Genomic DNA, 72,089 nt, shown 5'->3' on the forward strand with positions numbered 1-72,089 from the left:
GTGATTGGAAGACGAAGTATTTACGAAGCAGAGGTGAAATCCGGCTGAATAAGAGATATTTTAAAGTACTAGAAAGAACCACCAGAAGACAAAGCAGACAAAACCTCGGGACACACCAGGTCTTTTAACCAACTGTTCTGTTTAGACTACTAAAATGTTTTGTTCCGACTACTAAAATATTTGTTCAGACTACTAAAATAACTTCAAGCGAAAAGCACATGTTTCTATATACCATAGTAGTAACGCAACAAAAAAATGTCCTCAGTAGGGTGGCCCCGTCATAAGTCCAGTCTCGTTGGGGGGCGTGAGATCCTCCCACTGCGGCATGCGGGTCCTAGCCCGAACACCACCAAAACCAAGGTCCTGCCAAGGTGGTCCTTCCAGATTCAAACTCTGAGTGTTCAAAGACACATACCATGCAAACCATACGAGGAAGACATGAGGCAATACTCATGGGGATATTCAAATCAAGCGGACAGTCATTGATCGACGTTTGTGAATATGTGAACGTCACATATTTGAACTGTGGTTAAAGAACGAGTACGAGAGCGATCTTCGCAGCAACGAACACTAAGTAAGAGAAGATGTTACCAAAAATCAGACAAATTTACAAATCAACGGCAACAGTCAAAAAATTCAATTGATTCATATGTTTTTGAACACTCAGAGTTTGAATCTGGAATGACCACCTTGACAGGACCTTAGGTAGGCCTATAGGTAAAACAAACCAAGACTTATATAATTTGTTGAAAAATTCTTTTGTTTTCGAGAAAATTAATAAAACTCAATTTACGCATAATTAGCGTCGTTCGAAGGTAAAATTTAGCCCAATTTTGGAGGCCTTGCTTCTACTCGTAAAAGCAGTGAAAAACTTACTTATTCACAAAATTTTAGAACAATGTCTCTCCTAAGTTTTCACAAAAAAGTAGAATCACCATTTCAATTTGAAATGAAATACAATTTTTTCTATTTACTTAAGTGCAATGTGAAAAGTAGGGTAGCTTCAAAAAACTATTTTTATATGAATAAAAGCTGATAGTTTCGAAAGAAACTGTTTGGGGCTGCGTCGGTAAGAGTAACAAAATAACCTGGATATATTAACAAAGTTAAAGTGGTAAATTGGTCACCGTGACGATTACAAAGGCTGACGTTTCGAGCGTTCGCCCTTCGTCGGAGCGAAAAGAGGAATTGTGGGTTGTGTGTGCTTTTAAAGGCAGAGAATGGAGCTACGTTATTGGTGGGAACATGGCAAGGAGAAAAACAAGAATAAATTAGTGGAATGAAAAGCGTTCGTTGATCCCTGTGGGATTTAGACTGCCGGTCTGAAAGATGAGCTTTTGTTCAAGATTTTTACGGCTTTCCGTGCTACCTAAGAGTAAGGAAAGACCGCAGACTGCCATATGTTGCTTAGAATGATTAGGTAAATTCAAATGTCTAGCGACTGGTTTCGATGTGTCCTTGTCATTCCTTTCCACGTCTCGAAGGTGTTCTCGGAATCGGTCACCTAGTCTTCTGCCTGTTTCGCCGATGTATATCATTTTGCAATAAGTGCAAGTTATGCAATAGATGACATTGGCGGAGGTGCACGTGAAGTGATCGGTGATCTTAATGGATCGTTTAGGTCTGGATATTTTATCAGTGTCGTGAATGAAAGGACACGTTTTGCATCGTGCACAAGCGCATTTAAAAGTGCCTGGTTGGTCATTAGTCTGAAAAGAACTTCTGACCGAAAAATTGCCTATATTTTTGTCACGTTTGAATGAAATGAGCGGAGGCTGCGAAAAGATAGTGCTTGTCTCTGGATCGTTTTGAACTAATTTAAAGTTTTTAATAATGATGGATTTAACTGAGTGGTTGTAAGGGGGGGAAACGTGAGAGTGAATGGAATACGGTCGGAATCTTCCTTATGCGACGTTTTTAGTGCTGAATGTCGATCAATAAGTTGGGCGCGGTGGTAACCCGCTTGAACGACAGAAACAGAGTAACCACATTTATCGAAAAAACTGGCACATTGACTCTGATTTGTGGTGGAAATCAGAGTCAACACTGTATAAACGAGGAAGTCTTAGAAACTTAGAAAAAGGAATGGAATTCTTAACGTGAGATGGATGCGAAGAGAACATAACAAGTAATTATGCGAGTCTGTAGGTTTGTAATACACACTAGAGCATAAAGCGTTACCTTCAATTGAAACTTTGACGTCTAAAAGGGATAAAGAATTGTCAGAAATTTCCCAGGTATATTTGAGAGCCGGGTGAAAAGAGTTGACTGCGGTTATGAATTGAGTGAGCTCCTCTCTGGTAGAGGAGGTAGCGCCGATACAGTCGTCGATGTAGCGACCGTAGAGTTCAGGTTCGGACCCGTTGTATTGGCTGAAAAATTGATGTTGGACAAAACCTACAAAAAGATTGGCATAGCTAGGTCCCATTTTGGTGCCCATGGCTATACCATTGGTTTGTTTGAAGAAGTTGTTTCCGAATGAAAAACAATTGAGTGTGAGCACTAGTTCGGCTAAGCGTAGTAGTGTTTCAGATTTAAATTCCTTATCAGTACGTTGATCAAAAAAAATGTTTAAGGGCCAGAAGGCCTTCGCCATTAGGAATGACAGTGTAAAGAGACCTAATATCCATGGGGAAAAAAAGTTTTGTTTTGGCCAAGGAAATTAAAGTCTCGAAAAACTTGAAGAGCATGTTGGCTGTCTTTAATATATGATGGTAAAGTTTTGACGATAGGAGCCATAATTTTGTCTAGATAGCTGGAGATAAGTTCGGTAGGGCAACTGCAAGCCGCGACAATGGGCCGACCCAGATTGTAAGGTTTGTGCATTAAAAAAAAAAAAATCTCATCATAACCGCTCCTACAGCTTCTCGTATTTACTTTTTACCTTTTTACCTTTGTCGAACATCAATTTTTCAGCCAATACAACGGGTCCAAACCTGAACTCTACGGTCACTACATCGACGACTGTATAGGCGCTACCTCCTCTAACAGAGAGGAGCTCACTCAATTCATAACCGCAGTCAATTCTTTTCACCCGGCTCTGAAATATACCTGGGAAATTTCTGACAATTCTTTATCCTTTTTAGACGTCAAAGTTTCAATTGAAGGTAACGGTTTCTGCACTAGTGTGTATTACAAACCTACAGACTCGCATAATTACTTGTTATATTCGTCTTCGCATCCATCTCACGTTAAAATTCCATTCCTTTTTCTCAGTTTCTAAGACTTCGTCGTTTATGCAGTGATGACTCTGATCTCCACCACAAATCAGAGTCAATATGCTAGTTTTTCGATAAACGTGGTTACCCTGTTTCTGTCGTTCTAGCGGGTTACCACGGCGCCCAACTTATTGATCGACATTCAGCACTGCAAACGTCGCATAAGGAAGATTCCGAGCGCATTCCATTCACTCTCACGTTTCACCCTCACAACCACTCAGTCAAATCCATCATTCTTAAAAACTTTAAATTACTTCAAAACGATCCAGAGACAAGCACTATCTTTTCGCAGCCTCCTCTCATTTCATTCAAACGCGACAAAAACATAGGCAATTTTTTGGTCAGAAGTTCTTTTCAGACTAATGACCAACCAGGCACTTTTAAATGCGTACAGGGTGATAGTTTCGAAAGAAACTGTTTGGGGCTGCGTCGGTGGGAGTAACAAAATAACTTGGATATATCAACAAAGTTGAAATGGTAAATTGGCCACCGTAATGATTACAAAAGCTAATAGTTTTAATAATAGTTTAATATTTATATTGCGCAAATTAACATGTGGATATGATCAAATGCGCATCACAACACTTTTCGGGGGACTTTGGCCGGACTGCATCAGCAGTTTACAAACAATCGAAGGAAACTTATATGAAGATGCCCCCTCCCCCAAATTCCCAGTAAACAGGCCAGACCACATCACAGTGATCTCGTGAGTGGGTTCTTTAACGTCCCCTGCCTAACCAAATGAACTAATTACTAGATCCAGGAGACGGGACCTACGGTTTATTCGTCCTTATCCGAGAAGACTTGAATGTCTATCCATTTCTTGATATTATATAGAAAGGTAGCGCATTCTCCTCAGTTATTTTGAGACTTTGAGTGTTGGTCCGGCCGGGGCTCGAACCATCGACCTCGACCTCCCGCACACCAGTCTAGCGCTCTAACCAATTGAGCTAAACGGGAGGCGGTTGACGCTCCGACGAAGGGCTGACGCTCCGACGAAGGGCTGACGCTCGAAACGTCAGCTTTTGTAATCGTTACGGTGGCCAATTTACGATTTCAACTTTGTTGATATATCCAAACTTTTAAATGCGCTCGTGCACGATGCAAAACGTGTCCTTTCATTCACGACACTGATAAAATATCGGACCTAAATGATCCATTAAGGTCATCGATCACTTCACGTGCACCTCCGCCAATGTCATCTATTGCATAACTTGCACTTATTGCAAAATGATATACATCGGCGAAACAGGCAGAAGACTAGGTGACCGATTCCGAGAACACTTTCGAGACGTGGAAAAGAATGACAAGGACACATCGAAACCAGTCGCTAGACATTTCAATTTACCCAATCATTCTAAGCGACATATGGCAATCTGCGGTCTCTAATTACGCTGAGGTAGCACGGAAAGCCGTAAAAATCTTGAGCAAAAGCTCATCTTTCAAACCGGCAGTCTAAATCCCACAGGGATCAACGAACGCTTTTCATTCCACTAATTTATTCTTGTTTTTCTCCTTGCCATGTTCCCACCAATAACGTAGCTGCCTTTAAAAGCACACACAACCCACAATTCCTCTATTCGCTCCGACTCGAAACGTCAGCTTTTGTAATCGTCACGGTGGCCAATTTACCACTTTAACTTTGTTGATAAATCCAAGTTATTTTGATATGAGTTTGGTGAAATAAACGTTTAATATTGGAAACAAAAGAAGTAGAAATGAGAAACTTACCGTTTGTAGAGTTGTTTTCCTGGGCTTTTTAAATTCATAGAAATTTCGCTTTTTGGCGAAGTCGGCGAGATAAAAGATTACACTTACTTTGTTTATCATTTGCAGTCATGATCAGTGGTAATAATGAATGCTTGAATGATATAAATAACATCTTCAAATTACTTGCAATACAGTAGAAGTTGTTTTTGTTTTCTCCGAAAGCATTCGTTTTGTAAAAATGAGTAGATATGGTTTTCACTGCGTGAGTTATGTGTCACGCAATTGTCAGATCTATATTCCTATTACGCAGGTGGTTTGAAATTTTTCAAATCGAAAAGTTGCAGGAAATTTTTTATCTGAGATCCAAATAGGAGGAATGAGATCTGAGGAAGCTTCTTCGCTTTTTGCCTAAAAATATTGACTGGCACTTTGCATTTAGTATTTTCTATGGAAGCCGAAAAGGGACAATCCAAAAATATTTTTCAAATCCCTAAAAATATCTCAAATCGCAATATTTATTTTAAACTCACTGTCGGAAAGTTTGACAAATCCAAAGATATTTTGCAAATCCAAAAAAATTTTTAGAAATCCCAAAAATTTTTTCAAAATGCGAAAATATTTTGCGAATCCAAAAAAATATTTTGAAATCCAAAAAATTTTTTCAAAATCCGAAAATATTTTGCAAATCCAAAAAAATATTTTGAAATCCAAAAAAATTTTGTGTTAAATGGGAACACTAAGAACTGTAGTACGATCGAATCAGCACGTGTAGCGCAAGCTGAAAGCAATCAAGACAACTTAACGATCGAGACAGTGAAAAAAGTAGCTGTACATCTACAAAGGCGAACGATTCAAAAAAGACGCAGTCCCTGATGTGCGTACTCATTTTAAACAAACTGAGACATTTCTGTATACACACTATAGTTCCTGTCACCCACAAGGAGTTAAAAGAGACTTCATAAAAGGGGATACCCCTAGACTTCTAAGAACAAACTCCTCTCAAACAATATTTGAGGAGAAAATTACAAATGAAGCGCATTTGCCAAAGAGAGGTTACCGAGAAGACCTCATTCGCACAACCCTCTCAAAAGTGAATTATTTAATAGAAACACAACGACTACTCAACGAAATATACAAAAATCCGTTTCTCGTATCTTACGAAAGAGGACGGTCGCCCAAAGACATACTCAATGGGGCCAAACTTTGAATAGGCTACTCTAAACACGCGCTGGGGAGTCGTGGAGGCCTGTCAGCCCCATTTTACAACAATTTCTCGTCTAACTATTTCCCGAACAGTGTGTTTTGAATGAAGGTGGTTTCTTTGTAACCCATAGTGACGTAGGCTTCTCTTCAAAGTCCTCACGTTCATTGAAATCCCATGGTATTCTGCCAGAAAGTGAACAATGGTCTCGTAACGAAATCCCTTATTAAAGTAATGTGCTATAGCCAATCTTTCGTCTCCCGAGCTGGACAACACACTTTCCTCTTCACGCCATTTTAGTGTTCCACAACAACGGCAGAATGTTTCATTGTTCCCACATTCTTTTCCACATTTTTGACAGAACATGTTCTATCCTCGTTCCTTCGCCATTTTGTATGCGGGATATGGCAAGAAAACTCTGCAAATAGCACGTGACAAAATATTTTTTTGGATTTGCAAAATATTTTCGGATTTTGAAAAAAATCTTTTTAGATTCGCAAAATATTTTCGGATTTTGGAAAAATTTTTTTGGATTTCTAAATATTTTTTTGGATTTGCAAAATATCTTTAGATTTTTCAGAATTTTCGACAGTGAGTTTAAAAGAAATATAGCGATTTGAAATATTTTTCGGGATTTGAAAAACATTTTTGGATTGTCCCTTTTCGGCTTCCGTAAATTTTTCCCTCGAGTCCATCCAAGACCAAGTCTTGAGCGATGAATTGGGCAATATTGTTTATGCATCAGCATCGTTGGGTCATTGGAAAACAGCTGCTGGACTCAATATCAAGTCATACTCGGTGAACACACCAGTGAATGAAAGATGATCTGAGCCAAGTGCCCTGCTATTTCCTTGTCACACGACAGTAAAGGTACTATCTGCCTAGCCCCTTTCCTGTCTTTTGGATTGTAGCCACAATCATCCACAGCAAGAGATTAAAATGAACAAAAAATTTCCATTCAAAATATTTAGTCTCGGTTGTTTACTTGTTGCGCACTAAGTTTATCAGATGTTATTATATGGCTGTGTCTCACAAGGACAGATAGCTATCTTCACAGCGAAGATAGCTCTCATACTCAGTAATGGATAAGTTGCAATTTAAATGCGACTTACATAAACAATTATCTTTGGAAAAGTTTCCGTAATTTGAACGTAATTTTAAGTTGGTCATCGAGCAATAATTGCACAGTGAAGGTCATGAAAATACTTACGTGATATTATTGTACGACTTCATGGCCTCATGCACAATGAGGTTCTCTTCAATGCATGTTAATTGACGCTTTACGCTTTTAATTACTTTATCGTTCTGCAGGAGCTTTTATTCCAATAAGATCCGCACAGTGACCAACGAACAATTCAAAGATGTCGCCCCAACTATTCGATTCTTGTGAGTTTGACTAGACTGATAATATTCCAGGTGTGTTCAAACTACACGAAAAGTTTGTTTCAAGTTCGCAGGAGATAGGGATTGTAAGACTGAGTGCAACTTGCACGTGCTGAGAATTCTCGGATTGGCGCCCATGGGTGTAAGATTTCTAATGAGAATTGGACAGGAAAAAGGAAAAGAGAGAGCCAAAAAACTGCAAGTGGTTTAAACATAGGGTAATGGTAATGATATTATCATGAAATAGCGGGCAAAGTTTAACTGAATTACCTGAATTTGCTTTAATTTGCAGGTACTTCCATTACAACGAAATGCGAGAACTCCCAGTGGAATTTTTTTCCAACATGAAGAATCTAATAACTGCGTAAGTCAAGTGGAATATTCACGATGGTAGAAGTGAAACAATTGAAAAATTTCACTTGTCTGAAGACGATTATGCTACTCGTAGAATAATACAGCCACTCATTCATTTTCCTACTAGTACAGATCCTGTGACGAATGAAATTTCCGCTTTTTCTCTTTTTGTTACTCATTTCAACTCTGTTTATGAACCGTAGGACTGTAGACACCAACCTGATGTGTTGCCACTTGAGGAAGGTGGACGCAGATTGCGACTTTGCTTATGTCGACAGCTTTGCAAGTTGTGAGACGATGTTCAAAGATCGAGCTCCAAGGATTTGTCTCTGGGTTGTAGGAATCCTGACATTGGTTGGTGCTGTGTTTGTGATCGTGTGGCGGTTGGTGTTTAAGGAAACAAAGGAGAAAAACAAGATACAGGCTATCATGTTGATAAATTTGGCCTGGTCTGATGGACTGATGGGTGTGTACCTGATCATTATAGGTGTGATGGATGCCATTTGGGCAGGGCAGTATTTCTTGCATGACTATTATTGGCGTTCAAGTTTGCCATGTCAGATGACAGGTTCCCTTTCCGTATTGTCAAGCGAGGTGTCTTTGATGCTCATCTGCTTGCTCTCTGCCGACCGGCTTAAAAATATTCTGTACCCCTACAGCGGAAAGTCCCTTACAATTAAGGTTACGCACCTTCTGTGCGGCTTTATCTGGATTGTTGGCGGTATAATTGCGTTTATTCCCACGGTGGGCTTCGATTACTTTGGTAGTCGCCAAAAGGGTCATCATTTTTATGGCAGATCAGTTGTATGTCTCCCATTGCAGCTTTCTGCTGATAAGCCCTCAGGCTGGGAGTACTCTGTTGCCATGTTTGTTGGTCTAAACTTTTCCCTTGTGTTTTTCGTCATTGTGGCTTACTCAATGATAATCTTTAAGTCCTGCGCATCAAACCGGCGCCTGGCTAAGCAAGGAACCGAAAGAGAGAGGAAAATGAAAGCCAAGCAGAGGGCAGCCGATCTGAGGAGGGAGGCCTCGCTCGCCAAAAGAGTGTTCTTCATCGTTCTTACCGACTGTGTCTGCTGGTTGCCTATCGTGGTGATTGGAGTGAGGTCTCTCCTGGAAAAGTCCTTCCGTGTACGTGGTGACCTGGCAGTTTGGATCGCAGTCTTTGTTCTGCCGGTTAACTCTGCCATCAATCCCATTCTCTACACCTTTTCTACCCCACAGGTACACGAGGTCATTATTTGAACGGTTGAAAAATATATCTTCGGCGATTAAGTTTATTTTTGCAATTTCTATATTCATTCGCATTCGAGGGGAAATCAAAGACTCGAAGGTTTAATATGGGGAGTGGGGAGAAAGCAATGTGTACTGATTACAACTGTGTGTTTTTTGTTTTTTTTTTCGATGTATTAAGGTTCGAGGTGTCATCAATGCAAAACTCCGACCGTTGTGGGATTATCTGATAGCAAAACTCGGCCGAAATCAAAATGAAGGTAACCTTTAACAATTTTAACTAATCTTTCGTCATTTTGTATAGTGTTATTCCCCGTTCTTTCATTTTTTGTTTCTGTTTCATGTTATAAAGCTACGTATAAAACAGTTCTAAGAACAGATATGCCGCGTGTTTATAAATCAAATTGACACATAAGTCAAGTGAATAAGAAATAGACAGGTATCTATATTTAATAACAAGCTTGTTTATTTCATGTTAACACTTAGTTAGACTCAGTCTCATTGAAAAATATGACTACCTCATGAGTGAACAATACGTTTACTGCTGACGTTTTTGTCGCTTGTGTTATTATTTTGTGCCAGCTAAAGACCAGGGAATGGAAATGAGAGTTATCGAAGAAGGTACGCACTCAATTCACTTCTCTACAGACTGCAACAAATTTGAGAATGCAACATGTGGCAGTCAAAAACCAAGAACAGAACAGAACGATCAAAGAACAATGAGGAATTTATTTAGCTGAAAAAGTTCCAGCTGACGTTTTTTTCCAATTTTTTATATTCTAAGGAAGGTGTAAAAAGAAATTTGACCTTTAGCTTGAAGTTTACAGCCATCCATATTTTGAACCACTTTAATGACTGCAATTTTCCGTTGTACATGTATAGTAAGTTTGAATCTAATTTAATTGATTCTTGGTATGATCTAGAGAAGAAAATATCCATAGACAAAGTCACCATTGACAATGTTTCTATTTTTATTACAAAAACAAATGGACTCCATATTGCCGTAGGTCTATTCTGAAATTGCTCACTGAAAAATGGGCTTAGAACATTACAGACACTCCGTAGCTCCCCGTGTATCATCATTGAACAGACGCATAGCAACATAGAATTTACATGTTTGTTCGGCAGTTAAAATTCTAGAAATAATGGTTTTGATAAGGTATTAAGAATAAATGTGGCCAAGAATCACACACTTTCGCAATATCGTGGCAACAGCCAAAAAATCGATTCGGCTCATATTCTCAAGTTGGGTAGGCCTTACAGTGAAAGTAAGAACTGCCTACTTCGTTTAGCTGAATATCAATTTATTTTCGAGAAAATCGATAATAACTGAATTCCACCAAATGCCGCTTTAGAAGCTCAACATTTTTAGACGAATCTCGGAACGTCGCGCCACGATGAAAAGTACCAAATCTTGTAAAACAACATCAAAACATATGTTGACAGCAATTTGAGTAGTTGATGATTGTTTTGTATACACAAACTAATTGAATTTATCCGACCTTCATCTAATTTGATTAAAAATAGATCAAGGGTAACCCGTTATTTAACGATGTGCTAAACAAAATTATCCACTGAAAATCTGGCTTTTGGAAGCTGAAGTGTAGTTCTTTTCAATCTTCGAAGGAGTTTTTGGGGAAATGTTTCAGTGCGATTTCATTAAATTTTAAAATTGGATGAAATGCGTTGATTTGACAGTGCCGTCAGTTAGTGGAAAATGTATACATACACACGCAAACTCGATTGTTTCGCATTTCACCACAGTTTTTTCAACATAATATTCATTCATCCTTCATGTTGCTGTATCACAATAGAGTATTGCAGTTCTGAAATTGTTGCATCGCTCTCACAATAGTGATATAACTCGGAAGAATAGTCAACACCTCCTAATAACGATTGATTACGGGGTTTCTCTATACCCAATTCGTTGAAAAGGAGGCTGTAATTACTTCAAGAGATCATTGTTTAGATATAAGTCTTCAACCGAACCGCGAACCAAGCGGAATGTTGCCGAAATGCACTTTACCGCTTTTAGAGAGACTGCCTCTCAATGATGTTTAGAACAAGGGAGACGTGCTGAAATGGACACCTGGCTGTGTTCAAACGCTAGTCTAAAAAAAATCTCGTTCCTCTGAATTTCTGATCTGGATGAGTTTACGGAGAGTTATCTAGTTATTTTAAGTAATATTTGCCATTTTGACCCCAATTTACGTGAAAACCAACCTGAAGTAACTCAGTTGGCTAGGAATTACTTTTTACTTTCTTTTCTATAACGTTCCTCTATATATCAAAGAAACTTATTATTAAGAACTCGTGGAAACCTAGAGAAAAAGTGTTTGTAAAGTAGAATTCTTCTGTTTTGGCCCCCTTAAATCATGAGCATGGTGGTATTTATCCTCTGTTCATCCATCCGTTTGTTCACTTAGGTTCTGCTGAGTTAATTGCTCAGCTTCAGCAGATGCAACTCGATGCAAGCAAAGCCAATAACAAGACAGACCTAAATACTGAGTTGAAGAAAATTGCTTCAGACAAGGGCTTCAGAATCGTCGACAATGAAGGATCAGGAGATTGCATGTTCTCTGCTTTGTCAGATCAACTGGAAATTGCTATGAGAATCAAAATCAAGCATGACGAATTAAGACAATTATTGGTCCAATACCTCAGAAAAAACCCAAAATTAGTAAGTTGATGTCTTGCACTCTGTGTTCACCACCGTTACTTTAGGAGCACCATAAAGGTTGGATCCACATGTGGGCCAACTGGTCAACACATCACTACTCGTTCTGTAGGGGATAATAAGGATCATAAATACCTTGAAATCATCGTTTAGTATAAATTACACCGCGCGCTCCTTGTTAATTGATTGGCAAGTACCATTCACCGTATTCTGGTATAGACATAGATTATTTTCTACATAAGCGTCGGTGAAAGTGGTGGATAATTAACTTGCCTCTTTGCCTCGAAAGATACTCACCCCTATTCACCATTTATTTTGGAGAATAATTGGTCAATACTTCTGGATTGCTCGTAAAAAAAAAACGTGTGTTGTTCAAGTGTGTTTTTTTTATAGACCATGTCCGGGTCACGGATGAATTCAAACCTCCTTGATAAAATGAAAGGGCTCTGTCTTGTGGAGAAAGCGGCCAACCCGAGGTTTTTTTTAAAGTACTTCACACTTGAAACTCCCCTAGAAGGGACAATCCTAATTGGATAACCTTGACTCTGGGTAAGGTGGACATTAGATATTCGATGTTTCGCAGGGCAAATTCAGGAGTTGAGACTGCTACATCCAATGCAGATCCTTGTGATCATTACTCTGATATGTTATTATCCGTTCTTACTGTTGTTTAGTATTTGTTATTTTCTCATTCGATGACTCCTTCCAACGTACTCAACCTGGTCCATTCTACCATTAACTTTATACTCCAAGTTTCGTTCTCTCTTTTTTGCTTTTCTCACAGCCGAATGGAACAGATCTGTTTCACTTCGTCCATGGACATCAATCATGGGCTGATTACTTAACGTACATGGAGCAAGATGGCGCATGGGGTGACCATGTTATTCTATGTGCCGCAGCAAACTGCTACAAAACTTGCATTCGTGTGGTCAGCAGTCTTAACGCTTCTCACGATGTTATCTTACGGCCACAGTGCCCTGTTGACAAAGGCAGGACACTTGTGTTGGGACACGTCCCTGAAGCACACTATGTCAGCCTTTACTCCACACAAGGTACAATTCTTTACATTACTCCCAGTAAATGAGGTGTGAGTTTATAATGATATTTTGTGTAATTATCTACATCATCAAGGAGGGAAGGGGTGGCTCTATCGCTCTCCGGTATAAGCCGCCGTCAAATGATCACTGTCAATATGACGTCACATACCAACACTGGAAGCGCTAGCTTCGCTAAGTTTGCTCAGTAGAGCTTGAGGACAGCTAACAAAGAAAATGCCATTACAGGCTCCTTGCGGGTTATTATTGACTAATTTTCAGTGAGTGTACAAGCTTCGTTATTTCTATTGTGAATTCAACAGTTTACTGTCTTGTGAAAATGTTTGTTTGTAATTTCGTCAGAGAGAACTCGGGACTAGAGCGGCTGACCGCCATATTTACTTCCGCGCGTGTCAAAACAAACCAAAACGTACGCCGTTTTTTCTGTAGGCTTTGAACAAATCGGCCTCATAAGAGGAGGTTTTATTCCTTATTTATTTAGGTTCGTACCTGCTGCTATGTGGGGCGAATCTAATGAGTAATTTTTCTCCTCACTCCTTTTAAGTTTGAAGTTGTTGTATTACATAGTGGTGAGCCACGATTACATACTTATCTTGTCTGCTAGTGTTGTAAAGACCTTGATATGAACCAAAGAATCTAGTTAATAAGCTTGCTGGCTTCTAATTATCTTTCTGCTTGTGGCTCTTTATTTTAAAACGCTCTCGCTACTCCTGTGATTAATTTTTCCGGGCTTTTATTGTAAACTGCTATTATGGCCAGAGTGTTGACTTGTGTCCTTTTTAGGGGCAAATGTGGCCAAAGATTGAACAGGTTCGAAATGTGGCAACAGCCGAAAAATCGATTCGGCTCACTTTTTCAAGTCAGGTGGACCTTAGAGTGAAACAAAGCACTGCATACTTCGTTTGGCTGAATATCGATTTATCTTCGAGAAAATCGATAATAACTGAATTCCGCCGAAATGCCGCTTTAGAAGCTCAAAATTTCACACGAACCTCGCGTGACCAATTTAAAAGACTTGGACCGATGAAAAGTACCAAATCTTCAAAAACAACACTCAAATTTAAGTTCTTGATTGTTTGTAGACACAATCTAATTTTTATTAGTATTAATACTTTTCATCATTATTTATTAAGTTACATGTATCATCGTGGAAAAGAAAAACTTTTATTCGCTATAATCTCTAAAAGTATATGCAAAAATTATGATAAACTGCATAAAAATCGTAAAAAAATGCGTGAAAATGTCTGGTAAAAATTTAAGTAAAGCTCATGGATACACACTTCGTTTAATTACGATATTAATTCAAGATTATTTACAAAAAATATAATTAATAAAACTAGTATACAGAGTAATCGACTCAAAATCTGGCTTTTGGAAGGCAAAGAGTAGTTCCTTCAAACAATCATTATCAGGAGACTTCCTTATAAGTTATATCGCTACTTTGAGAGCGATCGATGCAACATTTCCAGGATTGCAATCCTCTATTGTGATACATCAACAGGGAGGGTAAGAAGGTATTCTGTTGAAAAAGGTGTAGTTTTGAAGTAAAATGCGAAACAACAGTGTTTGCGTGGGGATATGTACATTTTCTGCTAACTGATGGCACCGTCAACAAATCACGCCAAATCATATCCCCAAAAATTCCTTCGGAGATCGTACAGAACTACATTTCGCCTTCCAAAAGCCAGATTCTCAGTCGATTATTTTGTTTAGCACATAGTTTAATCAGTAACGGGCTACTTTTGACCTATTTTTGATCTAGCTAGAAGATGATCGGATAAATTCAATTAGACTGTGTATATAAACAATCAAGAATTGCTCAAATTGCTGTCAACCTATGTTGAATGCTGTTTTTCAAGATTTGGTACTTTTCACTGGTCCAAGTGACTGTTTTCAATTTGTGGCGCGACTCTCCAAGATTCGTGTGAAATTTTGAGATTCAAAAGCGGCATTTTGGCGGAACTCAGCTATTATCGATTTTCTCGAGAATAAGTCGATATTCAGCCAAACGAAGTATGCAGTGATTTATTTCTCATTGAGACCTACCCAACTTTTAAATATGGGCGAAATTTATTTTTCAGCTGTTGCCACCAAATGTGTGACCATTGGTAACATTCACTCTTAAAGAGAAAAGATATATTCGGAAAGAGCAAAAGCGGAACGCAAATGACTAGGGATGGAGAAGTTACACGATACGGTTACCAAATGCAAAACGCGCAACGTGGCTTATTCAACAAATCTGGCGATCTAGCGAACTAAAGCCACAAGAGAGAGCACTTTGTAATCTTATTCCCTTTTTGTGTTTTATTTATCGAACACAGTACAAAATCTAGAAGAAATGGGGAGCGCTGTTGATAGTGAGGACGAGTTGCAAGAAGAACGGGTAGAGAGGGAACAACATGCAGGATCAGGCGAAGACAACGAGGAACCCACTGAACCCCAGAAAGTTGAGCCTGAACAAGACGAAGAACCAAAACAAGGCCAAGACGAACTTACTGAACAGCAGCAAGCTGAACGAGAACAAGACGAAGAACCAAAACAAGGCCAAGACGAACTTACTGGACAGCAGCAAGTTAAAAGAGAAGAAGACGAAGAACCAGAACAAGGCCAAGACGAACCTACTGAACAGCAGCAAGCTGAACGAGAACAAGACGAAGAACCAAAACAAGGCCAAAACGAACTTACTGAACAGCAGCAAGTTGAAAAAGAAGACGAAGAACCAAATCAACGCCAAAACGAAACTAGTAAACAGGAGCAAGTTGAATCAAAACGAGACGAAGCACCAAACGATGAGCACAAAGAACCTAGCACAAAGCTGGAAGTTGGACCTGGTCATTTAAAGGGAAACAAAGAAGTTAGTAAACAGCAGCCAGTAGACCAAGAGCTGAAAGAAGAATATGAAAAACCTGAGCGTGAGCAAGATGAAACTGTTGAAGAAAAGCCAAAAGGGGAAGGCCAAGAGTCCAAACAGCAGCGCGCTTGGAAAGAGGAGAAAAAAAAAGAACTGAAAGTCGACCGTGGGCTAGAGGTTGGTTCTAAAAAAGACGAGAAGTCGAAAAGAAATAAAAAAGAAAGTGAACAGCAACAAGAAGAAAATGAGCAAGATGAACAAGAGCAAGAAGAGAAACACGAAGAAACCGAAAATCAGCAAGTTGATTCTAATCAAGAATGGCGAGAAAAGGACCACAAAGGTCCAAAACAGGTAGAAATTGAACAAGAGAAACCAAGAGGAGTGTCTGAGGAAGTAAATCAAGTTCAACTGCAGGACAAAAAACAGCAGTCAAAACGAGATAACGAGGACTCCCTACATCGGAGTGAAGAGTCTATGGAAGATGAATCACCACGACACCAGCAGATTATGGACGAAGGTATGTTTTACCCGGCCTCCGTTTCCGCTAATTTCTAAAGTTTTGGGGGAATTAATTTTTCGTTCATCACGTTGGGTGGAAGAAAAACTTCTTCGTTATTCCAAAACTTATTGTTATTTTTTTTTTTAAGGTAACAATGTATAACTGAAGTGTCTTGACAATTGGTTACTTTTATTCAACAGAGCAAGACTAAGAGGATGATATGGTACTGGACACACGTTTGTAACCGGTAGCACTGACTTATCAAGTCCTTTTCGTTCTAATTATTGCAATAGAAGTAGAAAGATTACATACTGTTGTGTCATGGAAATAGTTCATTTACTTAACCAAGAACATTTTCAGAAAAGATGATCGAAAAAAATCAAAGTAACTAACTCGCACTCGTGATGTTTGTTCGGCACTGTTTGATCGTCCAGGGTGTCTGAAAGGGAGGAATTTGGTATGCGGAATAAGATCTCGTGAAAGCATGCTTACGGTTATATTGCGCTGCCCGTGTTGTCAGAAGTTTCCGTAACTTATCTCATTCCAATATTATTAAGTTTACAAGTACTTACAAACATGACTTAACTATTAACTCAGCATCCAGTTGCATGTCTTACTTTTTATTTATTGACTTAAGTCCTAGTGTATTATTTACTAGGTGGCTTCTTTGCTATGACAATGCTAAGCCACTAATCGTATTTACTCCACCGCACATATGTATTAAGTGCACAGGTCAGATAATGCATGCTCATCTGCCTCATTTATTTACTCACATTTGCTGTTAATGTATGACTTAAGTTAATTTTGTTGGAGCTTGAACAAAAATGAAAGGAAAATGTATTAGAAAAGTGTAACCCAAGTGAGGATGTTTTTAGAAGTGTTAAATGTTCTTTAAGTTATTGTCAAGCCATTTAGTACCTAATTAAAAATAAAAATATTAATCTTTCATCTGTCATTTTTTTTTTTGTTATCTCAATAATTGAACCATCCTGGAGTTCAATAGTTCAAACACAATCTCATAGCTGAAAGGTAACTTTGAAACATTTCAGTTATTGAAGGACTGCTGAAAACGATTTCAATCAGATTTGTCGGTTGAATGATCAACAGACCATACGGGAAGTGAACCCCCCTAAAGAAAGGTTGAAGTTCAAATAGAGAAACGATAGTAGGAGTACGAGTAGAATGTAAAGATTCCATGAACAAGCTTTTTTGTCTCTCTTTAATTTTTAAAGGAAGATCGTGCTCTGTGGTCTCCAAGTGTCAGTCTAAATTCCCGGCTCAGTGTCGCTTCTGACTTTCCCCGTGGAGTTTCAAAAATCTTCCATTCCGCCCTAGGTACAAATAATTGGAATTAGTCTTTTAGTAATTTTTTTTCCGGTTATAGGTAGTTAGTACTTTAACTAGTCTCCCGCAAAATTTCTCTCTCGAATTAAATCATCAGTTAAAAAACCATACGTGTCCAATACACCAAACAGATTCTGACGGTTGTCTGATGAAATAGGCAAGTCTGAACGCGAGATGGAAGGATGAGTCGGCAGACAAAAGGGCTGGAAATCCTTGCAAAACACTACACTAGTCTTTTAATAATAAATAATGTTACCGTGGATGAATTGGAAATAGGTTTTTACGACTGAAAGACCAAGTACGAAACTTCCTCCCGGTTAGCTCAATGGATAGAGCGCTGGACTGTTGTGCGGAAGGTCGAGGGTTCGACCCCCGGCCGGACCAACACTCAAGGTCTTAAAATAATTGAGAAGAATATGCTACCTTTCTATAACATCAAGAAATGGTTAGATATTCTAGTCTTCTCGGATAGGGACGAATAAATGGAGGTCCCGTCTCCTACAGGGTTAGGGGTAGGAGACGTTAATTTCCCACGCACGAGATTACTGTGTGATAGATGTCCTCCCCTGGGGTGGGATGGGCGGGTTAGGATTGATTGTAAAGCGCTGTTGATCTGTCATTGTAAATAGCGCTCTATAAGTGATAAATTGTTATTGTTGTTGTTGTTCATTATTGGAGGTTAACTGGTGTTATGCCGTTACTATGAAATTGCTTAATTGCTTATTGTCTCGATACATTTCCTGTGGTGCTGGCAGGGAGAATTGGTGTAGCAATCAAGAGCTTCTTTACTTGGTAATCATTTCCATAATTCTCCTGACCTTGATGTGTGATTCAGGGATGATATTGTAAGGAGAAATTAGATACTGGTCACTCTTGGGTTTAAAGGGTTTATGTTTGCCGAAGAGTGTGCAAACATTCAGACTGAAACAATGGAATGGGAGTTCTTAAATTTCCGCTAAATTTTGACTTAGAAAAGTTAGGTATAAAAACTTCCAAAAAAGGAGTCAAAGGAAACTTCAAAGAAGAACTCGAAAAAAAGTGTTTCATTCCAAAAAAAAGTATACTAGCACTTCAACACAATTTGTAACACGTACCTGACAAATAATTGGCTTGCAGCGGTGACACTGAGCGACGTAGTTCTTGGGGACGAGAAGAAACTCAGTGACTGAGTTTACACGTAGCAAGATCTTCCTCAGCTTGTGAAGCATTCCCGCAAGAATTTGAGCCATCTTCACTGAAGAGCCTTCAACGAGGCGAGTTTGGTGGAAAAATGCAGAAATCACTCAAACAGTGCAAGGTAAATACGTTATGGAATGCCATCATTCAACTCTGATTCCTCCAACAAATGAGGCGAATATTTGAAACTTCAACGCGATATTTGCATTTTTAGCTTACTTTGTGTTTGCCTCCACGCGATGAGATTTCAAAAACAGTTTTTTTTGGTATAAAAGGTACTGCTCTTGTTATCATATTCATTTCGTTTGTTGCGTACAATACCCCTAAGTCAACCTGAAAGTATTTTCCTCACGTGCAGGCCTCACGTGCACTTGTCACCGCACGTTTTGTTGACTCGTGCTACTCTTCCCGCGGCCACTCGATAGAATGCCTGACAGATTTTATGGATGTCTCTAGCTGCAAGAAGATATGCCAGGACGTAAGGTACAAAGCAAAAACCTTTAAGAATTTCAATGCCTTATGAAGGCGAAGTCCAACATCATATCACAATCTAGTACCTCTTCGCGTCAATTGAACTATGATCGAAAGTAAAGGTGAGGATGCTGACACAAATGCAAAGAGCGCCGAGGTGAGTCTGCGTGATGTTCTATTTTCATCGCTCGAAACGATCCTTCAAAAGTTTCAGTACCTTAAAAACCTAGCTCGTGATAAAGAGGGCATGCGCGTTGCTGGGGAGTTTTGGGCTGAAGTTTTTTGTTTATAGACGAAAGCACTTTGTGGGTAAGTAAGCTATGCCTTTCTCGAGAGGTCGACTATAGGAGTAGACAAACTGACTTCAGAAATACATCATAATTGCATGTTTAATATGACCGTTCAAAGTACAAAATGAGAAGTTTTAGGAAACAAACAGCATTTCCTTGTCATTTACTTTTTAATATGTAGTCAGGTTTGGTGAATTTTAAAGGGGGTGCGGTGCATTGCTATGGCTAACTTTGATTGCAGAAAGAGGAAAGTGGAAAAGGAGCATGCATATATTTGTCCTCAGCTAAAAGTTCAGATTCAACAACAATCATCTACAAAATGCTGGAGTCCTTAGGGTTTACTGTTAACAAGGAATCAAGCATTGCATCAGCTGGGAAGAAAACAAATTCATAAAGACTATCAAGTAAGTGTCATCTTTTTAAAAAGTCTGTCTCTTTTATCGTGAGTGGCCAAATTAAGTACAATTAAACACATTTTTATGTACATGAAAAAATTATGCGCTTCCAATTGGCTGCAACTGAGTGCATTTTTCATGTAACACAAATGTAGAATTATAAACAAGTGCAAAGTTGGAACACAAGACAGTGTTAAATCATAAATGGTCATGTGTCTTGACTCTCTTTGCTGCTTTTTTCATGTAAATTACTGATAAGTATAATACCATGATTTCTCATGCAATGTAGCATTAATAGAATTAAGCACTTGTTAAGTTTTCAAAGACTACAAATTACACTTGCTTTTTGTTCTCTAATGCAAATGAATTTTGTTTTCTGTGAAGAATTTATTAGTGCTTGATTAACACCAAATTACTCTCACTTGAAAAATTAATATCATTACCTGAACATGATTAATTCAAAATGCTGTTAAGCCTTGGATTAAATAAGAACTGACTAAGTCTTCTGGGCATTTCTTATGATCAACATAATGATTTATTGAAGTCCTGAGATTTTTCTCCTTTTTTCGAAACTGCGTGAATTGGTATTAATTCAAAGATTTCCTATAGTAGACAGTAAATTAGTGATTACATAGAGGCTAATTTGCACTGCCCTTTTAAGACTTTAAAGCCCTACATAATTATTTCTGAATATTGTTGTAATTCATCTCTCTTGATGTTCCAAAATTTGTCACTCTGTATTTCGTGTTATTTGCTAATTAAATCCCAAAACTAAATAAACGTTAATAATCTCTCCCTCAGACAGTTGTAGCCTTTATGGCTTCTTTGATGAACCCTGTTTTGTTTCAAAAGATCACCAAAGGCATGTAATGAGCACACACCCATCATGTTTATTTCCTCTGGATGCAGGCTGTCAGGTAAACCTGTCCCTTTCTCTTTGGTTACTGGACCCCTGTCAGGTAAACCTGTCCCTTTCTCCTTGGTTACTGGACCTCTGTCAGGTAAACCTGTCCCTTTCTCCTTGGTTACTTATATCACAACGGTTACTGGCCTAACCAGCCTTCCCTTATTCATTATCATCATGACAGATTAAAACCAATTATATGAGTTCATGGAGACAGAGCCAGCCTCATTGCGGACCTTATTAATTATCATCATGACAGATTAAAACCAATTACATGAGTTCATGGAGACAGAGCTGCCAGCCTCATTGCGGACCTTATTCATTATCATCGTGACAGATTAAAACCAATTATATGAGTTCATGGAGACAGAGCTGCCAGCCTCATTGCGGACCTTATTCATTATCATCATGACAGATTAAAACCAATTATATGAGTTCATGGAGACATAGCCAGCCTCATTGACCAGTGCTTTAAGAATTGAGGCCCTTAAGAAATTTAAATATTGTTAAAAATAAACGAATCTCAAGAAAAAGAGATTGGTTAAAAGTCTATTGTTTAATAATATACCTGTAATGATGGAGCTAATTGTCACTGAAACTTAAGAAGAAATTAAATCAGGTCAGTGATTTTCCATCCCCTCTAGTAATTCCCTTAACTTACATGGGTTAATGGAGTCTGTAGTAAATGATGGGAAAATGTGGTGTATTGCTTACCTAAAACAACAACTGTACAAAGTCATGTACATGTAGGTATAACTCAATTTCCCCTTCTAATAATTGGCTCAAAGGCTTCTCTGTTTTTTAATGTTTCTTATGATATAGCTGGAGATGCAAATTAATACTGTAGCAGAAACCAAAGTAAATTAAAATTATAACTTTTTTTATAAAAGGTATTACTCAGCTATGACTTTCCTAATTGACAACTAAACGATTGAACCAATTAAACTGTTCTCAAATATAAATTTGATCCTATTTTTTTAACTCTTTGTTACACTAGAATGTAGTATGTTATTTTTCTGAGTATTGACTTATGGTAAAAGTTGTCTGTTGCAGTTAAGTGTTATAACTAAATTTAGAAATTTCTTCTAGATTCTGTAAGATACTTCATGCAAGAGCAGTACATTAATGAGCTTGTGTTCAAATGCTTGACATTGGAATGTGATTTGGGAAGTGCATTAAATCGCCTGGTAACACAGCCAGGACAATTTTCCAGTATCTATCACAAAGCATTTGGGGAATTCATGCTAGCTTTTTTTTTTTCAATGTCTCACATTATTTTTCAGAGTGTTATTTTATAGAGTCAATTTATATAGTCAGAGATACAGGGAATTTTGGATGGTGTAATCTGCCTGAATTGCTCTTTAACTAGTTCCCAAAAAAGGCAAATTTAAAGAGAGGAAAAAAACCTGGACAGTGGTCTAATTGGGATGTGTTGTGGGTTTAGATCCATTACTTACAATAACTAAGCAATGGAATTAACTGCAAGCAAATCAAACCACCAATTAACAATTTCTTTTCTACTGATTGGTGGCTCATTTTGTGAACATGTTCGTTCTGGTTTTGACAGTTTCTCCCTGGACATAGTCAAGAGCTTTTTTGTGGTGGACACTAAACGAGTATCATCAAGCAGTGAAGCTGTGTGCATAATGAGAATGTTGTTGGCAGAGCCATACACAATTTAGCTCCTTTCAGAAAATTGTAATGTCACCCAAGTATTATAGTCCTTTAATCACTTGTGAGAATTTTCTTTAATTTTTTTTGTAACTTAGTGTTGACTTCAACTTAGCTCATTTCCTATTAATTTTTATTACTGAACATGCATATATATATGGCCCTTTTCAGTCTGGTGAATACTTGTGCACCTTGTAAAAACAAAATATCATTTATGAATGCTAGATAATAATTTTATAGATTTACAAGGTAGACATTGTCTAAAAATTTCTTCAAAATGTTGTTGCAGTTACTCCCAAATCAAAGAGGCCTAGCATTGTAAGGAAAAGGAAATTTGACACAGCTTTCGTATCATAAAGTAACAACATGATAGTAAAGGTATATTTTATTATTGCTCTATATGGAAGAGGTTGGTGAAGGAGTGAATACATTCATCATTTGTAAGCCTCTGACTGCATATCACTTGTTTCCTCAAAATTATAGTTTTCCCAGCTCATAACCAAGTTGAAGATCAGAGTAAGTGGGCTCATTAATTGTAGAAACCTGTCTGCTAAATGTGTTTAGCACATGTTTTGTTTACTAACAGATTAATTGTGAGGTTCTGGATTTTTAGCTCCTTTAAATAATACTTCTTCAATGTGAACCAAGAGTCAGGGTGCTAGTTAGACATCAAAGTGAGTTGGCTGCTTGTTGATATAATGTAGTGTACTTGAAGATTTACAGGATAGTTGGGGCAGCTTGTAAATGAAACATTGCACCAGGTTAATACATTGTGACTGTTTTGTTTGCATTCAGTTGGCAATATTATGTTGACTGCACAGTGTTAATAATACTGCCAAATACTTGAGAAGAACTTTTCAGATTACTCCTGCCTGTAGTTTTGCAGTGTACATGTATGTGATGTTTTAAGCAATCCAGAATCCCTCTAATTCCTTGTTTAAACCAGGTGCTGGAGCAGCAAGTCTTAAAGATCGGCAGAGTCCAGCTTCAAGTAGGGGTTTACCTTCAGTTTCATCATCTTTACATGGTTATGATAATACAACAAGTGTACATAGTCACATTCATCCACTCTTGATTTCTTCATCACCTAGGCTATTATGAGAAGTGTACTGTGTGGCTCACTTAGCAGAACAGCTGATGTCATGTGGTTTGTATCACACACAGCTGCTACCACAACATCCATTTCACTTAATTATCCTCATGTTACAAATGGAAATAGTAATGTTCATGTAAACAAAGGCAGAGGTGACCCAGGGAGCACTGTTGTGTCTAGTGGGTTTATGCAAAGGGATAACTGGCAACCTTCAGTGCTTACAAAAGAAGAGGACAAGAAGCAGGCCACGGATGTAATTCCACAAGATATTTCCAGCAGGAAACAAACAGAGGCAGAAAAAAACTGTGATGGAGCCAGTGAGTGCTAATTCCAATGATGAAATCAATCAATCTGGAAAAAAGACCCCACAGACAAAAGCTGATAAAAGTGATTGGAGAACCCAAGAAAAGAATGTGAATGAAGAAATTTACTCCTAATGGTAAGCTCATTCTCAGCTTTTGGTACCATAACAAAACTGAAAATTATTTATTGGAAATGTTGGTAATTTTCTTAAGATGCAAGACTGCATTCACATTACCAGAGCTTAGAGCTGACTGTATATCCAACCCACACAAATTTTGTGTACTGGTATATGCTAAGTTTGCAAGTGAAAAACTACTCAAGTAAAATTTACTCCATGTTTGAGCAAAAATGAAAGTAGCTGCCCCATCAATGAAAATTCAGCATAATAATTCAGGTATCTCATACTATCAACCCTAATACTTTTACTCACTGCCAACAGTTTTGAAACTAGTGAAAATGCAGCCAGTGCCAAGGGGGTATTAGTAGGACCCTTTAGATACATGCATCTAATATATTAAATTACACATATATGCAGTGAGTTACTACCCGTGGTCTCAATCTGGTTTGTTCTGACTTTTTTACAATTTTTTTCTAGTGGGATATGGGTGAATACAATTGACTTCTGCCAAATCAAACTTGGTATTTCTGGTGTTACTTTGAGTTCTCTTTTCTAATCCTTTTTTGTCTTCATACATGATAAGAGCTGGAAATTCAACACCACATAGAAGGGTTTCACTGTAAACATGGAAGAAGTCTGGAGAAAATTGGGATGGGCATTAGATATGGAAATACTAGATTACATGCAGGAAAGTGTTGGCTATCAATAAATATCAGACACTATTGAGCAGTGAAGTACTGTAAGTTACAGCAATATTGGTTTCTGATCAGTGAGTACTGACTGAATGTACCTAATAAGAACCTGATCTTGGTTGTCCAACTCAGTCGTCTTCATTGTGTGAACTCCAATGATATCATCCTATTATTAACTAAAACAATAAGCTGACATGTTTTTGGTTAGTTAGTAATTTGTCTAAAGCTGAACATTAAATAAAGGTGATACTTCTGGACTGAAAAGTAAGAAACCAAGGTCTAAAATAACAACTGTAAGATCAGTCCTCCTGTCCTTTTTTATAACAGCTTTTTAATTATTATCAATAGTTAATTGCAACTTTTTAGAAGTCAGACCCCTAGGTACTAACTTTTCTGGTCAAATATAGGGAGCGAATCACAAAGTCATGGCACTGGTTGCGGCAACTTGTCCCAAACTGTGATCCATATGCAGACATTAGGCCACTGTATTTGAGATGTGTGTTGCATATTTTCACCACTGCTGGAATTACCATGGTCCCCTCTAACAACAGATCAACAAGGTATGCACAGTTGTATGAATGTTATGGTATGACCAAGTAAAAAGAAAGTTGCATTTGGTTATTAGTTAAACAGGTTACATTCAGAAGTCTTAAAATAATCAATGTATTCTCTCAGAGGAGACAAACCCCCAAGACTGGAAGGACTGAAAAAACGGAGAAGGAGCAAGGATGGCCAAGTTTTAATAGAAGAACAAACCTAAGTTTGATCTACACAATACTACCCAGCAGCATGAAATATGAATTTTTTTTTCTTATTTTGAGGAAATTAAAAGGGTCTTTAGCCATGGTGTCTCTCACTGTTATATTTCATCAAGAGTATAAGCCAGTGTTAATTTTGAAATTTTTGACATAACATTATATTTTCTTCCCTTCAAGCCCTCTTTTGACACTTTTTGGACATTCTGACATGGGCTGTACTTTTTCTTGCAAGTTCAATTTATGCTCTCCAGCTCAATGAAAGAAAATGGCTGCGACAAAAAGAATACATTATCATCTATATTGGAAAACACCACTTGGGTGCAGAATATCATGTAAAATTTGGCCCAATATTTAGCATTACATGTCCACTGTTCATGCAACAGTTGTGTTATATTGTTAATAATGATAAGAGAACAACCAAGGAAGCCTATTCATATAATTTTACTTTCAAAATATAATCATAATTCTCAACAGACATTAACCCATTGGAAGAGACCTTGTGGCATTCTGATCTTTTGATTATGCATTAAGAACTTGATTCACATTGTTGCTCTAGATACATCAACAGTCATGGTGTTTGCTTTGAAACGGGATTTCTCATCACTGAATAAAGTCACCATTTCCCTTGAGGACATGGAGTAGAAAGTTATGGAAGTTCTTACAAATGAAAGAAAAGCATTTGAAAGTTGTGACGATCGCTCGCGCATGTTATCAAATACCATCATACGACTGTAACTATTCGTGGTATGTATCGCCTCTGTGATAGAATAATTATGACTGTGTGTATCGGTTGTTGATCTTTTGCATTAAAGGCAGCTCTTTGGTTTCTGCTTGATATAATGTAGTTGTCCGTTGCCGTTCAGCGCTCGTTACAGAAGTAGGGAAGAGCAGTCATGAAAATTGTATAACTAGAGCATTTAAATTTCCAGAGTAAATGTCCGCTGTTCTCACTTGCTTTTGAAAAGTCTTAACATTTACAGGAATCCATTTTTATTTACTTGGTGTAACAAAACCAAACACACAACTAAGTGGCAGCTTGAAGTATTGTAACGAAATGTTTTGTGAACAAAATAGTGCGAAAATCAAAAGAGCAGGCCGGAAAAATAACTACAAATTAACAAGGTTCAACAGTGTGGTATTAAAGTTTCTTTTATTACAGTTCAAGTAATTTTTTAACTCTTAATTACTTATCCCGCAAGAACTTTAGGAAATAAAATTTGTTTTATGTCTCTTCCTCGTTGAGTTTGTAACATTTAGACCCTACAGCTTAATGAGTAAAGACGTACATGTATGCTTTTCAAACCTCTAGATAGATCTGACTGACTTTTATGTTAGCTGCAGTCTTATGATAAATACGCACTTGTAATAAATAAAGCTTTATTGAATAGAAGGGATGAAAATCATTACATTTCCGAAATACTTCTGAAGTAGAACTGAGACAGTTAAAAGGTTTAAAACTAACAACAGTGACACTAAACAAGCCAACAAATATTCTATCAATGACCACATAATATTACATTCCGGTCCTAGCAGTCTTACGTGTAAAACACAATAATGTCTCTTTCCGATTGTTGGTCAGACCATAACCCTGAAGAAATTTCTCAATGCGATCCATACCGCTGGTTCATGACATGAAAACTCATGCACAGGTCAACGTTACAGAGTCATTTTTGAGATATTCAATATAAGCGACATACTTCAGACTCAAGAAATCAGGACTCCCTGGTGTGGTTGTTGCTTCGCGTGTGTGCGTAATTCCGTCAGTGCCTGCTTATACATGCGTGCGGATGGTTATACTTACATTATTGAATGCTGTACGGTTGTCCTGGTTAGCTCAATTGGTTATAGCGCCGGATTGTGTTTTGCGGGAGGTCGAGGGTTTGAGCCCCGGCCGGACCAATACTCATGGTCTTAAAATAACTGAGGAGAATTTGCTACCTTTCTAAAACATCAATGAAATGGAAAGATATTCTAGTCTTCTCGGATAAGGACGAATAGGTGGAGGTTCCGTCTCCTGCAGGGTTAGGGGTAGGAGACGTTAATTTCCCACGCACGAGATTACTGTGTGATAGATGTCCTCCCCTGGGGTGGGATCTGTGGGGGAAAAGGTGAGGTCGTTACATGAACTTACGCGGCTGCCAGAGGCGCCTGATAATGGCTGACGTCCGATCTCAACCTTAGTAACACTATAGACCTTAGCAATTCAGCCTAATGTGCTATTAAGGTAGCGAAGCATTCACGTTCACTTTCACTTTGTACGGAAGCACCAACATAAGCAACAATACCCAAAACTTAAGAGACATGGCAGAGAAATCTAGGTAAAATAGATTAAAGAAATTATATGTTAGCGCATGCATCTCAGTTCTGTTGCTATTCTTCTTATTGCGAAGAAAACATATATTAAGTAGTAACATTAACGAATGTATGCCGTAAAAATAAGTGAAGCATTGCAAAATCTTAGGGGGTTAATGGCTCCAAACGTAACTAAATATGGTCATAAAATCTTGCAGAACTATGAACAACTTGAAACAGCCATATATATGTATATCAAAAACCAACAGAAAGATCGTTACTTTTAATAGAGATATAGATCGATTTATATAGCGCATTTCCATGTAAATGCTCTAATGCGCTTTACAACACTGTGCGGGGGACTTCTTTTAGATTGCCGGCGGCAGTTTACAATTAATAAAGGAGAAATTTTTACAGATGCCCCCTCCCCCCCTTCCCTGTAAACAGGCCAGACCACATCACAGTAATGAATAAAGGCTGATAGTTTCGAAAGAAACTGTTTGGGGCTGCGTCGGTGGGAGTAACGAAATAATTTGGATATATCAACAAAGTTGAAATGGTAAATTGGCCACCGTAATGATTACAAAAGCTGACGTTTCGAGCGTTAGCCCTTCGTCGGAGCGAATAGAGGAATTGTGGGTTGTGTGTGCTTTTAAAGGCAGAAAATGGAGCTACGTTATTGGTGGGTGCATGGCAACGAGAAAAACATGAATAAATTAGTGGAATGAAAAGCGTTCATTGATCCCTGTGGGATTTAGACTGCCGGTTTGAAAGATGAGCTTTTGTTCAAGACTTTTACGGCTTTCCGTGCCACCTAAGTGCAAGGAAAGACCGCAGATTGCCATATGTTGCTTAGAATGATTGGGTAAATTAAAATGTCTAGCGACTGGTTTCGATGTGTCCTTGTCATTCCTTTCCACGTCTCGAAGGTATTCTCGGAATCGGTCACCTAGTCTTCTGCCTGTTTCGCCGATGTATATCTTTTTGCATAAGTGCAAGTTATGCAATAGATTACATTAGCGGAGGTGCACGTGAAGTGATCGGTGATCTTAATGGATCGTTTAGGTCCCGATATTTTATCAGTGTTGTGAATGAAAGGACACGTTTTGCATCGTGCACGAGCGCATTTAAAAGTGCCTGGTTGCTCATTAGTCTGAAAAGAACTTCTGACCAAAAAATTGCCTAAGTTTTTGTCGCGTTTGAATGAAATGAGCGGAGGCTGCGAAAAGATAGTGCCTGTCTCTGGATCGTTTTGAAGTAAGTTAAAGCTTTTAAGAATGATGGATTTAACTGAGTGGTTGTGAGGGTGAAACGTGAGAGTGAATGGAATGCGGTCGGAATCTTCCTTATGCGACGTTTGTAGTGCTGAATGTCGATCAATAAGTTGAGCGCGGTGGTAACCCGCTTGAACGACGGAAACAGGGTAACCACGTTCATCGAAGAACTGGCACATTGACTCTGATTTGTGGTGAAAATCAGAGTCATTACTACATAAACGACGAAGTCTTAGAAACTGAGAAAAAGGAATGGAATTCTTAACATGAGATGGATGAGAAGACGAATATAACAAGTAATTATGCGAGTCTGTAGGTTTGTAATACACACTAGTGCATAAACCGTTACCTTCAATTGAAACTTTGACGTCTAAGAAGGATAAAGAATTGTCAGAAATTTCCCAAGTATATTTCAGAGCCGGGTGAAAAGAATTGACTGCAGTTATGAATTTAGTGAGCTCCTCTCTGGTAGAGGAGGTAGCGCCGATACAGTCGTCGATGTAGCGACCGTAGAGTTCAGGTTTGGACTCGTTGTATTGGCTGAAAAATTGGTGTTCGACAAAACCTACAAAAAGATTCGCATAGCTAGGTCCCATTTTGGTGCCCATGGCTACACCATTGGTTTGTTTGAAGAAGTTGTTTCCGAATGAAAAACAATTGATTGTGAGCACTAGTTCGGCTAAGCGTAGTAGTGTTTCAGATTTAGGTTCCTTAACAGTACGTTGATCAAAAAAATGTTTAAGGGCCAGAAGGCCTTCGCCATTAGGAATGACAGTGTAAAGAGACGTAATGTCCATGGTGAAAAGGAGTTTGTTTTGGCCAAGGAAATTAAAGTCTTGAAAAATTTGAAGAGTGAGTTACCACCGCGCTCAACTTATTGATCGACATTCAGCACTACAAACGTCGCATAAGGAAGATTCCGACCGCATTCCATTCACTCTCACGTTTCACCCTCACAACCACTCAGTTAAATCCATCATTCTTAAAAGCTTTAACTTACTTCAAAACGATCCAGAGACAGGCACTATCTTTTCGCAGCCTCCGCTCATTTCATTCAAACGCGACAAAAACTTAGGCAATTTTTTGGTCAGAAGTTCTTTTCAGACTAATGAGCAACCAGGCACTTTTAAATGCGCTCGTGCACGATGCAAAACGTGTCCTTTCATTCACAACACTGATAAAATATCGGGACCTAAACGATCCATTAAGATCACCGATCACTTCACGTGCACCTCCGCTAATGTAATCTATTGCATAACTTGCACTTATGCAAAAAGATATACATCGGCGAAACAGGCAGAAGACTAGGTGACCGATTCCGAGAATACCTTCGAGACGTGGAAAGGAATGACAAGGACACATCGAAACCAGTCGCTAGACATTTTAATTTACCCAATCATTCTAAGCAACATATGGCAATCTGCGGTCTTTCCTTGCACTTAGGTGGCACGGAAAGCCGTAAAAGTCTTGAACAAAAGCTCATCTTTCAAACCGGCAGTCTAAATCCCACAGGGATCAATGAACGCTTTTCATTCCACTAATTTATTCATGTTTTTCTCGTTGCCATGCACCCACCAATAACGTAGCTCCATTTTCTGCCTTTAAAAGCACACACAACCCACAATTCCTCTATTCGCTCCGACGAAGGGCTAACGCTCGAAACGTCAGCTTTTGTAATCATTACGGTGGCCAATTTACCATTTCAACTTTGTTGATATATCCAAATTATCACATCACATTAATCTCGTGATGTGGGTTCTTTAACGTCCCCTACCGAAATTAACTAATTGATAGGTGCAGGAGACGGGACCTCCGGCTTTACGTCCTATCCGAGAAGACGAAGCAATGTGAGTGAAGCGTCTTGCTTAAGGACACAACGTCAAGTCCCAGCCAGGACCTGAACCCGGGCCATTTGACCCAGAGTCCAGCGCACTCACCACTGGACTACTCTCGCCTCACAAAATTTTGTCTATTTTCCTCCTCGTGTTTTCTAAAACGGAGCTTACCTTTCCGGGAAAAAATTGAGTTGTCCTCGCAAAAAGCTCAAGCGAATAATATGCCTCGCAATTCTCGATAAAGAAGTTGTTTAATGACATCAAGAGCCATAATTGGGACAGAGAGCGAATCTGAGGGCGTGGCCGGGATATGTGAATTTCACTAAAGTTATTTTTAGAATTTTACAATTACTTTTACAATTAAAGTTACTTTTACAATTAAATGGAAGTCTAATTCCTGGGACGTCTGCACATCTTAATTGAAGCGCGCCAGCCCTTGTATTTATAATATGCATTGTAATGGCGACTGTTGAATATTCAACATGACCTTGTATTCGACCGCGATTTACAGGCGTCTGGATTTCGGCATAAAGATACCGGATGAGTCTATTGAAGGGCCTGGTGAGTGCGTTCCACAAAGAGAAGTTGCAGAAAGCGGTCCTACTCGTAAGCGCAAGATAAGCGAGGTTTTGTCTTCTGAAGAACACTCCAATTCTTGTTTCCTTTGGCGGGAAAGCTTTGAGAAGAAGTCCGCGTCTCACGGTTAAAGCTTTAAAAGGTCTTCTTGAAAATAAACAGAAGAAAGCCAAGGAATTATCCCAAGAGCAGTATCTTCGGGAACTCAGGACCTCCAAAGAAGTGCAGATATTAAAAAAAGCTGGAGGAAGAAGTCTATCAACTTGACGCTTCGCTGCACTGTGAAATGGAAGCGATATCCGGCCATCACCAAAGTGCAGCTCTCAGCGTCTATCCTCGCAAGGAGAGGACCTTTTAGTGAAAAATTTGGCACGTACCATCCAGTAAGATTACTTTTCTGTCCATCAGGGCATTATAAATTACAGGTATTCATCCATAAAACTGTCGACGAGGGTCAAGCTGACTTGAACGATCGATTGTCTGTGGAGCGAGTGATTGCGGTTCTTCGACCACACTCAGGTTTTGTTATGTGCCCTGGAATGTCAGACTACGAGGCTATCTTCGCGGATATTCGCATTCAACCGTCAAACTTGAAAGAACAGCTTTGACCTTGGAGACACATAAGTGCTAGAAAGTGCAAGTTGTGGCACAAACCAAGGAAGCTGGATTTGGCCGACGAAATGTGCGACATATGCAGCGAGTGTAGACTTGCGAGGAGACAAATGCTTGTTGTTCGTGACAGAAGAACGAGCTTGCTGGAAGAAGAGCGCATTGAAAGACAGCAGGCGTCGTCTAAAGTTAGATTGTCCTGCTTGAGCCCGAAAGCCAAAAATTGAGGCATGAGAACGTTAGAAAAGAGCGAAAGAATTTCATAAGAATCGCGGAGCGAATGATCAGTAGAACATCTGTGACAGTCAACCAGCAACACAATAGCGAGCTGGTGAAACTGGTTCAGTCAATTGAATAGTGCAATGAAGGACAAGAAGGTTTAGCGAAAGTAGTGGAAGAGGCTGACAATCACAAGCCCAGTACTGGAGCGGTTATCCGTGAAATGTGGCAGATGGAGAAGGAATCATTTTTCAAGGACCAGGCCAAGAATGTTTAAGTTTCCTTTTTTCAAAAACACAAAGTAAACATCATTCATTACCATATTTCACCAGAGTTACAGTATGATACTCAAAGAGCCGTATTTCTTTCATACTATCTTAAAAACAAAGTGTGGTGATAAAGCAGGTAGTTTGTAAGACAAGTTAACGCACATGTACAAATGTACAATCAGTGAAAAATACTCTTTGATACCAGTTGATTTACAAGTAAAGTGATACTCATTATGCCACCCTTTTAAATTGAAATCATTGGTCGGAACCTTAAAAAACGCTCATCAGAGCTCGCTGCGTTTCCTTTTCCCTTAACTATATCTATATAGACTATGTACGATGAATGACGGTTGGCAATAAATATATGTATCTGTCTAAAGCAGAGTGTTCTTTTTCGATTTTAAGAAAATTATATTCGTTCGCTATCCGGTTATTTACATGTCGGCCATGTGCATAAATATTTTTTTTCTGTTTAGGTCTGTCCCCATCGAGTCATTTCTTTCTCTTTCTTCTAGAAACTGGAAGACAAACTAATAAGTGGTCGTCTGCAACGATAAGAGTTGGTAAGTTTTTTATTTAAATAATTAATTTTCATATGCTTTTCCAGAGAAATTTTTGCCAGAAACATGCATCAAAGGCATGAATTTACTAGTATAGGGTTGCCCTGTATACAAGAGTCCAAATATCCGAGCAAAAACAACCAAAACAAATTGCTTGACAATGTGTCATAAACACAGAAAAAAACTCCTGGTCTATTTCTTGATTTACATGTAAAAGGGAAAAGGAGACCATATAATTTGTGTTTTATACAATTTAATGTACTGTACATAAATGATTTTGTGTAATTTCACTTCTTTTATTTAATAGCTCTTGCTATCTATGCCAGAAGTCCAGCAGCATTTCGTGCTGTTCGAGACCTAGGCTATGGGCGGCCGTCACCACCAAAAATACAGGGATGTCAAATAGATCAGTAAATACAAAGATGGTTTAAGGATCAGCAGCAGGATAGCATAGCTAATAAAGGAATGGCATGGCCAACTTATAGACAGTCTAGGTTTCCTTCATGAAATAGAACAGCCTAAACATAAATAGTTTAGCCAAATGACAAACGGTCTAGTTGCCCACATCGAGTTGGAACATGGAAGTATGAAATGGACCAGCTAAACTGCAAATAGTCTAGCACTCATATGCAATACAATACACAAACGGTGTAGCTTTGCATCAAATGACTCAGGATAATATGGAGTAGCACAGCGTATGCACAAACGGTGTAGCTTTAAGTAAAATGGCTCAGCATAATGTCGAATGGTACATCGTATATACAAACAGTGTAGCCTTGCGTGAAAAGGCTCAGCGTAATGTGGAATGGTACAGCGTACACACAAATGGTGTAGCGTTGTGCAAAATGGCTCAGAGTAATGTCAAATGGTACGGCATAATGTCAAATGGTACAGCGTACATACAAACAGCGTAGCGTTGCGTGAGATAGCTCAGCGTAATGTGGAATGGTACAGCGTACACACAAACGGTTTAGTGACGTAACGCTACACCATTGGTGTGTACTCTGTGCCATGCGACATCACGCTGAGCCATTTCACGCAACGCTACACTGTTTGTATGTACGCTGTGCCATTCTACATTACGCTGTTCCATTTGCGGTTTGTATTTTTGGTGGTTTCGGCGAGATAGCGATCTGCTGGGGGGCATGACGTCATCGAGTGTGAAGAATTGCGCGAAACCATCACATTGTGTGGTCGCTGTGTTAAGAGCCTTCACTTCGCCTTGCCATAAAGCAGAGCCGATACGGTAAATTTCTCCAACGAAAACTCATTGAAAAGAACAAAGTTAATGTTGCCAAATAATTTGCAAACAAAAGCACATGCTTGAGTTTTCGTTGCGTTGCGAAGGTGGGAAGTAGTAACGTTAAGCCGATTTTATTTTTCGTGAATTGTAGAAGGACAGTTTCGCTTCCCTTTACCACCCTGTTTTATCTCTGTGCGTATTTTTACTTATTTTATGGCAGACGTTTCTCATCAAGAAAGGCATGTATCTGCTCAAAACCAACTCGGAAAAAAGGTTGCTTTGGCAAAGACTACATGTTTGATTGACAAATGTAAAAACAGATCAAGGCTCTCAGTTTTCTTACCATGGCGTCCAGTGCACAGACAGAATCCAACTTCTAACGTACTTCTGCGATGTTCAAAGAGCCTGATTGAGAAAATAAAACTAGAAGCTATTTCTACTATCACCGCACCCAGGAAAAAATAAATAAAAAAATTAATATAATATACACCTCTTTAAAATAATAAATGTAAGCAGTCCTCCCTTAGCTTAATACTCTAATCGTACGCAAAACCAATTAACGCACTCCGATATCCCTTTGATTGAAAAATGTCAAAACAAATTAAGGCTATCAGTTTTCTTACCATGGCGTCTATCATGGTCCACAGAAAATCCAACTTCTCACGTACTTTTGAAATGTTCAAAGAGCCTTTGCAGTTAAACTCTCATTGAAAAGTAAGCGCGAGTCAGAAAAGAAAAGAGAGCTTGGCATTCGACATTTCTCGCACCTTATAAACACTACTTAACACTTTAAACATTCAGGCACACCAACGTGTGCAAACTGAGTTTGGGTTTTGGTCGAGGGTCGAGGGTAAAATGTCGAGGGTCGAGGGTAAAACGTTGAGGATCCGATAAAATTATCGAGAGTCCATAAAAAACTAAAAATCGTAAATTTAAAAAAAAATTAAATGTCGTGAAATGTCAGAGGAAACTCAGAAGTTACATATGGATATGTTGTGACTTATTCTTTTGGTATAATTTCACGCTTCTTTTACACAGCTTCCACAAATGCACCCGCAACCACACATAAATAGATGCCGGCTGATCGAGGTCAAGTTTCACTTTGTGGAAAGCGTGACTAAGCCATTCGTCCATCGAAATATGGTTTTCTCTTAGGCGCCTAAATCTCGCAGTTTCTGGGTTTCCATCCACTGTGAAGTCATAAGCAAAAAAACTCGAACTGAGGAACAGCAAAAAAAAAATTATTTCGCAACCAGAGATGCGCTAATAGAGGGGCTTTTAGCAACGTCTGACAAAAGATTGACAACAAAATGTGCACATTTTTGTTGTTTGAGTACACTTTTTTGTCATTTTTATCGATGGTGTGTTTTAACATTTGTTCCCTCTGATCCTGCAAAACGTTTTACACATAACCGAAACTGAAGTTTTTACTGCTGCTGTTACTGTAGTTTTAGTCCAATTTGTCATGATTTCACGATATGCTAGGAGTGTTAAGAATCTTCTTTCTCCTGACATCATAATGAACTCGGGGATTTCAATCTGATTTAAACTCTCAGAACTAACCTTCCAAGGAGTGAATGCTAGCGATTAAGGAGATTTAGCATATTGATATTGGAACTCTGTAGAAGGTTCTTGTTTTTAACTCACTTTGATTGACAAGACCTTGTTTTCCTTAAGTCTGCACACGCCTTGTCAAGGATATTTCCGTTTACAGTGTGTCTTCCTCCATCTATTTATATGCAGGCGCGAGGAGACGACCGCGACGAAGACCGATTTTTTATTTGCTGTTCCTCGGTTCGAGTTTTTTTGCCTATGACTTCACGGCAGATGGAAACCCAGAAACTGCGAGATTTAATTTGTTTTGACATTTATCAATCAAGGTGATATCGGAATACGTTAATTGGTTTTCCGTACGATTAGAGTATTAAGCTAAGGGAGGACTGCTTACATTTATTATTTTAAAGAGGTGTATATTATATTACTTTTTTTATTTATTTTTTCCTGGGTGCGGTGATAGTAGAAATAGGTTCTATTTTTATTTTCTCGATCAGGCTCTTTGAACATCGCAGAAGTACGTTGGAAGTTGGATTCTGTCTGTGCACTGGACGCCATGGTAAGAAAACTGAGAGCCTTGATCTGTTTTTACATTTGTCAATCAAACATGTACTTTTACCAAAGCAACCTTTTTTCCGAGTTGGTTTTGAGCAGATACATGCCTTTCTTGATGAGAAACGTCTGCCATAAGATAAGTAAAAAAACGCACAGAGATAAAACAGGGTGGTAAAGGAAAGCGAAACTGTCCTTCTACAATTCACGAAAAATAAAATCGGCTTAAGGTTACTACTTCCCACCTTCGCAATGCAACGAAAACTCAAGCATGTGCTTTTGTTTGCAAAGTATTTGGCAACATTAACTTTGTTCTTTTCAATGAGTTTTCGTTGGAGAAATTTACCGAATCGGCTCTGCTTTATGGCAAGGCGAAGTGAAGGCTCTTAACACAGCGACCACACAATGTGATGGTCTCGCGCAACTCTTCACAATCGATGACGTCATGCCCCCCAGCAGATCGCTATCTCGCCGAAACCACCAAAAATACAAACCGCAAATGGAACAGCGTAATGTAGAATGACACAGCGTACATACAAACAGTGTAGCGTTGCGTGAAATGGCTCAGTGTGATGTCGCATGGCACAGCGTACACACGAACGGTGTAGCGTTACGTCACTAAACCGTTTGTGTGTACGCTGTACCATTCCACATTACGCTGAGCTATCTCACGCAACGCTACGCTGTACCATTTGACATTATGCCGTACCATTTGACATTACGCTGAGCCATTTTGCACAACGCTACACCATTTGTGTGTACGCTGTACCATTCCACATTACGCTGAGCCTTTTAACGCAAGGCTACACTGTTTGTTTAGACGATGTACCATTCGACATTATGCTGAGCCATTTTACTCAAAGCTACACCGTTTGTGCGTACGCTGTGCTACTCCATATATTCCTGAGTCATTTGACGCAAAGCTACACCGTTTGTGTACTGTATTGCATATGATTGCTAGACTATTTGCAATTTAAGTGGTCCATTTCACACTTTCATGTTCCATTTCGACATGGGCAACTAGACCGTTTATCATTTGGCTAAACTATTTATGTTTAGGCTGTTCTATTTCATGAAGGAAACCTAGACTGTCTATAAGTTGGCCATGCCATTCCTTTGTTAGCTATGCTATCCTGCAGCTGATCCTTAAACCATCTTTGTATTTACTGATCTATTTGACATCCTTGTATTTTTGGTGGTGACGGCCGCCCATACTAGGTATCCTGCAAGTACCGTGCACCAAATATCTTCAACGTATCATTAGCAAAAATGCTGATGGGCCTGGGATCCATGAGGACTACATTGCTCATCAAAGGCAGCAATATGAAAATTTCACCAAAATACAGGTTGATACAGGAAAGAAAAGACCATTGGGCATTGGTGTCCTGGTTTTTGATGAGACAAAGGCTAGTAAAAGCAACCATAATAAAGTCTTAATATAAGTATAAATAAATTAACAAATATAGCTGCTGGTTCATGTATTTCTGGGTCTTTTTATTTTGTTCTTTCTTATAATTATATCAGGCTTTATTTAAAGAAAAATTTTATACAGTAGAAAATCTTTACACTTGTAAAGGTCAGCTAAGTAAGTGCGGAAAATTAAAACTATGAATCTCTGGATGTCCAGATTGGCAAAAGTTAAACATAGGAAAGAACAAAAAATTAAGTCATTGCTTTAGTGCAATCATCTTTAGCGCAAGCAATTTAACAGTTACTTCAGCAACGTTGCAATAATTAATTTAGTTGACTTTACCTGGAAGCATTTACTTTACTTGAAATACAGGTGCAGCCAAAGATTGTTTGGAATTCAATGAATGGGACTATTAGGGGCTATGCTATGAGTCCAGAGGAATTGCCTTGGCTACATGATGTGTATATGAGTGTTGGAGGGGATTATGATCAACAGAAAATCTTATATATCCTTCAGTTTTTGTGGAGAGATAAAACGTCAAAGTTTCATGTTATTGGTCCTTATTTCACCTTATTTTATCTTACTCAGTTCGTCTGGTGTACGATCCTTTTGGCATCACTGGTTTAAAAGCAGTTTTCCCTTTCTGGTAACCTTAGCCAGTCAACTGTTGGTGGCCGTCAAGGAAGTAATGCATGTACCCTTATTGCTTCGCTGTTTAGCTTTCAGTTTGGCAAACATGGTCTGCCAGAGTTAACTGCAAGCACCCTACCAAGTCAGTGGTTTGAAGTACTGGCTCAGGCAATGTTTGAAGGAAATACTCTGCATGATCTGCTGTTTGATGGAGAGACTAGAAATCTTGACATAGAAGATGCTGTGGAGAGCTGTGGAGATGATTTTCATATTTCAAGTTGTGATCAAGCCATTGGGTTTGATTTGCAATCAGGACATTTTTCACCTCCGACCACCACTTTGCAAGCAAGGGCAAGCCGGCAACAGAAGCAAGTGGCTGTTATGATCTCTAGCCTCCGCAGTGTGGCAGTTCTTATTTGGCAGACAGAAGCCATTGCAATTGTAGATTCCCATTCCCATGGCCAGCGTGGAGCCATGGTAGGCTATGTACCCCATGGACAGGGTAGCTGTCGTGATATTGTAAATTGGTACTCAGGGGTGATGCAAAAATTTTTTTAATGAAAATCTAGGCTTGTGCACTCTTACATTTGTTTCTTATGATTGCACGTAGGCCTTTTGCCATAAAAGTTAATCCAAGTTCTTTGACTTCAGTGAATGGGGATAACAGTTCATTAAACTTAACATGTAAGAGTTTTTAAGGGTCATGTAGTGCTTGCCCTGCAAGCAATTACATTTTTGCTGTATGACTTGGCTTGCAAAAAGAGAATTTTTTCACAGGTATGCCACAGCTCATACAGGCAAATTGTAGCCTCTGGTAACTAGGTAGAATGTGACAGTTGTTAAAAAGGGGAATTTTTCAATGTAGATCACACATGCAGATCGGGAGCATCACATAACTGAACTGACTGAAAGAAAATTTAGTTTTATTAGAGATGCTTACCTTAAAAACTGAATTAAAGAGCGTAAATGTTTTTGGGATTAGAAATTAGGGCCAGGCTTCCCTTATAAGTTTGTTTTCTTTAGCCCTCAAAATTTCTCTAACCTTAAAGTATGTTTTGTCCTGACCTGTGTGATCACATAATGTCTCCGAGTTCCATACTTCTGACATGAAAATTAATAGAGTCTACCTTTTTTTAGTAATACTAGATATCTTTAGGTTGTCTCTCAGTGACTGACCAGCTTCAACAACTTTACCAGATTTGGCCAACTCCTTCTCAAATTTACCTCTGAAGAACTCTTTTGTTCTTGTGTTACACAGTTTGTGAAGTATATCACGGTATATCTTATTAATTACAGAAAAAGGATAAGTTGTAGTTAATGCTCCACATTTTCCTATTAACCATTTGAAAGATTTTAACAATTGCTCATCATTATACACATTAAAGTGAACTACTTCCAAAAAATCGTTTTTGTGCTTGTTTAGTTTCCTCTCATTCACGTATTCTCTGATTGTCAAATCAGCATCCCTAACAAAGTTAAGAAACTCCTTCCTCACAAAAGTCAAATTACCCTCATCAAGCAGTTTTAGAGCCTGAGAAAGACTGTTTCTGTCAGATTCTTTAAGTTTCTCCAAAATATCCATTTCAAGCTCCATGTTAATCCTGCTTTGCGAAGTGACCTTTCTCTTGCCTTTCTTTTCTGACAGGGTATCTTTTCTTAGTTTAATCCTTTGACAGAGAGCTTCCCCTGACATTCTTTACAAAGTAACATCATCCTATGGTAAAATGCTCTGCTGAACCTGATCTACAGGCTTAGCAAGATTGTACGATTCGGACTGGGCGAAGTCGTAAACAATAGAGTGCACAATTCCTGTCACGGCCCGAATTGTAGCAGATGAATGGTTAATGGACAAGTCGGTAAACACTGGAGCACATACCTCTGAATTTTTTGATGAACCTTCTAAATAGCTTGCTAGAGTGTTCATCCAGCGCAATGTCAAATGAAGTTTGCGGTCTTTCTTTTCTTCCTCTGCAACTGTAGATACATGTTCCATGTAAACCGAAAATATGTGATTCACCAGATTTCGCAGCTCGTTGTGGCGCGACTCGAGTATTTCCTCGATAAGCTTTCGATGGGTTTCCAGTTTCATGACTGGTTGTTTTCAAAGCTGTTACAATAAGAAATTCCAGCACATGGGACGTTTACCCTCCGGTTTCATTATAACTTCGTCTAGTTCCTTTTTTGTCAGCGTCTTTGTTGCTTTCTTTTTCTGATTCCCTCCGCGATTTGCTTGATACTTTTTAGTGTTTTTGTTTTTGTTGGAATTACTGGTCGTGCTTCACTAGTACCGGGAACGACTCTCGGCTCCCTCGACTTTTTTGTGCGACGATTAATATTCCCCGCTCTCTGTTGGCTTTTCGCTTTAGGTTTTTTTCTTCCACCTTTATTTGGTGCCAAAGGTCCTGCACCGAAATCACTGTCGTCGCTGCTATCGTGCGTAGCGCTTGTTGAAGTTGAAAGTTCGCTATCAGCATCGCTGTCCGCGCCGGAACTCAGTTCCTCCTCAAAGTCAGATATTTCATCGAGCGAATCACTCCACTCCAAGGAAATCGTGGAATCAACCTCCCAATATAGATTATCGGCATCATCTTTTAAGATGAAACCTTTCCCGTGGATAAGAAAATCGTTCTCATCGATAAATCTCACCTCCACGCGCGACGCCTATTTTTTCTCACACCTTTTCTTGGATGACTCTTGACATCACCGATTAAAGTTTGCGGACCTCTCGGAAAACCAACTTCCGATAAATGCAAGGGTCTAAATAACTTTACTGAAATTCACATATCCCAAGGGCCTGACTGGGCGTTTCAGTCTCTGTCCCAATTATGGCTCTTGATGACATTGAACATCTCATTAGACATGCACCAGTAACAAAATTACCAATTTGATTGCATTCCGAAGCTCATTCAGTTTGCTCAAGAAGCCATGATATCATGCAGACCGCTTACCTTCATGATGTTTATTTAAGTCATAGTTAGTAGAGGGGACTGGTTAGGAAACGCGGCAAACTTCAGTCGGATAGGTTATTGTTCGATTTTATCGAGGTCACGTGACAATGACCCTGCACACATAAATCCAAAATGGCACCGCAGGCTTGTTTCGGCAGTCACGTAGCGTTTAAGTTTTTGGATTTTCTCCGTGATCGAGCGACATCTTACCTTCAGAATATAGCTAAAAACATTAATCAAGTCAGTGGACATAATGCCAGGTGAAAATTGTTCAGTGTTTGGCTGTGGAACGTGTAGGAGAAGTAAAGGAATTGGAATCTGGAAGCTACCGGCGCCGCGAAACGCGGAATACAAGAAGTGGCGAGAAGACTGGCTGAAAATAAATAAGTTACTCTATGTTAAATACTTTAACCATATAGCCTTTATACTCATTTTTGTCCATAAAATAATCATTAATGAGCAATTTTTAATATGTTTATTTAATGTTGCAGGTTGTAGCTACCAAATTAATCTTTTGTAATAAATTACTTATTGACAAATTGTTGCAGGCTCTTAATTCTAACTATATCTGCCTTTCTTGTTCTTTGCTGGCTCTACAAATTTCCTTTCGTAGTGTTTTTGTTTTCATTTGTTTACATTGAATTTTGTGTTTCTGTATAACATCTTTGGCCAGTGAAAAACACCGTACAGTAACATATAAATGAATAATGCTGTCCAGAACATCTTTTGCAATGCTGTTATCTACCACTATGTCTGAGTCCAACAACATAGTGTTATATGCTGAGACCAATTGAACATCACAAGCTGATTTGGATTCTATCTTAGCATTGTCAATCTTCAGCTGGAGACTTCCTGAGGTCAGAATCCTAAAATTATGTTCTATTCTCTTAAAAATTGTTTGAGCTTGTTTAGAAATAACCCAAAGTCCACCTCGGTTTAAAGATGAAATTAGTTTTTGACTCCCTGCAACATGCAAATCTTCTGCTTTACCAGCTTTCAGTATTGAAGCTGTTTGTTCAGTATGTGCTGTGGGATTATTTACATTGTTCACCTTGCTATAAAGCTTGTGCAGAAAATATCCTCCAATATGTTGTAACCCTGCCATTTCTCTATCACACAGTTTAGTACGGATATTGGGATTTGGTGATTCATCTTCTGTTTGCTGTGAGCTATCAAACAATCAGCCACTTTGGTACTAAGCAATGTTGCCGCATTACTTGACAACCCCACAAAAATCTTTGTTGAATTGAGGCCTATTCTTGAATAGTGCTTCGAGTAGAATTGTTCTGCATTTCCAGTTTTAACCTGACGCATATACATGGATTCTACTTCTGAGAAGCCCATATTTTATTCATCCCAGTTCGTATATCTTCGTAGCTCTTCTTTTATGCTTTGAGGGTAGATTTTTCTTGCAATTATTTTATCTCGTGCTTTGATTGATAACGCTTCGAAGTCTTCAGCAGTGAATTTGGCTTCTTGAGTCGGTTGATTTCCCCGCGCTTGTTCCTCCTTATGCTTTGTTGTCTTATGTCTTTTTAATCCAGCCTTAGTCTTGCATTTATTTTGACACAACTAGCAAACAATTCTCTCTTCGTCTTGAACCTAAAAATCGAAAGACTTTCAGTAAAAAAATATGTTGTTGTACTACGACCGATGCCGTTGCTAAGGGCATCAATAACTACAAAGTTTTTGGGCGAAAATAACGTTCTAAAGGCTTCTAAAAGACTTACAGAGTCAGCTGCTTCGACAAAGTGCTCTTGTATTCTTCCTCGTTCTCCAAAGTTTCCAATATGGCATCAAAATCGTCGCCGAAGAAAAATAAGTTGTTCATGTCCTCCATGTTTGTTTTGGTTCTGTGCAGGGTCATTGATCACGTGACGTTCAAGCGAAGCTCAGGGGACAGACAATAGGCCGGCCCTTTGAAGTTTGCCGCGTTTCCTAACCAGTCCCCTCTACTAACTATGTTTAAGTGTCTCAAGAAGGTCAAACAGTTATCTACCTTGCAGTAACAACTGACTGCTCTCTTATGATTAAATAACAATGTCTAATGACAACCTTACAGCGATCAGTGATAACCCGATAATTATCGGAAGGCATACCTTTTCAACATTATCACTCGGGAATTTCTTAATATACCCTTTTGCGGATTTACACCAAGAAGTGAACTTGTTACTGAGGGTTTATGCAGGAAACCGTAAACTAAGAAATACTGTAACACTGAACGTTTTTGTTAATTGTAGTAGAAATTCAATTAAGAAAGAGTCTTTTAAATGGAAATTCAGATAGAAAGAAAGGATGGTGACATTCCCGAGTGATAATGTTGAAAAGGTATGCCTTCCGATAATTATCGGGTTATCACTGATCACTGTAAGGTTGTCATTAGACATTGTTATTTTATCATTATAAGAGAGCAGTCAATTGTTACTGCAAGGCAGATAACTGCTTGAGTTATTAAAAAATAGCCCATTGATAAACTAATAAATGCAAGTTAGCATAACTTTCCTACTCTATCGCTTGTTGAAGAAACCAGAAAGTATGCATCAGTAACTTTCCATCTAAGTACAACTGAACAATACTTTAATGTAGTCATTATGTCTTGAAGGGCTGAGTGCAAATGTAATTCCATCTTAAAGAGCCTGAACGTCTGGCTTCATACGAGGAAGCTTTCGTTACCATCCTTGCCACTCGGGCATGGCACCAACCTTTCTTTCTTAGTCACGTTCAGCTCATGACAAAAACTGTTGGTTTGCACACTATAGAAACTTCTCACAAGGCTCGCCAAGATGATTACAGGGATAGCTTTCTGAGAATATCGGCGACTATTACCTATTGCATAAGTTTCAAGTTGTCGGACCTTGTTGCTTCATCACAAAAGAGCAGTCCATTATTGTTACTGCAAGGTACATATTTGATTGAGTTCCTTAGAAATAGCCTTAGCTGATAAACTGAAACATGTATAGAAGCATATATATATATATATAGTTTTCCTACTATATCACTGGCGCGCGCAATCAAAGTTGCATTACTACATGCAACAAGATATCCAGATAATCATCATGTGTTCAACGGCTGAATACCGAAGTAATTTTCCATCTTGGCAAGCTTAGTGAAAAGCTCCTGCAGTGTGCAAACCAACAGTTTCCATCATAAGAAGCGTGACTGATGACTGTTATATGCATAATTAGAATTGAGCGTAAAAATAATCAAAAGAAGAACCCTTAACTGAGATACGCAGAGTAGTGGAGCTCTTTTGGTCGTGCGATATGTCTCAATGCTCAAATTAGAAAGATGTAGTGTATTATTTTGAAAACTTTACACCTGGCTGTGTTCAGGGCAGGGAACAGTGGTTCGTTCGATCAGCTCAAACTATTTTCTAAGGTAAGGAAAAACCTTAGAAAAACCTACTGCTGAACAGTAGCAACTAGCTATGAATGTCGGTTTAACGTGTATTACTTTCACCACATCTCAAGATAACTGACTCAAAAATATTTTTAAATATGTTACTGAAAATTTGGCTCACGTGAAATGCATCGACGGCTGAGTAGGAAAGCTCTCCTTTCCTTAATAGTCACAATTAGGGAGCAGAACTTACTTAATATGTTGTGCATTGTATGATCGGGTGTCATCCATGGTCATTCACTTGAAATTTCTTTTGCACGTAGCGATGAAAATTGGGTCCAATCGACGTGCATCAACGACAGAGTTGGAAAGCTTTGCTTTCCTTTAATAGTTATAATTAGCGACCAGAACTTACATATGGGGTGGACTGTGTGATTGGATGCCATTCATGGTCATTGGCTTGAGATTTCTTTGGCACGTAATGGTCCAATCGACGTCCATCAACGACAGAGTTGGAAAGCTGTACTTTCCTATAATAGTTATGATAGGCGAGAAAACCTTCCTTATCTTTTTTGTGGATAATTACCCCAGGGAAACAGAGAAGTTATAGTTTTTTCTTTTAGATAATAACACGCGTGTCGACAAAGACAGAGCGATAGCAACTTCCTCGTATCAAGCCAGAAAAATTGCGAAGGGAACGATCTAAATAATCTACAAGCTGTGGGCTATGCCCAGTTCATTAAGATATTAAATTGAGTTTGTGTTTGTTTCAGGTTTCACGATTTTTCATCTTAAATCTTGTACTGAATTGAAAAGGAGCTACTAGTACTCCGCTCTGGTATAACTGACCCAAACTAAGATGCAAAGTAGATTGAGCTAACTAGCGAAGCATTGTTTCGCTCTTGGAACATAATCAGAAGTTTAGGTAATTTAGGTAAGCAGAAATTTCCGACTTGGGGCCAGCTGCCTTAAGAATTTTTTTTTCTTGCGATAAAATCTATTATCCATGTGTTTAGTGAGACAAGAGCGTCAGGCGCATTATTCTTATATAATTTCAACTTGGTAGTCCTACCATGTGGTTGCGGCGTTTCGAAGAGGAAAGTTCGAGTCCTTTTTTCCTTAATGCCATGCGGCATTTCTTTAATGCTACGCGGACTAGAAAAACTGGGAATTAACAGATTAACCCTGATTTTTTTGATTTTCAAATTATCTTTTTGTATTTTGTGTAAGAATAAGAAGATCTTTTGTCAAAGGTGTAAATCCTTATGAATCGCACCCCATTCTCTGATTTATATTTTTACTATTCCATGCGTCCACAGGACTGAAAATTACACCTACTTATTGTCTTAGATAGGACTTTCATAGAGTGCATCAAAACTCACGCTATTTATCCGAAGATTGCTTTTGAAGCTGAAGGTGAAAACAAAAAAGTTGTAGAAGATGCGTGGCCGAAAAGGTCACTGATGTTCTTATCACATTTTGCCTTCTTCTATGATCTCTTACTTAACAGACACGGGCTTAAGTGGAATCTGTTTTTTCAGTGTGTAATAAAGGCAAGTTGTTTGTTTGTGGTGGCGCCATCTACGCCTCAGTCCTCTAATAAGTCATCAGTTACAACCAATGAACATACTGGAGGTCAGTCTGATATGATGGTATTATTATCAACTGGCTAAGGCTATTTTCTTTGTGATGAACGTTTCCGGCTTTACGCTAAGAAAGTTCTGCCATAATGCCTTTGATCACAGACTCTTCTCAGAAACAAAATTAACTTCCTTTTATGTCAGGAAATGTGAGAGATCAGCTTTTTTTAAAATGAGTAAAGTCACCCTGAAAAATAAAGCATAGTTTTCCAACTTATGAGGTACCAGAGAATATCGCGGGAAAAACTCCCCTTGTGTAGACTTTTTAATAAGGAGTTCTTATAGAAGACACTAGCAACCTAGCAGCAGCAGAGAAAGCTATGCTTTCTCCCAAATTTCAGTGAATCAGTAAGTTCTTGTGACCGTGGCGTCAGTAAACTAGCGAGAAGAGAGAGATTTTAAATGCAACGGCCCATATGAAGTCTTGAGAATTTTCCTGGGGACTCCTACGGAAATTAGCATTTCGGCCGCGAGAGTGCGGAGTTATCCGATTTGCTAATTCCACATGCGGCAGCGTTTACGCGAATGAGAATAGACTGCTTAATTTTAGTCTATAAATGATCTAGGTGATGCTACGTCTGTCAAATTTAGAGTACTCTTTGGTGCTAGTGGACATGTACAGCACTTGGCGGTACATGCAAGTAGAAACATACGCACGCTCATGTACACAAAGACACAAACGAAATCTTGCACAGACGCTCTCTGCACAACGCTTATGTGGAATAATCCTCTTTTTTAATCTACAATTTATTAAGTTTCCTAAAAATCCCAAGCCTGTATCCCTATACTATTATTATTTTGTCTCAGACCCAAGGTATAAGAAAAAGATAAAAGAGCTACTAATTCACGATAACTTGAAACTCATCACAAGACACCATTCGTGTCTTAATTTTGAGTATCAAGTGCTTTTCATGTTGGTAGAACCTTCTTTAATCATTTCATACTCTCGTTCGCTCGCTGATAAATGATTACACGGACAAACGTAACGGAAGCCTTAGAATTAATGTAATATCCACTTCTCATTTTCTGTGAGCTTATTTCGTTTAAAGTTAGTTTTCTTTGAAACTGTGCGATAATTCACCGCGTCCGTTTAAAGGCAGCGAGAAGCAAAAGATTATAAACCGTATTCTCTTAGTGAGAAACCTTTAGTAACGTTCAATTTGAAACTGTTAGTGAGAAAGTGAATAAGGGCCTGTTCACATGGACGTGGGGGCCCCAGGTACGTGAGGTAACCTGCCTAAGTGGGGTGACCCGCCTAAGTGGGATAACCTGCCTAAGCGGGTCTGCCAGATAGGGTAACCCTGTCAGCCAGGGTGACAATCTACGTTATAAACGCCTCAAGGTGGGTGTAACAATAGGCATTGTTTAGCAGTAGCCTCGTTTGAGTGTTTAACCTTAAGGGGCGGACGTTTGCAATAACGGGTCAGTTGATGTAACACGTGATGGCAGAGAGTAAAACGATTCCTTCGTAACTAAACATGGTGTCAGGAGTGAGTACGGCATAGATTGAAACTGTTCGAAAGAAACCCACAATGCCAACGGACGGACATCAGGCATGTGCAAATGCGGGAGCGACTGACAGGAGTACACAGCTTAAACCTCCCGCTCAGCTAGACTTCGATGCGACAAACTTGGCTGACAGTTGGAAAAGATGGAAGCAAGAATTAGAATTGTACATGGATCTGGCAATGAGCGGCAGGGACGAAACATCGAAAGTAAAATTATTCCTGTATTTAGTGGGCAGTCGACGAAGAGAAGTTTATGACACGATGGCCTTCGAAATTCCCGCGTCGGAAAGAACCCTAACTCAGGTTTTAGAAGCGTTCGATGGGCATTGTAATCCCAGAAAAAATGAATCCGTGGATAAGGTTAAAGTTTTTCTCCCGCACTCAGGACCCGGGTGAATCACAAGGCGGAAAAGTTCGTTACAGATCTGAAGCTGTTGGCGACGTAATGTAACTTCAGTGATCTTAAAGACTCGTTGGTGAGAGACCGGATCATTTGTGGAATCCAGGACCGGCTCATTGGTTCATTGGTTCATTTATTTCACACTAGTTACATAAAATTAACATAAATAGAAAACTAAAGTTGCAACAAATGATTACAGAATAAAATAAATAAATTACAGATTATAAAAATTGTGTAGTGGCCAAAGTAGCAAAGGCTTTCTAGAAGAAGCTTCGAGAAGAACTGCTTAAGATCCCAGATCTTGCTTTGCAAAGATGCCTCAGTATTTGTAGAGCAGCAGAGTTGTCGAAAACACGTACTAAAACTTTCGAAGAGGGCGAAGCTGTAAACTCATTAAATGACCAAACGAAGCGCGGCAAGGTGTCAGCTAACAAAAGCCATGACAAATCTACTAACAAAAGGCGCGAAAATTATGATGGGTACGCGAGAGATTCCGGTCCTAAAGAAGTACTAAGATGCAAATCCTTTGGTGGAAAACATCGGGCTGCCAAGAAAAGTTTCCCAGCGTTCGGGAAGAGGTGTTCGGCTTGCGAAAGAATTAATCATCTCGCTTCTCAATGCCTTTCTAAAACGGGAGTGAACGTCTTAGAATCAGAAAGCGACAGTGAGCTCGACGAATACTGCCTCACGCTCCACTCGGTGGATGAAAGTCAAGTAATTAGAGTTCATGTAGCAAGTTATCTGGAATATGCTAAAAAATGTTTGCTACAATTAACGTGGGAAATACAGCAGTTAATTTTCAACTGGATAGTGGCGCCATGTGCAATTTAATTCCCGCAAAGTTTCTTAGTACTAAAGTCGAACTGCTTCCCACACGGAAATTACACACAATGTACAACAACACAATCATGAAAATAAACCTCTTGGAACGTGTACCGTAGCAGTGTCTAGCCCCAAGAATTCCAAAACGTATCAGATCGAGTTTGTTGTTGTGGACGATGACCAGTCAACACCGATTTTAAGACATCCAACGATGCAGCAAATGGATTTGGTCAGGTACAACACCAAAATGTTATGACCGCCAACACTGAGGTTAAGCGCAGAAGTCAGGGCCCCCTTTCGATGGAAGAAGTTTTAAGGGAGTACCCAGATGTGTTCATCGGGCAGAATTGTATGACACATCCGGGACATTTACGGGTGCGAGGGCGCTAAATTTAAAAGACCGAGACGACAAATGGCATGATACAATAAAGAAAATGACCGGAATAGGCAAAGGTCCTCCTGCGTTTAATGTTTTCACAGCTTAACTATATAAAATATCAAAAGGGTTGCATATGGTTTTTAAAGAAAAGATTTTCGTAAAAAAATAACCAATATTGAGGCGGTACCATGTCTTTAACCTTTATCAATTCTATGTTCAACTTGACCTACTTTGAGTAAATTTCAGTGTGGGAAATAGCTGTATGATAACTTTGAGGTCGAATTTCTTCTAAATGAAGATATCAGCACGTTGGGTTGCATATGGATATGTTTTCTTAAAAAGTATAAAGGGCTCATGCAACATATGAAGGAAATCCGATGTCTGGAAATAGTATCAAATCTAGCATTTCTGCAACATATATTTTCTCTCTTCAATTCCTCCCCGTCCTAAGGGCCTTAGGGAGTTGAACGGATTTATTTTGAACTTCGCGCGTGCATATTAAAAACTCTAAGCTCCGCCTTCATGAACAATTGAGCAATTATGAACAACGGCAATGTTTTACCTCATTTATATCTATATACGAAATCAGTAGTAGCTGTGGAATGGCGGTAAATATTTGAAATTTAAAACATGATAAGCACTTTTACATCAAGTTAAGAGCAAAAGGACAACGAAAAATATACGCAGGCACGCACGCAGAAAGTACGGGTTAAACGACTATAGAAAGTTAACGGACAATGAAATTTCACGTCCGTTCACTTAGCGTATCAGAGACTGCGACAAACGAAGGCTAACATTTTGTGGTCCAGCGAGTTTCGATTTAAAAGTATTAAATTGAAAGTAATAAGCGACGTCATTACTTGCATAAACTTCGCAACTGTAGTCCGTTGAGACCAGTCAACTTAACCACCTTCATTTACAAAGCATTCGAAAGAAGTCCCCCAAAAGTCTCTTCGCTGCTAAGTAAATCAAGATGTGTTCCGTTCAAGAATTGCAGCGAGTTGATCGGGAGCTCTTTTCAGAGCTCATAGAAACCCCGTTCAACCCTGCATTCTTCCAGATGTCTACTCCGTTTGTTGACGGCTACAACCTGAACTTTATCAGTTGACCAATGGTATCCCAGCAGTGCTGGATGTGCATTTCTTTATGCCGGACTTACTACGTATTTCGCACTGCAAGTAAATGTCACGGAAAACAATAGCATTCTGCGCGATGTTCAAGGCACTGGAAAATTGAAGGGCCAGTACAAGCTGGAAATTGAAGAGAATGCTAAGCCAGTGGTCCATCCTCCTAGACGAGTACCTGTCACGCTCAAGGGAAAGCTGAAACGAGAGTTGGAACGGTTGCAGAGAGTCGGGATCATATAAAAAGTCATTTCGAGCCTCGTTATCGTGCAAAAACCTAATGGACAGATTCGTGTTTGCCTGGACCCTAAGGACCTCAACAAAGTTCTTAGGAGGAGCCACTACCCAACCCCGATAGTTGAAGACATTCTACCCGAGCTTGCCAGGGCTAGAGTGTTCTCCACTGTGGAAGCAAAGAACGGTTTCTGGCACGTTGAACTTGACAATGACAGTTCACGCTTAACAACCTTCAAATCTCTCTTTGGAAGATTTTGCTGACGTCACCTGCCATTTGGTCTTTAATTTGTTCGGCCCCGGAGGAGTTTCAACGAAGGCTTAAGCACACACTTGACGGCCTGACGGATGTATTAACCATTCATGATGATATCTTGATTTTTGGCGAGGGGTCTACAGTGGAAGAAGCACTGACAGATAATGACAACAATTTCCACTCCTTAATGCAGAGTTGCCGGGGGTAGAACAATAAGTTCAACCAGGACAAGGTGTATCTGCGACGCAAAGAAGTCCCATTTATGGGTCATGTGATTTCAGACAAGGGTCTTCAAGCAGATCCCGCAGAAGTTAAGGCGGTGTCGGAAATGCCCACGCCAACTGATGTGGCCAGTGTGCGAAGATTTATTGGATTCACAAATTAATTATCTTAGCAAGTTCTTGCCTCGACTAAGTGATGCATTGGAGCCACTCCGTAAGCTCACTTCACCAGATGTAGAGTGGTTCTGGACTGACATACATGACAGTGTTGTCCGACAAGTGAAGGTGCTGGTCACAAAGGCACCTGTGCTCAAATTTTTCCACTCAACAGAGAACCTCGCCTTACAGAGCGATGCATCATATAAAGGAATGGGTGCCATCCTACTTCAGAAGGGTTAGCCTATTGCCTATGCTAGCCGTACGCTTACCGATGCAGAATCTCGATACGCCCAGATTGAGAAGGAGCTTTTGGCTGTTGTTTACGGTTTTGAAAGGCTTCATACTTACACTTACGGTAGAGAAGTGTTTGTGGAATCAGACCACAAGCCTCTGGAAGTTATTTTCAAGAGGCCACTGCATCGAGCGCCGAAGAGTCTTCGGCGGATGCTCATGCGAGTTCAATTGTACGACGTCAGCCTTGCCTACAAGAAGGGCTCCACCATGTATCTGGCCGATGCCCTAAGTCGGGCTTATTTACCATACGATGGAGGCCAGGATGTTGCCTCAGAGATTGAGAGCATCAACATGACGCAGCACATTCGTTTGAAGCCGAGAACGCTTCAAGAAATTAAAGAAGGATAACAGCCTTCTAGAACTGACTAAAGTCATCAAGGCTGGTTGGCCTGAAACTAAAGGAGAGTTGTCTCATCTGATGTTGCCCTTCTTTGACGTTCGTGAAGATTTGAGCGTCTGCGATGGTATTGTCATTAGAGGAGAAAGAGTGGTGGTCCCAAAGTCGCTGCGTCGAGACATGTTGGATCATCTGCATTATGCTCATATTGAAGTTGTAAGCATTCTTTTGCTCGCCAGCGAAAACATGTACTTGCCAGGAATGAGCGGTGAAATCAAGCAGTTTGTTGAAATGTGTGATGTCTGCAGGGCGTTTGACCGGAAGCAGCCTAAGGAGACTCTCATTCCTCATGAAGTACCAGACCGGCCATGGGCGAAAGTCGGAGTTCACTTGTTCACTTACAGGGGTTGAAACTATCTCATTTATGTTGACTACTATTCGTCGTTCTGGGAAATCGACTCCCTTGACAAAACTTCTTCAGGGGCGGTAGTACAGAAGTTAAAGTCGCACTTTGCTAGGCATGGAATCCCGGATACGTGTATATCGGACAACAGTCCTCAGTTTACCTCGACTGAATGTAAGGGGTTTAGCCGCCAGTGGAACTTCGTGCATGTAAGGAGTTCGCCAGCTTACCCGCAATGAATGAAATGAATGAAAATGAATGAAAAACTTTATTTAAGTGTCTATGTTTTTGGCTATAAGCTAATGGGGGACACTGAAAAATTTAAAAGTCACATACATTTACATATGTAGATGATAGTTATTTGCAGTAGATAATTAAAAAGATTATAAAGTTATTTAGGTAAGTTTTAAATTTCAACGAGAGTTGAAAGGTCGACTTTTCTTATGTTCTTCTTGAACGAGTTTAGAGTTTCTATCGTTCTTAGGTGTCTTGGTAACTTCCACCAGATGAGAGGTCCCATATATTTCATAGAATTCCTACCAAACCTTACAGTTTCGAATCTTGGCAGTTCAAGGTCACTGTTCCGTAGATTTTATTGAGTGTTCTTTATATTAAATAAGTCAGAAATGTTCTCAGGTACGAGACTGTGCTTAACTTTAAACATCAAAGTGGCAATGTCTTGTAGGCGCCGATTGTTCAACGTCGGTAGTTTGGCGCGACTTAGCAGTTCTTGATAGGACGCTGATCTCGTTTTGTTCACCGCCCTAAGTGCTCGCTCCTGAATCCGCTCAAGCTTTCTCCGATCTGATGCATTACAAAAGTGCCATACTAAATGACAGTAGGTTAGATAGGGCAGAATTGAAGACCTGCAAAGTGATAGTTTAGCATTACAGGGTATCAAATTGCGTAGCCGCACTAGGACCCCTCTTTTTGACTGGCCTTAGAGCACAGATCACTGATATGACTAGTAAAACTCAATTTTTCATCTATTTGAACTCTTAAAAGCCGTATTTCCCCATTCTGTTAATAGTATGACCATCAACAGAAAAATTTTGATTATCGTTGTCTTTGTCAACATTTCTCGGGTTGATCGTTAATAGCTGGAACTTTTCTGGGTTGGTTGAGAGATAGTTGTTCTTGTACCAGGATAGAGCTTTCTCTCCATGTATCTTGATACTTTGCGCGACAACGTCATGCTTCTTCCCCGTGACATACATTTGATGGTCGTCGGCAAACATGCTCAGATTAGCATTATTTATATGAAATAACGTATCATTTTGGAACAAATTCCACAGAAGGGGGCCAAAGGACGAGCCTTGCGGGCAGCCAAGCACCATCCTTTTCCAGTCACTTGTCAGTCCTTTTATTTTCCCTCTATTGAGCCTATTGTCAAAGTATGATCTAAGAAGGTTGAGAGAATTTTGTCCAATGCCATAGGCCTCGAGTTTCTTTACGATTAGAGAATGGCTGAGAGTCAAAGGCTTTACTCATGTCAGTAGATAGTCCAGTGCAGCGGTTGATGTCAAGGCGTACAAGAGCACAATTACCCATCATTCCTAAGTTTCTCAGGCCGGTTGTCGAGCCTAAGGTCTATCAGAAGCTTCTCGCCAAGAAATAACGACAAGTCCTTGCTTACAATAAGAGGGCTAAGGATCTGGGAGCACTTAGAAGTAGAGATACATTACGACTCGTGCCGCCTGGAAATTTGAGTAAAAAAGCTGTGAAGGCAAAGGTTGAAAGGTGTGTTGGAACTCAGTCCTTCCAGGTGGCTACCGAAGATGGAGCCAGATATCGACGAGATTGTCGTCACCTGAGGAAAACAAAGGAGGCCTGCCGGAGTTCAAGACCTGCTTTAGTGCCTGAAGAAGGCGTTCAGCAAACGGATCAACAGTCGATATCTCTGCCTGAACAAGCACAGACTGGTCATGAGCTCTACACGCCGTGCACGTGGACAACCGTATCCAGTGGTCAAGTGGATGCGACCAATGAGCATGCGATGGTATCTCGGCAACCGGAGCCACTTGTTCAGCCTGGTGGGTTACCTGAGCAAGGCCCAAGAACGCGATCAGGCAGAGTTGTCAAGAAGCCAGCTTATTTAAGGGATTAAGTTACTGGGATGTAACCAGCGTCGAACCTTTCTACGCTTCACAAACTTTGAGCAGTTGAACTCGCTCACGTTGTTTGTTTCTTTGTTTGTTTTGTTTATCTTGCTTGTCTTTGTTTAATTTGTTTTGTTTTGTTTTTCTTTTCTTATAAGGAAAGGGATGTAACAATAGGCATTGTTTAGTAGTAGCCTTGTTTGAGTGTTTATACTTAAGGGGCGGACGTTTGTAATAATGGATTACTTGATGCACAGGCAGCCCAAGCTCTCTTTGAGAACCACACAAGGAACACAATTTGCATATCGATTTATAAGGATTTGAATGGGATTTTCTGCAAGATATCCATAGAGATAGTTAAAAGTGTAAATATTAAATAAAAATGGCGTACCTTATTCCATACGTGTGTTGCTTGCTCCTGGTGCTGTTATTCTACCGATTTCACTTGATTTAAGCGGTTTTTTCTAATCCTGGTTTTCTATTCTTAAAGAGAAGAGAAAACCATGATTCAAGAGAAGACCAGGATTAAAAAAAAGCGCTTAAATCAATTGAAATCGGTAAAATAACGACACCAGGAGCAAGTGCTTTTTAACCGCATCTTCCAGGGCCTTGCTATACGAAACCCCTGGGAATAGGATCCTTAAGACTCTTTTGTCAACTCGCGCTCTATTTAGTCAGACAAATAGGCTGGCAAACTAGTATGGAAGGCCTGACATGCATATTCCATAACGGAACGTATGCACGCACAATGAAATAGAATTAGAGACTTACGGTCTATGCCGGCGCGCTTGAGTTGCTTAAGCTTGGAGACGTGAGCTTGGGACACTCATTCTTAAACTCCCTTATTACAAGCGCAACAACAACCTCTGAAAACTTCACCCAAGCACCCCAGGGTTGTAAGATTGCATGTAAACGCGTTTTATTTTTCGACCACGGCTAGGCGGGCTACCTCATCGACCTGGGGTCCTCCACCTCCATGTATAAACAGGCCCTGACTCACAAGTCTATCCGTGACCTTTGACAGTGTGAATGACGCTCAATTCATGCACCTTAACGTCATCATCATCATCACTTTGCAAGAGAATTTCAACTCTCAGCAGATATTCTCTTCTATGTCATCATCATCATTATCATTATTAGTTAATTTCACTACTCTGTCCGTCAAAATCAAATACGGAAGGAAATTCAACTCATTGAAATTATCGCTCTATTCCTCAGTAGCTTGTCAACTAAAAATTAATCTTTTTACCTATCTGTCTCTTTTTTTCTTTTTGTTAAATTCAACTGGAAGGATTATCTCAGCAATTTTAAAGAGGATGACGACCGACATTATTTTCTGTTGCCTTTTATTACCTATTTAATCATATATCTATATTCATTTCGTAGTGTATTTCTGTCAGAATAAAGACCATCGCTAATGTCGGGAGCGGGAAGCTAAATATGAAAGTCATACCAACCTTAAAGCTAGTTGATGGATTGCCCTGTTTCCTGTGGTGCTTGTTAGAAAGTGTCTGTGATCGGTATCTCTGCTCCCCAACTGCAAAGTCGGTTTATACTAACGCGATAGCTTTCAATTGCCTTGACTCGACTGCCTTGCTGTGAGCAGTTTTTCTTTGCTTCATTTAGGCAGGCATATTTTTTTTTATGATATTCGATATAGCTAATGGCAAGGGAATTACTTTCTTACGAGCACATTTTGCTCTAAGCCTTTTAGGACTCAGTGAGCGTGGAGAAGTCAAGCAATAAAACACTTGAAAACAAATGCGTGTTAAAAATGTTTCCAGTCTCTGGCTAAACAAAGCGCTAAAAAAAAAAAAACTCATGTAGACATTCAAGAGAAAGAGAACACACTCACAAGAGAAAAAGCATAGGCCGTAGATATTTACAGCAACACTTTTTCACCAGAAAGCCTTTTGGAATAGGTGAGTTTTAACAACTCTTTTGAAAGATTGTACATTATCTGCACAACGGATGGTAATTTATTTCATAGCGTTGGTGCAGCCGCGGTAAAAGATCAACGAGTTTTAACGTGTTTTTTTTTTTATCATAAATGGATTAAGATAGTGTGATACGAGGGAAATTTAGGTTTTTTTTCGAATAACCACGAAATATGTTATAAAACATACCAGTAACGGTTTATGGTGAGGTCATTATCACGTAATGGTCTCGAAGTATTACAAACTCAGCCATACATCGCTAGGAGAATACTCAATAACGTCTTTTCCGTTATATTTGTGTCTGAAGCCTGTTTTCGTACTTTTTAACGTTTCCAATAAACAATTCAAGGTGTCTGACAATATACCTCTTCTAAAGAGAAAAGTCGTTGTCACCGGAAATGGAAACTGTTTTATCGAGCTGTTGCTCTTTGGAGGGATAAAATAAGCGAAGAAAAACATGAGAAAATCGCTAGGTCAAGTGATACTTTGTTTGAGAAAAATGTAAGGTTTTTGAGTGGCCACTCTTTTCCTCGAACTCCTCAGGGGATCTCATCAGGAACATTAAGTGTTATTGTCAGAGAAAACCGGGCAGGAGCAAAAGATCGAGGTCGGCGATTGACCTCCACCTTTTAACCATATAAAATTCATCTGAAAAGATTATCAACTGAGGTATTTTCAGAAGCTGGGGGTTTTTTGTTTGAGGATAAAAATTTTCTTGAGATCGGGCCCTCCACGGGCATGAAATATCTGGATCTTCGGCCAACTTTTGTCCGTCGAACCTATATGAATTAGCACGAAGCGAAAAAAATTGCTCCTCTCTTTGAGCAATCTTTAGCCTATAATAAACCCAGTTAAATATAATTTTCAATATTTGCCCTAGTTCCATGTTTTTCATGTCGCACTTAGTATTAGCGCCAAGTCGTTAATTATCCAGACCTAGATCTCTGCTATTTTTACACTGTGTTTTCTCAAAAGTGCACGGCTTTTTTTTAAAGAAAGTTACTTTCCTTGACAGCCTATTAAACCTTTACTAAATTACAGCAAACTTAAAAATGGTGTCTCTCAATAACACTGAATTACTGACTTGGAAAGTTCAACCAAAATAGCGTGAAGCAAAAAGTTTCCCGCCAAATTTTCAGCAACGAATTTTTTTCCATCAACTTCTATCAGCATTGAGCTCACGTCCTCATCAAGGCCCTCAAGAAGGTGATCCGATTTAATCTATTTCACTTGTTGTAGTGGCTATTAGATTTTAATCTTGATTAATCAATAGAATCAGATTTCAACTGATGATATAAAATTGGCCCAACTTTCCGCGAAATATTTTTTGTGTGACGCTACATCGAACTCCTTTGAATTTATTCTGTTACTTTGTCCATCTTTGCTGAACAGTGCAGTTAGTAAAATTATTAGAAAAAAGATGTAGAATTGTGTTTAATTACTGATTTCTACGGATAAAACTGTTGTTTACATAATACCATCATAAGATCAGTGTGTTTCACCTGCATGTAGGATTTATTTAACTTGTCACGTAAGCCTTTCGAGGAAAGAATGTCTACAGCTACTGGATAATGGTCAGCCAAGAGGCATAATTGGGACAGCTTAAGTCTGTAATCATGAATTGTTCGTTTTCAACGGAAGAATCTTCGTGTTCCGAGAGCGGAGTTGGATCCGCTATTTTTTCACTGTTGGCGTGCAAACGAGATATGACCGGGATACATGAAAGGTCATTCGTGTGCAACAGCAATTTTGAAGATGACTGAGGATTGGCGTGAAAGTTTGGACAAAGGAGAAACCGTCGCAACTGTATCAGTAGATCTCAGCAAAGCGTCCCACAGCGTAAACCATGATTTGCTGTTGGCTAAAGTACGAGCTTACGGTTTTTCTGAAGCAGCTACAAAATTTTATGGGTGAATACCTAAAAGATCGTCGCCAAAGAGTTAAGATTGATGACATATGTTCTGGCTGGAGAATAGTTAAAGCGGGCGTGCCACAGGGATCTTTACTTGGTCCACTTTTGTTCAATATCTTCATAAATGACATTAATTATTGTACATCTAATATGGCACTGAGATTATATGCTGATGATGCCAGCGGCTATAATTCGTCTGATGCTTCCTCGATAGCATCTCAGTTTATGGTTGACCAAGACCTGTTAACCCCTATTACATGGTTTAAAGAAAATTATCTCTCTACTAACTATATTCTTGGTTCTTCGACATATGAATATGAGATCCAAATTAATGGCGTCAAAGTAGATGTTAAACCCACTTTGAAAATCCTGGGCGTCACCTTGGATATATAAAAGGCTTATCTTTAAGGAGCATATCACTGAACAGCTCAAAAAGGTTTATGCAAAGACTGTTGCCTTAAAAAGAGTTTCCCGATTCATATCGGTGAACACTATGATATTATTATATAAAGCATTCATTGTCCCACATTTAAAATATTGTGGCATATTATTCATTGGTCTTGGCAAACTGCAGGTCAATAGACTTGAAGACGTTAATTATTTCATTTTGAGAACGTTATTTAAAGTTAAAAATAAATTTTAGAATTAGTTAAATGAAGTACTTTAAGACGGCGTAGGTATTGTATCAGACATTGATCTTGATATTTAAATGCCTTAATTGTAATGGTCTTAGTTATAATACTGACTTTTTAAATTTAATAATCTGGATATATCAACAAAGTTGAAATGGTAAATTGGCCACCGTAACGATTACAAAAGCTGACGTTTCGAGCGTTAGCCCTTCGTCGCAGCCCCAAACAGTTTCTTTCGAAACTATCAGCCTTTATTCATTTTTAAATTTAAGACATGTAGGCTATAGTCTCAGGGGTCAAGGCAGTAATCTGGCTCAACCTCATTTTAATTCTGAGTGGCTGCATAAATCTTTCTCCTTCATAGCCAGTAAGCTAAGAAATAAGTTACCTATGGAAGTTACGAAAAGTGAAAACATCAAGGCTTCTAAAACAGTTTTGAGGAAGTTTGACTTAGAATTGCTTTTTCAAGAGGCACTTTTGATAACAGAACTACCGATATTTAATTGTACGTTATAGTTATAGTAGTTGGGATTTCTTTAGTATTACATATTTCAGATATAAATAGGGTTACAAGGGACGGTTGATTAATGATAAATTGTACATTACAGTAGTTATAGTAGTCGGGGATTTCTTACTGCACATTTTCGGGTTGGAACGGACGGGTCATAAATCATAAATTGTAAAGATTACGATTTTCATAATTTTTATTATATGCTATAACATGTTTTTTATTATAACCCAGCCATTAATTTTGGCGCGATTTTATAGGTTACTTTACGTCACGTGGTGCAAAATCACAGGACAGTTATCACGCAATAACCCCCGTCAGCGTCGATATTTGTCCTCCGATTTTTTCCGCGAAAAAGAAACATAGTCAACACAAGAGTTTAAACTTTTCCGTTCTCCTATTTACAAGGAAGGAAACCAACCTGGTTTTTTTTTTTTTTTTTGCTTGCGTCAATCACGCGCATTGGCCATCAATTCACCATTGGCTTTTTTACTGTATTTACGCGAAGTTTAATTGCGATGTGAAAATGAATAGGAAGGTTATGAAATAAATAAACCCGTTCTGGCTTACTGGTATGTCGGCTGATAATATCCTTGGCTGAGAGATTGTCCTCAAAATTTCATACTTGCACTCGAAGCTTCGGTTCTCGGCCAAATATTCATTTTTCGGACAATCTCTGAGCCGCGGACATTATCAGTCGACATACCAGCCGCCCGAAGGGGTTTATCTACTAAGTATTTAGCACTTGCACGTTCTTACGAGCTTTGTCGTAAGCTCTTTTGTGTTCAACGTGAATAAATAAACTTACTTACCTACCTCGCACCTCATAAGTCTTGGAATTAGTGGAAAGCATGTTCAAGGAGACGCAGAAGTCAGCGAGTCGGAACTGACACTAAACTGAACGGGACGTATCGGTACGTCTAGAGGGGATGTTTGATCATCTGCCGCAAACATAGAAAACACTTAACTACCGACTGACCTGGCCGTAAGAATTACATTTGCTCTTATCCGGCTCATCAGGAGTTTAAAAAGCGACTTAGTCTCCACAGGCGTGTTAATACAAAAATATCCGCAGAAATATTTGTTGAGTTCAAGGAGATTGTTCATATCGGAGCAGGTGAGTGAAGACTTCTCTTTATACGATTAGTTAATTCTCGCGTACTCTCTTGTTGTTTAGGTTATTGGGACGTCTTATACGTGCGGTTCATTGCACTGTTCTTTCATGTGCAAGTAATTTAGTTTTTTAGATGAATGTAATATTGAGCCAAAGTAAACAACACAAAACCATGTAAAGGTGATTCACTAATAGTACACGAGTTAAAAAACATATATGCCGATAGAATAAAAGACGCTGATAGAATAAAGCGAAGTTGATAACGTTCACGCTTATCAAAAACCAATCTTATCTAAAAGTTATTTTAAACTAGCTGTTTGTGCGCGTGCCATATGGAGTTTGTGAATTATGCCTCATATAAAAATTGGACTGGTGAGAGTATTATCAGTTATATGTTAAACTCTTAACACAAACTTTTCAGTAAACATTCATTATGTATATCTAAAAATTAAACAAAAAATACTGTGGTGTAGCAAAAATATTGTGATCCTCTTGCATTGTTCATTTCCACTAAAGTGTCTGGGAGGGAGGAGTATGGGTGTGGCACTTTAAAATGAGCAGGCATCAGTTCTTATTGTTTTCTGTTGTTGATTACTCTTGATAGCAATCTGCACAAGTTTTAGGCTGAAACACTATAAAAAGCGCGAGAGAAGTGAGACTGAAGTGATTGATTTTGATGTACACTTGGATGAAGGCATGGAACAGGTCAGCTTAATAGCATTGTATAAAGTCCAGTCCTGAACGAAAGCGAGGGTTGACTTACTAATTACTCGAGTTTGCGAAAAGTTTACATTAGATAGTTGAAACTGTCGAGGAAATTAAAATTGGGAAAACAATGTGATTTTGCAATGATAAAAACACGTGAACAAAGGGATTTGAACCCAAGCAGTCCTCGAAGACCAGTCTGACCCCCTAAATTCTAACCCAAGGGGGATAGCCAAGTCCATGTTCGTATAACTTTTGTTTTGACGAGAAATCCTCGTCAAAAATTTGACATGACGGATTGGAACTCACGATGACCCCATCTTGAAGATGTAATGGTCTTACCAACTGAAGCAACTGAAATATTTTCTTCTATGATGGGCTGCATATTTTATGCTATTGTTTACATTATTTATCTTCTGAGGAATAACAGACCATTTCCGAGTTCACTAGGGCCTCTCCATCAAACGAGATTAAGTGATCAGCCTTAAACATGGAAAAGATTTTTCATTCTCATGCTCATGGAAATGAAACTCATTTTTACAAGAAGGGTTGTGCACTCTGCCTCAGTTTGAAAGTGAGGGTTTTTTGGAACTTGGAGTTAGCCTACTTAAATGGTGTTTATGTAGTAAGGACTAGTTTATAAAAAACATGGTTTCGTTTACATGAGTTAAAATGTACAAAATAAATAGCGTTATAATCTGGGACTAAGCTCCACAGCGGGAAAAAAAGGCAATAAACGAAAGGAAACAGAGCGCCACCCTTTGCCCTTCCCAGACTATCGCTTTATCTTCGCCCTTTATTTATTTTCGCCCTTGCTGATCTGACATTTCGTTTTTCTTTCACTGCGGAGGCTGGTCCCAGGCTACTGACGTTAGGATTCATTAATCCACTGCCTAGTTAGATGTCATCAACTAGTTTGCTCAAAAGAGATTGAACAACACTTGGATTCAGGAAAACACGTAAGAGAGTTGGAATCGGAGTCCCTATATGATAGTATCAGTAAAAAGTGGGCCGAGAGTCTTACTGGCGTTAATGTAGCCGGCTTTCATGAAACTGGAACCTACTCCGGAGAAGAAATAGACTTTTCATATCCCTCTTCGAGCAAAAAAGATCAACAGCCAATGGGATGGGGACTTAAAACGGCAAAGAAGCCGTCGAGAATGGAGGCTCATGTAAAAGCGTATTTGGTTCAGAAGTTTGACACAGGCTGTAGAACTGGCCAAAAGGCAGATCCGGTTCAGGTCGCTCGAGAAATGAAAATTGTAAAGGACGGTGCTGGACATTTGCTGTTCACCCCACAGCAACGGAGAACAGCACAGCAGATAAATATTTTTTTTTCACGGCTATCAGCAGTCCAGCGACAGACACAAATGGAAAAAGATACGAGTGAAAATCCTACGAGCCAGGAATTTACGGGGAGGATCCTGATGTAGAAGCGGTAGAAAATGAAATTGCGCTTGAGAATCCACGTATAGCAGTAAACCTTCAAGTGACTGCGCCTCAGCATCCTATTGTTGTCCGAAATAGGAACTTGTGCGAACTTTCAAAAGCAAAGAAACTCAAAATACTGAAAGTAGTTGAGCTGAGAGAAATGTGCGAAAGTATTCAATTAGAGGTCTTGGGTTCACTAGCGAGAAAGAAATCATTCATCGAATCTTTAAGTTCGTACGCTAAATTAATGTTGCACCTGTTTCACGCGTGCGGATAATAAGCGTTAACGCGAATGCCATCGTTAATTCTATGAATCACCTCTTGAGTTTTTGCAATATATGATTAAATATTACGGATTATGGCGCAGCCTGCAATGGAGACCTGTGGTGTCTTTCGAAGTAGCCCTAAGCAGTAAATACTTTGTTTACAGTCAGAAGAAACATTGAGTTTTACCTTACTTACAAATTACTTTCGTATTTTCAGAGTTAAATTGTGATATCAACCAGACATTAGAAAGCATTTTAAGTCTTGTTTTATTTTGTTTGCATGCAGTTTGCTTCCAATCAGAAAAAAATTCCCATTCCATTTGCTATTAACGGTGTCTGATTAGCTAGGGGACTCTGCAAAGCGCGGACCGGATAGATGCGGATGGCGGATGCGGATAGAAAAATGCAGATGAAAAATTGCGGATGGAAAAATGCAGATAGAAAAACAAAATCGGTTGGAAAAAAAAAAACAACAACAACGACAACAACATTAAACATGTCATTACAGTCGAACCCCACTATGTCGAACTCGGTTAAATTCAAGTCCTAAGTCCCGCTATTTCGAACAAAAATCGACTTCCCTACGATTTACGCTTCCTTTACGCTTCTCCGGTGTTATTTCGAAAGCCCGCTATCTCGAACTTTTTTCTATTTCCCTTGGGGAACAAGGGTAAATCCGAGGGAATCGAGTTCGACATAGCGGGCTTTGACTGTAATGACATGTTTAATGGACAGTTGTTTTTTTTTTTTTGCTTGTTTGTTTTTCCCCACAAATTTTTTTTCTATCCGCATTTTTCCATCCGCAATTTTTTATCCGCATTTTTCTATCCGCATCCGCCATCCGCATCTATCCGGTCCGCGTTTTACAGAGTCCCCGATTAGCAAGTATAAAGACTTATTAGAGGTGCCGTTGAGAACGAAATATGGGAAAACCCTTTTATAAAGCAGGTGGCCTTGGAAAGTTTAACTAAAGATATTGGGTGAACTCACTTTCAAGAATAGGAAGTTTTCTTGATATTTCATCTGTTATTAACGACAATGTCACTTTTACTGCCAGGCTAGTCCGTAGTGAAATCTTTGTTACGCTTTAACTATCGAAACTGACTGATTTTCTTCTTCGAAAAAAGAACAAAAACAAAATATAACAATAGTTAATTTTAAGTGTAAAAACTCTGTGTTTGATAGAGCTTGAAGACTTACATTTGGGCATTACATTTATTATGAGGCAAAAGCAAGTGAAAATAATCACGGATTAAAAATAGTTCATAACAGTTGGCACCACTACTGATGTAAACAAGACGGCTAGTCTGATATATTTATATTTTTACCTTACTGAATTGACACAGTTTTTCAGATCACCCTCATACTATTAGCTTTGAATGGTTTTTCTTATGCCTGTGACGGTCGAACTCTGCGGAGATTCACTGCCGCGTGCCACATAACTTATTTTTAGCGGGGGAAAAAATCAGTTTTGTCTAAGGGGTGTTTCATGTTTCAAGTGTTTAAACGCCTACTTATGTCGATATTTAGAAGTGAATACCGTGCACTGGTAATTAAACAACCTGATTACCCTGCTGAGCACTGTCCAGTAAATTTTTGATTTATCGTCCAAAAAAAAAAAAGAAAATTGTATTATTTCTTCTCTCAAAATTTGGCGGCTGGAAGAGTTTCTGCTAAATGGCATTTTCATGTAACTTTTTAACGTCGGCCTTAGCGATTTAAGTTTGCTGTATTTTAGTAAAGGCACAACAGGCTATTGATACAATAATTTTCTTTAAAAGTAAACCACGCACGTTTCACAAGCAGCACTGCGAAAAGGGCAAAAATTTGGCTCACATTCGTTGTCAATTCAGTCCTAATATTAAGTGCGACATTGAAAACATAGCGTTTACCAAAAGAAAGATTGTTAGACTTCAATCAGTTCATTGTGGGTTGAAGGTGTGAAAAAACCTATGACAAGTTTTTCTCACTTAACGTTGTTTCATACGGGGTGGACGAAAGTTGGCTGAAAATCACGCCATTTTATGCCCGTGGAGAGCCCTGACTACAGGAAAGATTTTATCTTGAGATAAAAAACCCACCAACTTCTGAAAGTACCACCCTTGATAATCTTTTCAGGTAGCTTTTCTATGGTAAAAAGGTGGAGGTCAAACGCCGACCTCGAAGTTAAGCTCCAGCCCGGTTTTCTCTGACAATGACATTTAAGATCATGGGAACTCGAGCAGAAGCTGTGGACATTTATTCAGTTGTGCGCCGCTCCTTAAGCGGACCAAGCTACTTAAATCTCAGTTTTGTAAGATTTCTTTCAAAATCAAGATATGTATTATAACTAGAAAAATTAAAAGATCGTCTCTTGATTTTACTGTCTTTGAAACTCTAAAAGAAGCACTTTGCTTGAAATTTATGCTCCCCTTTTTTGAGTGCGGAACATTACTCGCAGGACAATCGGTTAATACCATATTGATGCAGAAAACTCTTTTACACGCTTAATGAAACGGTAGTTACAATAATCATGTTCATGATGATGAAGATGGAAACGAAGTTTATTAAAGTGATGTTTATTAAAGTGATGGAAACGAAGTTTATTAAACAGGACTTGCCAGGCGAAGCGACAGAAATCTTACACAGAATACAGATGCGCTCACGCATAGGTTGGTGATAAGTAACTGTAATAATAATAATAAATAATAATAACGAATTTTTATACAGGATTGAAAACCCATCAGTGTGTAACACTGTTTTCCTTGGGGTCCTGTCAAAATAATAAATAAATAAATAAAATAAAACTTAACAAGATATAATCATTGATCTTAAGGTCTAGAAAAGCATACAATAAAATAAAATGCTCTGAAAAAGGATACCTATAACCACGTTTAGATCGAATTTTTTTTTTTTTTTTTTTTTTTTAACTAAAATAATCTCGCAATTTGTTCTTAAATTTCAGTCTCGAATCTAACGACCTTAGTTCAGCAGGCAGGTTGTTGAAAGTCTTTGCTCCTTGGTAATAGAAGCTCTTTTTACCAAATTCTAAACGTACTTTGGGTAATTTCACTGATATACCGTTATTCCTAGTGGCCTTAGAATGAACCAGTCTTTCGAAGTAGTTCTTAAAGGGTGTGCAAACATTATTCAGGAGACAGTCGAAAACAAACAAACAGCTTTTACGCTTGATCAAATTGTTCACGGATGGGGGATTAAAAGAACTATTGCCAATAACTTTAAAGCCTCGTCGTTCGATGTTCTTTATCATTTCCTTTCGGTAATCCGGAAAGCTAAGACCAAGTGTTCCGCAATAGGTAAAAATAGGTGCGATCATAGTGTTATAGATCGATTCTGCACACTTTTGGTCGATCAAAGGACGAATTGATCGCAAGAGATTAATTCTGGTTGCAGCTTTTTTATAGATTCGGTCAAAATGTGGTGCACATTTTAGTAATATGACATAAAATACTTAACGCTTGGCACACAGAATGCAAGGCTCTCTAGGAAACTGTACTATTTTCTCCCTTACAAAAATTTTTCAGTCTTGCTATTAGACTGAGCCACCAATATTGGAGAATCGTATCTTAGGCTTATAACAGAAAGTAACACCAGCGGATAGGAAATATCAGTACTTCCTCCGGATTGCATGATACATATACTCTGTAGTCCATTGCAGTTTCAGCAGGGGATCGCTGCAGGTTACCAGTAACACTGGACTTCATCAAGGGCAGTGCAAAGGCCTGGTACAGACGCAGAACTTCCCAAACTACCTCCAGTCCCCTCGCACGGCCTGAATGCATCTGAAAATTCATCAACGAGACAGAAAAAACGCCCTGTAACCAGCCAAGCTATTTAAGTGGCTTAGCCTAGCTATAAGGATGAAGTGATTGTAAGTGGGACAAAGGAACATTATTTAAATTTATCTTTTCATGCCTAGCTGTTGTTGAAGGGAGGTTGGTAGAGATAAACTGTAGTTTTCACCCTTTCCATTAACATCATTATCAGAGTGAAAGTACTTAGCCTCTTATAGAAAAGGCGGAAAGGGTCACATGACGGCTTCTCAAGATCAAACGGACGCTGCAGAGAAATCTCAAGCTCAACGATTCATTCAGAGTAGCTTTAAGTGCCATTCCTCTATCCCCTTCCCAGTCCTCGTCGGGCAAGAACCTGTACATTCCAATCTAAGAAGTTTTTGTTATTCAAATTTTTAAACCTGAAAAAAAAAAAAAAATGTCTCAATTGCTGTAATGTCATAATGAAGAAGTAAGTGGCCCTTCACCTTAGACCAGACGTAAAATATCAAACTAGACGATCAAATCTTCCCTCCCCTGTATTATTTGCCCCTCGGATATGAAACTATGGGAATACCTACACATTGCGTCTCTACATCTTTCATGAAGGAGTTTTAAAAGTATAAAAGAGCGGATTTCAAATCGTCCCAAATATATGACTGGCTGATACGGATTTTACCGATATTTCTTAAGAGATGAGCAATTGACCTACCAGCGGGTAAGTTGGAGTTTCCATTCGATCGATACTTTTACGGGTTTACCTTAGACGTTTGTGACAGCTCCTCAGTTGCTACCACAGAAAAAGTCTTCAACCAGGTTACAAGTTATTTTAATTGCAAATTGACTTGTAATCCGAAGTTAATCGTACTCGTACTCTCAGGGTTTCTGCCATCTCAGAGAAGACAGAGTATGTCTCTAGTTAGGAAGACCGTTACAGTTAACTTGCGTGGAGTGTGACTTGCGTGAAGTGTGATTTGTGCGCGCGTGTTTAGGGAGATTTATAAGCACGTGAGTGTCTGTCTGTAACATTTTAGCGTGTTACCTTTTCGCGATTCGCGTTAGGGTTATAGTGAAAGGTTATTGGCAACCACAGGTTAAATATGCTTTATCTGTCCTCACATTGAAATATTTGTGTCGCTTGAAGAGGCGTTCAAAAGCAGTGGTGCCCAAACTTGATCAATAATGCACGCGCTTCCATAAGCAGGAATCAGTTGTTGTCATTTTTCAATACATATATTGGCTGAAAGCACGTCAATAAAAGCCAAACAATGCAAATGTTGGGTGGGAACTCATTTTCTCTGTCAACTTTCATACTTGCCACTACTCTTTGACAATTTACTGGGTGACGATGTTATAGTATTGTAGCGATACTCACTTAGTAAGTAAGAAGGTAAGTAAGTAGCTTTATTTAATGTGGGTGACACATGACAGCACTAATGAATTGATGACCCGGTGGCCCTCAAATAAAACAAAACAAAAACATATATCATATGATAAGTATAGAAGTAAATCCAAAATGTATAAATAGGTCGATTTAAAAATGTGAAAATGTAAAATATGAAAAGGTATCACAATAGTTGAAATAGAAATTAAGAATTATTATTCATTATTTATTGAAAACTGGATCATTAGATAATGCAATTGAAGACTTTTTATTGGCTCAGCCATTATGGTATATGAGCCAATATACCATAACCTAATATCTGTACATTGTTTAATCCGGTTTCCTCTCACAAAATAAAGTCGAGAAGATTTCTCTAATATCTTGGGGGCATTTTCTTTTAATAAAACAATTATTCCCCTTGCGCTTGTTGGATATATGATGACTATAGCCAGCTACGCGCCTCGTTGGCTATCTATCGTCTCATATCCAACGCACGCTCGTGGAATAATTGTTAATTATTAAAAACTAGATCATTGGATAATGCAATTCAAGACTTTTTATTGGCTTAGCCATTATGGTATATCAGCCAATATACCATAATCTACAAATATGGTAAGCGTACGTGTCAGCTTAAAATTAAAAGGGAGCTAAGAATTTAATAAAATCTTATAATTTAATTTAACGTTTTTAATAAAACAATTATTCCACTCGCGCTTGTTGGATATGAGATGATTATAGCCAACTCGGCGCTACGCGCCTCGTTGGCTATCTATCATCTCATATCCAACGCGCACTCGTGGAATAATTGTTAATTATACAATCTATAAGCTACTATAGATGGAGGTTGCAGAGACCTAAAAGTCATATGGAAAACTTAGAATGGCGAATGCCTAGTGTGTTGAAACACATAGATATCTATAATCACATGATTTGGAAAACATTAAATCAACTTCCTATTTACTTAGGATGTCCTTTTTTAATGATGCTTTAGATCCTCTAAGTGCTTTAGGAGAGGAATTCCATTCCTTAATTGAACGCACGGTAAAACTTCGGCCATCCTCAGTAACATTCTTATATATCGGGCACCTTAGATTTACCTTGCTATATCGAGTGTTCCTATTATGAATATCTGAGTTTGTTTTCAAAATATCGTTCATATGTTTAGGAGTGTTCTCTTATAAAGCAGTAAGCGTCTGTTGAGGTTTGAGTCTTGGTAGAATGGGATCCAATTTAGGATTTTAAATGGGTCCACGGGTCTTGATTTGGGAGGCAGATCCAGAATTACTCTTGCTGCTTTCTTTTGAAGTCTTAAAATGTTGTCCAGATTAACCTTCTTTGTAGATGATCATACACTTGATCCATATTAAAGAGTGGGTTAGATTGCTGCAGTAGAGTACGTTTCCCGCTGTGGGCGATTTAAAAGGGGGCTGAGTTGCTTCAGAAGCCTGATTTTCTTAGATAGCTTTTTAAATAAAGTACCAGTAAGTGCATCATAGTTCAACACCCAGGAGTTTATGGGTCCTAAATTGCTCGATCTTGGTATTATTTAGGTGGATATCAGGACTTCTTTCTGCTATGTCCGACCGCTTCCTTAAACGCTTGCCAGTCGATAGCATGGATTTTTTTTCGTTTCACTGAGGAACATTTTGTTTCTTCCAGCTCAATTTCCAATGTTTTCTAAATCCTCTGAGATATACTTTTCCAGTGATGATTTATCGTTATTCCAGGTTGTATCATATGAAAGGGTTGCGTCATCCGCGCAAATATCAATGTTAGAATTACTAACATACAGCGGCAAGTCATTAACAAAAATCAAGAACAATATAGGCCCAACAACTGAACCCTGGGGTACTCCTTGTTTAACTGACATAAGAGAGGAAATAGTGCTATTAACCTTAACAGACTGACTCAGATACGATTTAAACCACTTGACAGATCGAACAGGTCGGCCGTATATTCCAATCTTATCTAATGGAACTTTATGGCTTACCAGGTCAAAGGCCTTTTTGAAGTCAATAAAAGATAAGGCCTGATACTTTGTCACCATCCACGTCAAATAGAAATTTGTCAGTGAGCTTGATGAGAGCCGTCTCCGTCGGGTGATTTGGTCGGAATCCTGATTGCACTCGGAAAATAAAGCCATTATCTTGTAAGTAAGCAAGTAAAGAGTTTGAAGCGTGCCTTTCGAAAACTGTATAAATAACTGAAAGGACCGAGATTGGCCTGTAATCGTTGCAATCATCCCGAGGTCCATCTTTATACTTAGGCCCTTCGTGCAAAGATAAAAACAAAACAACAACAGCAACAAACAAAAGGGAAAATAGCGATTCGAGGGAAAAAAGCGATTCGAGGAGTCTGGCAACGGCGTGATCGCGTGCGTTGGGGCCAGGATCATACTCAACTGATGCATGCTTGCGTATGCTGCATTCTCTCCTTCCGTTTTGTTTGCTGTAAAAAATCAAATAGCGAAAAAACAAACTACAGTCCGAACTCCGTAGAAAATATGTAATTAAAATGATCACAACACTCGGTTTGAATAAAACCCCTTTCACTTCGTAAAAATTCCGAACTGAGGGATTTAAAATAAGCGCGAGTTAAAACTCAAAGACAACAACAACCGAACGTAGACTCGTTGACTCGTCTCAACTCTTAGCTAGATAAACTGCTGCCGCATACGCAACTTCTGATCCATCTCCAAAACCGTGTAATTGAATTGAAATTACGCTCTCGTCTGAAAGATAACATCTTTGGTTCTGGATACATTCTGCCTTTGACAGATCCGATAACCATTGCGAGTACCTCAAAAAAAGTCCCTCATCGAGAGGGGCATCCCATCCTAATCTTTTCCTGAAGTAATTTGTGGTAATCTTTACATCTACATTTAGTTAAAGAGATAACTTTGTTTTTAGACAGATAGAAAATATTCCATTCCTCTAACATAACTCTGTTTTACTCTTGAAATAGTCTGGGATTGCAGCAATAAGTTGAAAATATTTTAGATAGTTTAGTTCAACATTATATTTCCTTTGAAAATGTTCTAGAGATAAGAACTTACTGTCTCTATTTAATAAGTCTTGTATGAAATAAATTCCTTTCTCAACAAATATATCCAGAAAATAGATTTTCTCTCTATTGTAATTTCTTTATTGTTCCAAAGAATAAATTCACTAATGTACACATCAGGATAACCCCTGCGTAATTCCTCGAAATAGTCGAACATTTCGCTATAAAAAAGAAGGGGCATTTTCTTGTTAAAGTGCTTAGAGTTGTAAGAACATTTCAGTAGGAAAGATAATCCTCCATATTTATTAAAATAACTATTAGGAATAGCTTGCCAGGTCTCATATGTGAAATTTGGAAACCTGCCTAAACGGCTCAAGTATAGTGACTTTACCACAGTGTGGACATTTGGGAAGTTCACACCACCATGAGAGAGAATAGCTGACATATTACTGCACTTTTTACTTCATCATGTTTTTTATTTTTCCACAAGAATGCCTCAGCTGCAACTAAATTAATTGGCAAAATTGGGTCCTCCACTAATTTCTTTCCATTAGCTTACTAATGACAACATTATCTGTGTTTACCTCTGACAATAATGTTTTCTTTATTATTGTCCTTCAACAACCTGACTAAAAAAAGATCATGCTTCCTCTACATTTTTTTATTTGAGCTTACTAAATGTACCTTTTAAACAGCCTGAGGAAAAACATGTATGACTTCAACATACTTTCTCCCCAATTCTCTAAATGTGAAAGTTAAGTAATAATGGGGGTATCAGTTTCTAAAGAAACTGTGGTGCTGCGTCAGTGGGGGTTACCAAGGTAATTTGGTTTTATCAACT

General features: G+C 38.9%; 3 protein-coding genes, 1 long non-coding RNA gene and 2 pseudogenes across 5 annotated transcripts; 4 read left to right on the forward strand and 2 right to left on the reverse strand.

Moving 5' to 3' along the window:
• The first annotated feature begins 8,058 nt into the window (after positions 1-8,058).
• LOC148742515 (uncharacterized) lies at positions 8,059-16,392 on the forward strand. The gene is made up of 5 exons (XM_088747624.1): positions 8,059-9,090; positions 9,281-9,359; positions 9,682-9,720; positions 15,153-16,199; positions 16,382-16,392. The coding sequence occupies exons 1-5, from the start codon at positions 8,059-8,061 to the stop codon at positions 16,390-16,392; spliced, it is 2,208 nt and encodes a 735-aa protein (XP_088603750.1).
• Positions 16,393-23,054: 6,662 nt separating this feature from the next.
• On the forward strand, positions 23,055-25,487 carry LOC148742516 (uncharacterized; annotated as a pseudogene). Its single transcript, XR_016000022.1, has 4 exons — positions 23,055-23,106; positions 23,379-23,964; positions 25,046-25,198; positions 25,314-25,487. The product of XR_016000022.1 is annotated as an uncharacterized LOC148742516 (transcript).
• Positions 25,488-32,053: 6,566 nt separating this feature from the next.
• On the forward strand, positions 32,054-33,948 carry LOC148742517 (uncharacterized). The gene is made up of 4 exons (XM_088747637.1): positions 32,054-32,170; positions 32,341-32,475; positions 32,928-33,033; positions 33,338-33,948. Exons 1-4 carry the CDS (start codon positions 32,054-32,056, stop codon positions 33,442-33,444), a joined length of 465 nt encoding a protein of 154 aa, XP_088603763.1. The 3' UTR covers positions 33,445-33,948.
• Positions 33,769-39,811, forward strand: LOC148742518 (uncharacterized; annotated as a pseudogene).
• On the reverse strand, positions 39,544-41,374 carry LOC148742519 (uncharacterized). The gene is made up of 3 exons (XM_088747649.1): positions 41,369-41,374; positions 40,621-40,982; positions 39,544-40,114 (listed from the first exon to the last, which is right to left on the reverse strand). Exons 1-3 carry the CDS (start codon positions 41,372-41,374, stop codon positions 39,544-39,546), a joined length of 939 nt encoding a protein of 312 aa, XP_088603775.1.
• An 11-nt stretch (positions 41,375-41,385) lies between these two features.
• On the reverse strand, positions 41,386-43,332 carry LOC148742520 (uncharacterized). Its single transcript, XR_016000023.1, has 3 exons — positions 43,099-43,332; positions 42,420-42,970; positions 41,386-41,741 (listed from the first exon to the last, which is right to left on the reverse strand). It is a non-coding gene; the product is annotated as an uncharacterized LOC148742520 (long non-coding RNA).
• Between the last annotated feature and the right edge of the window lie 28,757 nt (positions 43,333-72,089).

This window comes from Stylophora pistillata, chromosome 1 (assembly GCF_964205215.1).
Source record: "Stylophora pistillata chromosome 1, jaStyPist1.2, whole genome shotgun sequence".
Taxonomy (NCBI): domain Eukaryota; kingdom Metazoa; phylum Cnidaria; class Anthozoa; order Scleractinia; family Pocilloporidae; genus Stylophora; species Stylophora pistillata.

Bases quoted from the DNA above. Each gene is read 5' to 3' on its own strand.
- LOC148742515 (XM_088747624.1), top strand. From the start codon at position 8,059: ATGAACCGTAGGACTGTAGACACCAACCTGATGTGTTGCCACTTGAGG. The intron at 9,360-9,681 runs GTAACCTTTAAC...ATTTTGTGCCAG, and splicing joins CGGCCGAAATCAAAATGAAG to CTAAAGACCAGGGAATGGAA. The intron at 9,721-15,152 runs GTACGCACTCAA...TATCGAACACAG, and splicing joins AATGAGAGTTATCGAAGAAG to TACAAAATCTAGAAGAAATG.
- LOC148742517 (XM_088747637.1), top strand. From the start codon at position 32,054: ATGTGCGACATATGCAGCGAGTGTAGACTTGCGAGGAGACAAATGCTT. The intron at 32,171-32,340 runs GTTAGATTGTCC...TCAATTGAATAG, and splicing joins GACAGCAGGCGTCGTCTAAA to TGCAATGAAGGACAAGAAGG. The intron at 33,034-33,337 runs GTAAGTTTTTTA...TTTATTTAATAG, and splicing joins GTCTGCAACGATAAGAGTTG to CTCTTGCTATCTATGCCAGA.
- LOC148742519 (XM_088747649.1), bottom strand. The intron at 40,115-40,620 runs GCAACAAAGACG...TACTTTGTAAAG, and splicing joins GAGGGAATCAGAAAAAGAAA to AATGTCAGGGGAAGCTCTCT.